The 72,089-nt window shown below is 40.8% G+C and overlaps 1 protein-coding gene across 2 annotated transcripts; it reads left to right on the forward strand.

Moving 5' to 3' along the window:
- The first annotated feature begins 16,590 nt into the window (after positions 1 to 16,590).
- On the forward strand, positions 16,591 to 54,572 carry lmo1 (LIM domain only 1). 2 transcript variants are annotated; one of them, XM_086026372.1, is made up of 5 exons: positions 16,591 to 17,438; positions 33,605 to 33,664; positions 37,728 to 37,941; positions 49,030 to 49,155; positions 53,801 to 54,572. In XM_086026372.1, the coding sequence occupies exons 1-5, from the start codon at positions 17,417 to 17,419 to the stop codon at positions 53,904 to 53,906; spliced, it is 528 nt and encodes a 175-aa protein (XP_085882498.1). In that variant the 5' UTR covers positions 16,591 to 17,416; the 3' UTR covers positions 53,907 to 54,572. The 2 variants fall into 2 exon arrangements, with proteins under 2 accessions (XP_085882498.1, XP_085882499.1); XM_086026373.1 differs by lacking the exon at positions 33,605 to 33,664 and having other exon boundaries at positions 16,595 to 17,438.
- The last annotated feature ends 17,517 nt before the right edge of the window (positions 54,573 to 72,089 follow it).

The following is a 72,089-nucleotide window of genomic DNA, read 5'->3' on the forward strand; positions in this document are numbered from 1 at the left end:
GATGAATTCATCAAAAAATAACCAGTTAGCATCTCCATTGAAACCAGGGGTGTCCAAACTTTGTGGGGCAACATAGGGAAAAATCAAAGGAGCCAAGCCTTGCTTTGACATCTTTCTTTTAACACTAAACCGATTCATCAGTGAAGTTAAACATATGTGAAGCGATAATATATTTATTTTTATAGTAGGGAAAAAAAACAGCTAGGAAATAAAGAAAAAACATCATTGATTTTTCAACATTTTGCCGTGATCAGTGGCCCTATCGAATGACGACTGATTGGTTGAAAACAAGCAAATGAGAGACGAGAACTAATGTCCTCTGTTGTCCTGCCTTGCTAGTCAGTGTCGAAGGGAAGTACCGTAGTAAAAGGCAGGCAAATGAACGGGTCCTATCAAATGTTAATTTAGTCTGGACTGCTAGCCACTACAAATGAATGGCTATAGTTTTGGACAACCCAAAAGAATCAAAAGATCAGAAGATGCCCATAGCTACGCTATGTTTTGTTCCCTGTCATTTGTACCCCTGGCAGTGGCTATTACATTTCCAATGAATACTGTGCTTTAATCCTACATAATGATGTTTAATATGCCCATTGGCTGTGCGAATGATGATATTTCATGCTACAGTCTAGAGTGAAACTAGTGCGAGAAACGAACAAAGATAGTGTCGTGAGGTAGATAAAAACAGCAGAGCTAAAGTTAAAAAAAAAAATTGCAGGTGAAAATTCTCATTGGCTGGTAACTTTAAACAATCACCAACCACATTGGCTGGTGATAAAAAAAAGATTAATTTATAACCCTTGTGGTGAGGTTTATTTTATTGTTAATATATTATATTTGCTTGATGATTACATTTTAATGCTAAGTCATCATGGGCAGATGCAATAGCTCAAGAAGGTCTGGCTTGTTTATCCTATCATCACGTTTTCACCACAGTAAAATTGAAGAGCAAATACAGTGACAGGGAGCAAGATACAGTTCTCGATCATTCAAGATAAATTCCTGCATATTTCGATGTTAAAGAGAATAATTTGAATTGTATGGCTCAATTTGACTGACCAACTAAAATTACAAACATGACAATCGTTTACACCAAAGAAAGACAAACAGAAAAACAAATGAGATCTTTCAACGTTATTAACCCAGGATGATGAGATACCATCTATATTTCATCAGCTGCGATGCAATTAGCAGGCACAGCAGGACTCACACGTGGCAATCATACTCGCTTAAAAAAAAGAAAAAGAAAAGTTTCCTGTTATGGAACGTTGAAGATTCCAAATGTGTAACTACAGAAACAATCAGCCAGTGCATTTAGTCTGTAGAGAGCTGGCGGCATGCAGACATGTCTGTCTCTACTGGCTGTAATCTGACTTCAATAAATATTTGCCATGCAGTCTGAACATCACATAAAACCCACTGTGATGCTCTTGTGAAGCTTGATGGGATTGCGCTTCTCCTCCGCAGAGATGGATTTAACCTTAAAGTGACTCACATTCAAAATGGCCCTTCATGTGTAATCATTCTTGACATGAAAACATTACACTTCAGGACCGAAACAATAGGGAGAGGACTTTTCTTTTTTAATGTTCTTTTAGAAAACAACTAGGCAACAAATAAGAGGGCTGAGTATAGGCACTGCCACAAATGATATTGCATTGTCTTTGAGTAGCTTCAGTAAAGCTGCTCTCTAAATGTCGGCTAATCCCAGAGCCGGAGGGCCTGCGCAGCGCTCGTGTTTTACCATCACACACATCCATCACCGAGTCAAGAATCATATCAATACTTGCCCATTTCCCCATTTGGGCAGAGCTGAGTAGATCAATTGATTTAAAAGGAACCACGGCCAGACATCCGTTTTAGAGATTAGTACATATATTGGCGAGTCATCCATGGCGGGTTGAAGGTTCATTAAGTCAATGGAAGCCTTACTCAATAGGCAAACTTTCTATTGCATATCTAGTTACAAGACTAAGACACAAAGCAGTTAACAGTCGTATTTCAGTAGTTGTATTTGTTTCCACATTTTCTTGGTGTGTACTGATTGAGTTTCTGAAAAGTAATTTGTAACAGGATCCTTGAAAATTGAATGCATGATGATGATCAAAATATTTTTGATTGGCCAAGTGTGTTTAAAACACTTAAAATGCGTCACCTGCTGTTGGTGTCATGATAGAGCTACAGCCAGAAACGGTATACATAAAATAACACAAAGGGATTTAATGACTATGAAAGTCATTGGAAAAAAATGCAGGAACACTGATCAACAACAGAAACATGCTAAGTGATGTTGCTGCAAGAATGATAATAAGGACGCAACAGAAGTCTGCAAAATTATGGTGTTTATGGTAATACTTTATTTCAGATTTTTTTTCATATTTATTCAACTTTGAGTTTCTTCCCCTGGATTTAACAACTGCTTTTATTTTGTGCAACCACTTGATGAAATCAAATTGAGTAAATCCAGCCATAATTGTTTTTCAGTGGGCATTTGTCATACACTGACTAAATTTTTTTTAAATGAGAAGGGCAGAACTAGGCTACGCCAAAACTCACCTGTGAACTGAATGAATGAATGACTGAATGGAGTGTGTGGCTCTGAAAGAAGGCAGAGACAGAGTGAAACTCAAGATTCATTGTGATAAACCTAGTCCCGACCATGTTAGGTTCAGAGAGTCTGTTAACTGCGATAACTGACCGAGATCCTAAGTTACCGCTCTCTCCGAACCGGCTAGACTTACCCCTCTTTCTCTGGTTTGAGTTACCTCCCTTTTTGAAACAGAAAACTCAGAGTTTCCCTCAGTTTTCCCTCAGAGTTTCAGGGTTAGCAGACTCAGGATTTTCACTAAACCGGCTTTGTGAAATGGACCCCAGGTTACGATGAGGCAAAGCAACCCCAGACCACCACACTGCCACCATCAGGTTTGACTGTTGGTAATGTCTTCTTTGTATCAAATGCTATGACATCAGCAAGAAGGTGGCGCAGTGGTGTTTTTGCCGACAATAATGGAGAGTGAGATGGTCTACCCCTCTCTGTGTCAAAATGACCTCTGCGAAATATGTGGAGCATTTTCTGCAATGGTATAGAAGCGGGCCTTCCGCAGTGAAATAATTCTCATGTAAGACAACCTACCATCCCATGAGACAAAATTTACCATTAAAGCTTTAGCTATAAAGGGAGAAAAAGTCATGGTGTGACCACCATCATTCCCTGACATTGACCCTATTGAGAAGCCATGGAGCATCCTTAAAAGGAATATCTATGAGGGTGGACAGCAGTATGCCTCCAAACAGCAACAATATCCTCAAATGACATACAGGCAGAAACTATACGCAGACATAAAAGTTTGTTTTCTGGTTCACAAAGCTACTGTTTTTCTTATTGTTTTTTCCATTAGCTCTATGTAATGACAAATATACTACATATTTATTTATTTATTTATTCATTTATTTTAGTTTGATGCATGTTAAACAATTTTTGTGAAACCATTTTGTGGAATTTTGGAGTAAAAGAAAAAAAGTGCCATCATGGTGCTTTTGTTCAATAAAATCCACATTTTTGTAACAGCTAGTGTAAGTGATCAAAAATGCATTGACTATCATTGATTGTTAAGGAAAACAAGCAAAATGCTAAATCATTTGGAAGGCAGTGGATTTCTTTGGCTTCCTTTTTTCACTTCATGGATTTTTCCGAACTACTACAGCATAACGTCCGAACCTTAACTGATTTGAAATCATGGGGAAATTAAGCTTTTCCGTGCATTTTTCAACATTTCTCCAATATTGAACAATTGTTTTTGCTTTTGGCAGAACTTACCTTTTTAAAGTGCCATTTGAGGGTTAGTGCTTGTACATAGATCCCTAGCAGGGAGAGCAACTCATGTTACTTGAAAATAACAATACAACTCCTAATAACATGTTGGTCCATGGTCCAAATTGTAATGACTGAAAAGTCACCGCTCAGCCTTGAGATGTTTCCTGTGACCAAAGTTGCCCAGCTGCCAAATAACGGGTCACACCCGGCCAGTGATTCTTAAGTGTCACTTGTGTCCACCTGAATTTTGTTTGTGTGTAATGCAGGGGAAGAAGTGGCGTGCAATGAGAAGTGGTTCTGTCCTCTGATTGATTGTTAAGTGTTGTCCTGGAGCCCATTGCCAGACTCCACTTAACGGCCTGCACGGCAGAAAGCAATCAGCGGCTGTTACTAAGGGTCTCGTGGGGACGGGCCTGCTCATGATTGATCTTCAGTGGATCTCTAAAGATGTCTCTGGGAACAAGGTCTCACCAGAGTCCTGTTCAAGTCGCGGGGAATGGCCTCGACCTTGTCTCATCACCTCAAGTGAAAAGTTTGCTCGACTCCAAATATGCAAGCAAACATGCTTTACTGTTTACACATTTTTTTCCATAGTAGTACAAGCTATCAACTTTGTCTTACAGCCGTTCCTCATGGGAATTTAGACAGATTTCACATTATAAGATATGTTGAAGATATGCTCTGACTTTGTTAGAAAATATCTCTTCGACTTGTTTGTACAATTTGTAGCTAAATTCTCATTCACTTCAAATTTAGAGATTTTTTAGGGGATTATTTCTCCCTCTTGTTGTTTTTACAAAATCACCAAAAAAAAAAAAACACGAATTTGAGGGATTCAATCTTGACCACATTTTGTACAACAAAATACAAAATATCTTGAGCTGTAACATGGTGAAAGGAAGACATGCTAACCGCAAGTACTAAATTGAAGACACAACCACTATGTCATCATCGTTTACTTTGTTTATCGCTTGCAGTTATGTTACCATTATTGTCAAGACCTCATATAGATGGTCTTGAACTTGCCAATTTATTTGAGAGTACACCAGAAAACGAACTAGTGTTTGATTGAAGCCGACCAAAGGCTGCTAGTTGCTAGAGCACCCTCAGATAAAATCGGGGCACTCGTGAGTTGAGGTACCACCGTATAATAAAGGTTGACAGTTTACTGCACCACAACTCAGTGTCATCACTGCCTTGTAGCTTTACTTTTAGATACGCTGCGACGCTGCGACATGCATTGCTTTCTGCCCTCGCGTTTCCATATAGACCTCTGTCATGATGCTTCACAGATAGCTGTCAATTGTACTTAAGAGACACACATGCACACGCCTGCCTCCGGTAGCAGGCAGTAAGAGCTGTTGGCTCTCCAGCGGCGTGTCAATGTGCTCAGTGACCACAACGTCTCATTACAGAGCAATCAAAGAGACAAGAGGTGCACAACAGCAGGGTTTCTCTTCAGCTCCCCGAGAAGCACCGCCCCTTCTAATCTCAAAGGTCACATGTCTTTCAAATACAAAACGGCAAACGCATATATTACGCATATGACCTGCGGGGGACGTGACTGTATCCAACAAAACAAATTGTAGATATTAGCAACTATTTTTGTTGGTACAAACAATGACTTGGTGGATTTTTGTTTATTTGGGTTCATATTGAATTGGCTTACTTTTGCTTTGCATTTATGTCACAAAAGTAGTTTGTGGCCTTAAAAAAAAATTAAAAGAAGTCTAAGTAAACACTTTTGGCAATGACTATTGGCCCTGTCCAAGTCAATGGTGTCATTATGGTTTTACTCAGAGTCATGACTGTGAAAAGCATACAAATGAATCACCTATCCATATTCTTAGTATGAAGTATGCAAAATTTCCCTTGCATTTCATTGGCTCTGAACAACAAGTTGAATTTGAAACTCATTGAATATAGCGGCAACTAAACATTTAAGCAAACAGCTAAAGTTGAAACAAGAGTTGCTGGACAAAAAATGTGGACCACATTTTCTGCCAAAATGAAGAAAACCAATCCTTTTTGATGGTCGAAAACGCAAAACCTCCTCTGTGAGTGAGGCTGGTGTTGCGCTTCAAAATTTTCCTAGACAACCTGATAGGAGGTTTTGGTCAGGTGACTTCTAGCACAACAAAGGACAGGATTATCTTTCAGACGGACTGAATATGATCATCTTTCTCTTTTTTCATCACCCAAAGTGAAATCTGCCTGTCAGGCGATCCTGCAGGTGTGCGGCTTGTCATGGTCTTTGTGATGATACTGAAGGCAAATATGCAGGACCCAAGTGTTGGGGAGCAGGAGTACTGTATTACAAAACAAATGACCATATTCACAAACAAACAAACAAACAAACAAGGCACATGGGATTACAAAAATACAAAATTAGCTAAATCCATAAAAAGGCAAGGGTCAAAGTGACAAAGAAACTCGGAATAAACCCGAAACTAAAGCAAAATATAACATGACTTGCTTAATGTGTCTAACAACAGAAGTTCAACAAGGATACAGTACACAGATAGCTGGTGGGAGCTGATTGGTTGACACAAGGAAGAGGGCTGACGAGAACAGGAGGAAACAAAAACAAAAAGAGTTGACAAGACATGAACAAAGTTCCATGGGAAAACATGACATGAAACAAAACAAAACCAAAAATCGAACCAAAACATAGCAAAAACAACACAAAAGAACAAAAATCTGGTGCGCATTTATATAGTCATTATTCCTGATTTTAGAGGCATCATTCTGCTGCAGTGTAAAAACGCGGCCAGAGTCAACATTGCTGTAGAAAAAAAACAACAAAACCATAAAGTGTCGGCAATTAAAACCAGTGGAGTGATTTGAGTCACGTAATTTCTTTTTCATTCTTTAAATGACACAGTGAGTGGACAATGATGGTGGCAGCTAATAACATTGCGGTGCCAACAGCAGTTCCTCGGGATCTGAGCAGCTGTTCCGCAGTCTATATTGGCCTGTTCTTCAAGTGGGGGGAAAAAAAGAGCAACCTAGATGAGAATTTTGTGCTTCAGTGGCTATTGAAAGATGAGGCAATAAACTGTTAAACTTGAGTAATCGCACACTCCCTGAGGAATTTCTCAAATGGGGATGGTCAAAAAACCTTGAAATTTGAGCCCTTCACTCGCGGCCTCAGCTTTACCATTTGATGAGATTCATTATTGCGGGGAGCTGAATACAAGTGTCGTCTGATTACACGAGACACCATTAAAAGTTCCCACCAGTGTGCATTTTCATGCGAGAACGTCAATGGGATTAAAATCTCAATTCACTCAGTCAATTCTCCGGTAACAAGATTTCATTAAAAGCAGGCAGGGAGGAAAATGGACTCGAAAGCACTGAAACAGCTGGACTATAAATTATATAAATGTGCTTTCTGCTAACTGAACACACCTTCAGCTTGCAGATGCATTATTATTTAATGTTCAGAGGAGCCGGTTTTATGTAAATGGGAGTCTCCTATTCTCCTCAGCCACCTTCTCATTGCCAGGTACTTCCAAACCAAGCAAGGGGAGAGATTATGCAAACCAATTAACATATGAAAATAACGTATTAATATACTGTCTGTGAACTGTATCCAATCAGTTCCTTTTCACTGGCGTGTGTACAAAACAATTAAAATTAAATTTATACAGCGCTTCCTTAACATATTCCGCAGCAAATGCTGACAAAAGTTTTACGGGCTTGTGTTCCTCCTTAAAGGCACACTGACTTTAAGAATGTTTATCAGAAGCCATGCTAATAAATTACAGCCTTTGTTTCTCCCTAATGATGTGTGCAACGGAGACAAAGCAATGAAATCCATAGCGGTAGCCAGGTGCTAATGAATGGCTTACATTATACTGTCCGCTAATTACTACGCCGCCATAAATAAAACACAAGACAATCAATTAGTGGGAGATGTGTGTTTGTTAGGTCATTGGCAGCAGCTTGCAGCCTCTGCCACTGCGGGGTGTAATTTTAAAATGGACAGGATGTGGATTCACATCACATTTTCAACTCTGAAATCTCTTCAGGCAACCAATTTCTGCCTGTATAGATGTAGGGCAGGTTAATATCTAGTCGTTTTCAACCGGGAGTTCAGCCAAATGTTAAAATGCACATGGCGTCAGATGCCCTTTCCACTAGATGAGACAAAAGACATGCAAAAGGCCACTATTACCTCACTGGCTTTAATGGAGCTCTGCAAAAAGGCTTTTGGCTCTTGCACTTACGCCGGCTTCCTGACGTATAACACTGCGTCGGAACCAGAGCGGGGGAAATCAGAGTCCATTAACACTGCATGTACAAGGACCTAACTGAATGATCCTGACATTATGCGGCCTCTGGTCTGGCCTATCTGGTCTGGTTTGATGCATAATTTGTGCATTAATGTCATTTACATTTTAACACAGTTCCAATGTAAACTAATTAGTTGATCGCTATCAATTAATGTGCCCACAGAAGGCACATATGTCACATGCATGCTGGCTAAAGGCAAAGGGCAATGTGCGACATGGGAAAAATGACAAAATGGGTCAAACAAAGTTAAAGTCCCTGTAAAGTGACAATACATGTCTTCAAATCTTCAAACTTATTCAAATCAAGCCGAATGCACTGAAACCACGCCCCCCTCAACTGTCAACTGTCCATGAAATTGTCAAGCACCTCTCTTATGCCTGCACATAACTACACATCTAAAAGCCTCGGGTGGCTTTTCCACAACGCAACAATGAGGCACTCCAAAGCAGCCACGGCACCCCAAAGTACCGGGCTGTCAAGTTGGCCTTTTTTTTCTCCGTTTCGTGCGCGCACTCACAGCCAACAACGAGGCGCTGTGATACGGCTGGGCCAGCACGAGGCCCTGATCCACAATCTGGCTGTCAAATCAAGGCTCTTTTTGTAATCTGCCACTATTTTCGCATCCTCACATTTCTGTCTTTCTCAGCGTGACGTGTGCACACTCATATCTGACAACGGGGCGCTCTTAAAGTGGAAGTCCACCCAAACATATTTTTTTCATATTTTTGCCTTTGTGGAATAAGAGTTAATACACCCTTTTTTAGCCATGTCTGGGGACGGCCAGTTTGTCACTTCTGTCGACTGAAAATGACATCACAATTGGTCAGGACTCAGTGAACGACCAATCACAGCTCACCTGTTTTCTAAAGGTGAGCTGTGATTGGTCGCTATCTGAGCCCTGACCATCTGCGATGTCATTTTCAGTCGACAAAAGTGACAAAATGGCCGTCCCCAGACATGGCAGACAGATGGATTTTGCTGCTTAACTCCTATCCCACAAACGCAATATTAATCAGAATGCCTTGTTCCAACTGGTTAGCCTGCATAGAACATATTCTTGAGAAAAAAATATTTGGCTTGAATTCCCCTAAAGGGAAGATTAATTTTCAGGTCTAGGCATAGTAAACTAGCTAACTGCATGTAACAATTGTGTCGAATAACCGTTGATGTAAACAAAGTCGCTCAAATTCTTCAATAGTGGCAGGGGTCACTTATGTGTGTCTCGTGGCACTGTTTCAACCACGACTCAAAACATCAGGAAAACGGAAGATAGTGAAAAAACATTTTAACGCTTTACCTCCACAGTTGCGTATAGTTCTAAGTCTTTGCATGCTTTCAGAATGTATCTTCAAACATGTAGTAATGTATTTCGAAACAAATCTCGAAATTGGCTTTACCACGTTTTTAAACTCGCGTAAGGCAAACTGTCTACTTTAGAGTTGCGACTAGTCCACGCCGCTAGTACAAGTTCTGTCCGACAATACACAGTAGAATAATGACAAAACAAACAAAAAAAAGGCTTGTGGAAAGTTGCAGGTGCTTTGGATCAACACTTTAATTAATTTAAAATTCAAATGAAAGTACTTCTGGGACATCAAATGTCTTTTATCTTTCCTCCGGCGCAATTCATGGGACAAATTAGTGTTCTCATTGATGACAGAAGTGCTTCAAAAAAAAGAAAAGTCCAACAGAGTTGCAGTCCCATGATGCAACGCTCCCAGTGGTTACATCTGCTCTATTCTTTCATCTCCCTTCATTGTTCAGGAGAAGCTGTCACATTAGCAGGAGAATCGTGGCTCCTACCCGCCCCCAAGTACCCCCTTTTTCCCCATTCCAGCAGTTGGCAGGGTGGCAGGCCCACACAAAGGAGCGTGCACCGGGAGCGCAGAGGGGAGCACCGTTAGAGGAAAAACAGTTTGGGAATTAAGGTCATTAATTTTCCACTTTCAAGGGCTGCCACACAGACGGAGATAAAGTCAGCATAAATATGCCGCCGAAGTTTCTGCTGTTTTTCTTCTCTCCCCATTTCCATCGGCAGCCCATTTATCTCCATGCTGTCAATTAGAGGCAAAAGCAAAGAACTAATTAGGAACTGTGCAATTTTAATTAGCTGTTTTGATAATTAAACTAATTGGTTCCCTTGTGTTTCTGCAATGTGCGCTGAGAACTTTTTTTTTGATATCTGGGCAGCAGATTTCCCATCCGCTGGTTAATTAGTCACTTTTGCATTAAAAAGGAGCCTTCCTTAATAGCCTTAATTTGCAAGTTGAAAAAAAAAAGGATCTCCCATCAATAATATGTGTAATTGCTAACCATTTGATTGTAATTTAGAGGCACGGCCGGACAGCTCTGCATGTCTAATTCCTAATGACTGGGATTAAAGTTGGATTAACTGTTTGGGAAAAGGGATTCACTCTTCCCTTCTTCCCTGCCCACCAAATGACACCTTGTCTCCATTTGATTGGACATGAAATTCAAATGGACTAGAATGACTTGAACAGCAAGGCTTATAGGGTCTGGATTACTTTCTATATGGTGAGCGTGTCGGGTTACATCAGAGAGATTTCACTTATTCTTTTTGCCACCCACCACTTTAGGAGTAGCGCTATGAGGAGTGGGATAAAAAAGTGGCTACCATTTATTATGGGATGTGCTAAAAACCTCTGCTGTCAAGCCCGGTTATGGAGAAACATAGCGACGCTCATCCACTAGGAGGAGCTGAACCTTGACTCTTTTAGTAAATAAAGGCCTATGTTTCAATGCAGCATTATTCAGGATGTTTACCCATCCATCCAATTACACTTAAAATCATAAGGGGGGGGAAGGCCTTCCTAAGCTATGATTCTTTTCAAAACATTACCACAAAATTGCAACATCGGGGGCAATTCACACTACTGTTCACAAAGCATTAGAATATTGGGACTAAAAGCATATCATTCAGCATCTTAACTATCAGACACCATCTCTTTACTTTTACAACACGCAGGCCCGTCAGTGGTCTGATTAAAAAGCACCATTCATCCCACTTAGCCAGAATACAATTAAGGGACAAGGCTTTAAAAGCCCAGCCCGGAGCCTCTCCCCATTCTACATAAAAGGGGCACTCTCCTCCGAGCTTTGCCTGTAAATATCATGTTTGATATGAGGTTTTAATCTGCTTAGCCATTCTGAACTATAGAATGGGCTCGTCCTCTCTTCGAAAACCCCCGTCCAATGGCCGTGTGCCGGAGGACAAACAGGAACACAACACTCGCCCGCTATCTGATTATGTGGGGTTAATTGCAGAGCACTGTTTTGTAGTGGCTACATTTGAGAGCCACCCATAAATAGATGGCCATGGCTAATGCATGCTCAGAAATGAATGTTAATTAACCGTGTATACTCCGGGGCCTGTTTCTAGTATGCACTGAACCCACTATTGGATATGGAGTGGGAAAGGGTTCGCGCCCAAGACAGCCACGCAGGCATGAGCCATGGATCATCGAGAATGTTATGTCTTGGTGCAAAGGTAACATGGCCAATATACAATCATGACAAGCGCCTTGATCGAGAGCCACGATGCAAGCGTGTCTCCACATCATGAAGTGTGCTAAAACAGGATGTGGATCAAGATACATGGTGTGAGCGCCGCCATCACTCCAAATGTCTCTCCACTCAAATGTCACTGAGATTCAAATATACATTAAGCATCTACTGTGACATAATTTATAGCCTCTGACGCAATTGACTCCAACATTTGGCGCACTTGTCAGGTAATTGTGGTAAATGCACAGCTCATGCCTGCGCCGCGGCCCATCATTTCTCACACGCGTGTTATTTTCATTCCCCTTTATGAATGGCCTTAATAGAGTGCCTTTTCCCACATCTTGTCTGACGGCTATTTGAAGTTGATCTCCGCGCCTTTCCATTTTCGTCTGTGTGATTGGATTAATTGTGTGTCACTCACTTTGCTAGAGGTCAGCAAACATACACTGTTTGGTCATAAGTCATCAATCTACGTATGTGACCGTGGAGATGAAAAGTCAAGCATGTCAGCCACGAAGCTGGACAGACGGGGATCAGCTCATTGATTTCAGGGCCAGCCCAATCATACCATGACCTGAGAGCCCAAATGATCCCTGAATGGGCTGAAAACTCCAAGTGGTGTAGAAGGGGACATTATTAATGAGAAAAACAGCATTAAGTGGCCATTATGATGATTGTTAAAGGTGCAAAGACTGGATAGCAGTTTCTGTTGATGTGATTCAATTTAACCAGTGTTAAATTTGGCAAGTTTCTTCCAAAATGTAATATCTTTCATCATACTAGTTACTTGCATTTGAAAGTAATCTGTTTATTTACAATATTACCACATGTAGAATAATAAGTTACTCTAAATTTAAGTTACTTAAAAGTAACTTGTTTTAAAATCAGGGACTCATTGATTTAATAATGATTTTGACATTTTAAAAGGAAAATGCAAAGTTTGCAACCACAGCTGGTAGAGTTAACTTGCAATGAGTATCTTTCACTGCATAATGTGGGGTATAATGTTAAATGCTTTGACTCTATGTTGTAAAATCAATGCCTTTGATAAATATTTAAGGAAAGATCTTACCTGAGTACATATTTTTTATCTTTTTGTTTAAAAAAAAACTTTACCTTTACTGCATGTAGACAAAGGTTCCAGGTGAATTGAAGGAAAGAAATGCAAATCAAAATACAAACACATCAGACTCTTAGGCTATGTTCACACTTTTTTGGCTTGCCTGTATGCGACACATATCAGATTTTTTTCATACAGTGTGAACAGAACAATTCACATTTTTCCAAATCTGACCTCTTTTCGTACGGTGATCTCCAGTGTGAATGCTCATCCGCACACATTCGATCTATATGCGTGGGGGGGCGGGGCGCTCGGGAGGGAGACTAGTGACAACAGTTCATGAATCTGCAAAGCAGTTGTCTTTATATTTAACTTTAATTGAATCCCATTTGAAACATGAAGCATAAAGTTGACAAATGTGGTGATAGGAGTAACTCAGCCACTCAGATGATTAATTTATTACACGCGGCAATAACATGACATCATCTTTAGTAGACGTCTCCATGAAATGAGATTGAAAAGCTTCGCTTCATTCCCCAAAATATTTCTACCTCCTCCCGCCTTGTTACTCCAGCGATTTAGATGAGATCTTATGAGATAAGAAGAGCCCATACACGCAAGACCCTATTTACTTGCGAAAACACTGTGACATTGTTTTGTTTTTATTTCATTTTTTTGTGCATGTCACTCGAAGTTGTGCTTTGTGCACATGTGTGTCACATCACGGATGAGTTGCGTTCACATTAGAAGTCACATTTCTTTTTTTCTAATGTGAAAGAGGACATTGTCCAATTGGAGTTGCCATAGCGTGACGTCATCGGTCAGCGGAGGTCTTCTGACCAGAAGCTGATTGATGCGAGCTAACAACCAACCAGAGTGATCACCATTTTGTATACTGTAATTGATGGCACATTCATTCAAATCATATCTAAAAAGCACATTAACTCTTACTTCACAATTCTAAATGCTACTTTGTTCGTTCGTTTCTTCCTGCTTGTATTTTGACTATGTTTTGCATTTTATTTCATGAAACCATGACAGCGATTGGTCTCACAAACAGTGGCTACGTTTAAATGGACACGTTTGTTTGGATTAAATGGCTGATGAACACACCCAATTCGGAACGAGAGAGCTATTTTATATTGATTGTTAATCCGATCGCAGCGGCTGAAGGTACATTTCGTAACAAACCGTCGTTACCGTGCATGTCTGTGACTGTGACGTCAGTATATGCATTTCTGTTATTCCCGCAAGCTAGTCGAAGCAGTGCGAGCGAAAGACATGGCGGCCGCAAGATTGAACTGATACATTTGCAGCTCCATTAGGAAGTGTTAACTCGGCGTAACAGCGCAAATGTGGAAATACGTGAAATAATGCTGACGTTAAAAGTAGAAATGGATGAAGCGATGTTATGTTGTCACGGAGGTCGCTACGGCTTTTACTTCACAGATATTTGGTCAATCTGCACATGTCAAAATAATTTGTTCCGCTCTAAAGCGTGATGCATGAACATGCAAGTCCTAATCGGATCAATATTTTTAGTGTCCATGTGACTTCTATCGGCAAGTAAGATATGAATGGTTATTGTTCCAGATAACAACTTATATTCTAATTAGGAGTCCACTGATAGTGTAGTGGTACACACGCCTGAGTTGTGTGCGGGCAGCGTGGGATCGATTCCCACTCAGTGACAGTGTCTATGTGTACCCTGCGACTGGCTGGCAACCAGTTCGGGGTGTAGTCTGCCTTCGCCCATTGACGGCTGGGATAGGCTCCAGCAACTCCCCGCGACCCTGTATAGGATAAGTGGTTTGGAAGATGACATGACATGACATGACATTCTAATTAGGGTAATTGACCATTTTCTCCTATACTTTATTTAGAAAAAAGAAAAAATGAAAAAATAAAAATCTGCAAATTTGCCAATGCCCAAACTGTGAATATGCAAGGGTTCACTTTACAATGTTTGGACGTCAGTGTTTGGACTTCACCATCTCTTGAGCCTCGTGGTTCTGCCTCATGCAAATTAGCCATTGCTCAAGCCCTCCTCTCAAATGCGGGGCCAATGCCAGCTTTCATTACCATGGAGACGAGGGCTGGAGCTGGGGCCTAGCTACCTGCTAAACTGTGAGTACAAAAAAGCGAATGCAAACTGCAAAGTCCATGCAAGCCTCTATGAGGACAGCATTGATCATATTTTCACTGGTGAACTCAGTACTTCATCAAGAAAGCCACAGAACTACACTTGACAAGCAGATTCATACATTGGCATATGCTCATTGCCAAACTTGAATACAACATCCTCCACCTCCATTGAAGTGCAGTAAAACAGCAATTCTCAAAGCGCTGGTACAAACCCTGATCCTGATCGTATCATTGTTGAAAAACAATTGTTTTTGTTGTCTTTTTATGCTATTTTTGTTTGTTTTTTGTTTTAACTGTCTTTTTTTGTTGTATGACTAATTTTTGCTCCATGCACGGCACTTTGTATGCAGTGCTCAGTTGTTGTAAAATGCTCTATGAATAAAGTTGAACCGAGTTGAGTTTAATTGAAAAATAAACGAACATGAGCATGATGTGCATGTCTGTAATCACAATTTTGTTTGGCAAAATGTACTTTCTGTACTCTTTGTAAGAAAAAATAGGGCCAATTTAATAAAGGGCTCATTTTAACTCTATGGTTTTATACTCATATAAACAAGGGGAATGTAACTCTCATAGGCCTGGAACAGATTAATTCTACTTCAATTGACTTAAATGAGAGGAATTACTTTGGTTTGTGAACCAAATCTCTGAACAAATTAATTTTATAAAGCGAGGTTTGACTGAATGTGCCATTCATCAGAAGCTAATACTGTTACACTAATGCAAATCTGTGCATCCCAAAATGCAGCTCTGCTTACTTTTTGTCTTTAACATAATAGTGTCATTGCTTGAAAATGGCAGAGCTTCAAGCAGCCTAGCTGCTAAATCATGGGTGGAGAAACTCAGCCTGGGTGTGTTATTATGTAAATTGGTCCAAAATTCAAAATGGCTCACCCACAGACCCATTTTGAGAAATAAGCAGCTCAAGCAAAGATTTACTTGGTTGTATTGTTTCACACTTAATGTGTGGCCAGGCGCTCCAGACACACGACAAGCAATTAAAAAGTCAATTTTCCATAACATTTCCCCCTTTAACCGACCAAATATGGTTCCCTTAAAAGGAGCACCTCGAGCTACCCCCAAAACAAACAGAAAAAGTTGACAGTACTTTTCTGAAAATGTTTCTTTGTGTGCACGAAGTAGCTCTTGATAACGAAAAATATGCGGTGCAAAATGTAACAGAAGGCATGGACAGACTGAGCAAGCTCACACCATAGACGGCCCGCTGGCTGCTGACAAACCAACATTCTTGTGCTTCTATTCCTCCCCGCTCTCCTAAATGGCTAATCTTTCTTGGATCTCACCATTAATTGGTTACCAGACTCTGCAGGGCAAGGGAAAGTGGTGCTATTTAAGGCACCGACATGCAACAGCAACACTTTCATCTTGGCAATGACAGGCAACAATTATATTAGCAGATTTGAAAGTGAACCTCCTATCTAGGCACTAATCAAAAAGTCAGCCCATCTGCTGAGTGTATCTGTGCAGCATGTATGATAAAAGTGTGTCCGACGCTAATTAACTGCTAAGTAGACCACAATTAGACAATTTATTTCTACTCTGCAAGAAAAATAAGGAGAAGAGCATAATGAAAGCATTTCATTGTGTAGCATGGAGCAACATCTCTCTTTCTGGCTCTCCCCCCTTTTTCTCTCTCCTTGACGTACGCGCGCGTGCATCCGCGCATCAATACAACCTTACGTGCGTGTGCGTGCTTTCTATCACGGGCGCGCGCGCGCGCGCACGCACACTCGCGCACGCACGCACGCACGCACGCACGCACGCACTTTCTCTTTCCCTTAGCTGTGCTTTTGTGTTTTGTCAGAATTAATGAGAAAAGTTCCCTTGCCCTAGGGGTAATTAGTGTCCTTGGAGTTAAATAAGCTAATACTTAGACACCTCTGGCACAAGCAATTATGTTTGTGTATTGAATAATTGATTCAAAGAGGGGGGAAGGGCTGCTAATCAGATCTGAGCATAATGAATTGATTTAATTAACAGGGGAATCCTTGGGTCGCTGCAAAGAAGCGTACGCGGCGCATTTATTGCTCAGAGCGGAGCGGGTCGCGCACAGACGCGGGCACAGAGGCGGCGGGAGCACTTTGTCACATTTGCAATTGGATTTGTTTGAATGTAGTTGTCGTCTCGGAGCAAATGAGAGCGAGAGGGGAAGCATATTAACATCCAGGAGAAGAGAGAGCTCAGACCAGCTCGGCGTGCGCCTCACCCGCCTTCCAGCGCGCACTGCACGGCACTAGTTAGTCGAGATTCACGCCGCCCATTCGCCTCGTTTATTCGCATGGAAGTCATTCAAAGCGCCTATTTGGGCTTATTTATTTGGGCTGCAGCTCAAGTGGGGAGACGCGCATCCGGCCACGGCAGTCAGCGTCGTAACGACCGTTCTTATTTTTAGAGAAAGGTGTTCGTTTGATTCAAGGTTTCGCCGTATAGCCCGCGCCGTGCACAGCCACATCAAGACAATCCCGGTGAGAAGCTCCGAGCGGAGCGAGCCGCGCAGCCTCCTGGAGCCAAGGACGGATCGGCCGGGGAAGGACTCCTCGTTCCTCAGGACGATGGTGCTGGACAAGGAAGAGGGTGAGTTACATCCCCGCCTCTTGGATGTCACATCCCGGACACTCGGACTGGTAACCGCTGACATTACCAGCACATTTTACAACACATTTAAAGCTTCCCTGAGCCTCGAGCCACATCAAGTCTCCTTAATTTCATGCATTTCTTTTAAACTGACGGTTGGTGCTTGTGTATAAACCCCCCTGCATCCTGAAGTTGAGGTGCACTCACGGCGAGCTCCTCTCCCAAATGCACAAAGAGAATTGAATGGAATGTTTATTTACACTTGATGTGCAGAGCTTGAAGTCTCCTGCTAAGTGCTTTTTGCCTGGGTGAAGTTGTTAAGAGGCAGCCAGCCTCTGACAGCCTCCCCGGGATGGCACATGACAGCAGAGTGCTTTTAACTTGATTGCAAATTATGGATAACGCCGCGCAGCCTTGACTTCACTTTTCCCATCCAAATAGGCCCACTTGCATTACTTATCTATTTCAATGTATTTGGGTTAATGGGCGAGGCAATCTAATTAATTTTAATTTAAATCAAACTCGCCTCTCTAATGACGTTCCATTTTGGATTCAAGCTGACGTGGAGACGTGCAGTGCATTTATCACATGCTGGTCCACAGGTCTAAATGATGCTCAGTGTACTGTGAATGCATTAAATCCATTAATGTGTTATGCTTTTAATATTCAAGCAGACACCATATATGTACATGTGGGAGAGCACTTTGAGCTCTGAGACCAAGTTTTCTGTCTTGTAACACACTCCACAGACTCTCACCGTGCTTGTTGTGCTGACCACCTGCTGAGATGCACCAGAAATGTACAATAATTTTTGTTATTTCACCACGTGTAGCATATAAAGCTCTTGCACCTTTCAGGGCTCTTCCTCGGCGAGTAATGGATGCATTTGGAGCCCATTATTTATGTTTGAAAATGGATATTTGCCATCTCTTAGCAGTGCATCCTTTCACTTAGGCGTCAAAAAAAAAGCATTCGATTTTGAGGCAAAGACATAAATTGGCCTCTCTGGCGACATCCACGCTGTGCCGCTAATGTACCCAAATTAACTGAACTGTAAATAGTCTGCTTTGAATGTCTGTCCGGCTAAAAGTTCCTTATATGATTCATGATCCGGATTGCTTTTAACAGTTATTGGCTAAGCAATATGGTAAATGTACAAGGTGATGCAAATGGCATTAGTGGGAAAGGATGCACAAGAGCATGTAATGCAGTCAATACTACATTAACTACTGATGCCCAATTACAGAACCAGGGAGAGTGGCTTTTAGGAGCATTAGGACTTGCAGAAAAGCTGAGATCACCTGCTGCTCATTGCCTAAAAGCTTCACCCTTTATTTGCTGGAGCCGACCAGCGCCTCCCGCAGTTCGGCCCGCTTGGCAACAGAGCTGCTCCGCTCTGGTCTCGCTCATTACAGAGCCTCTTAACGTTTATTGGCTGTAAAGTTATAGGCTTGTCAATTCAACCTTCTCGCATATAATGCATCCGCTCAGCGCTTGCTCGAGGAAGGGGGCAGTTTTGGGTGGCCACATAATGGCAGCCTTTAATGATTTCTTAATTACAAGTGTGCTTTTCTGCATGAAGATTCATATTCTTTTTGTTGGGCATAAAGAGGTGCGGGTTGCTTGTTTGACAGATGTCAACTTCCTAATGTGTAATAATGTTCTGCGGTGGTTCTCGTGTGTCACCCTGAAAGCATTCTCCTATCATCAATAACTTTTATACTAGTTAAGAACAATACAGAAAAGGTATTGTTCAAAGGTTACTTAAACTTACTTCCACTTTCTTACTTATTCAAAGTGCCTTCCAAAGCAGCTGATTTAAGAAACGAACATGAGAAGTGCGTTGACAAAAATGAATACAGTAAACACCACAGAATGTGGCCACATATTTTGCCTTATATCTTAGCGCTGAGCCCGTCTTTTTAGCAAGGCCCTACATATATAGTTTGTCTTCTTGGAAATGAAGGAGGCAGCCAAGTGCCCCCCATAACAATTTTAACAGTCTGACCTCTTTTGGTCTAAAATTAGCAGTGGTGTTTTTGTTTTCTACCACTGGAAGTTGCATCAAATGAGTTTGACATAACTGCGAAATTCCGTTTTTACTACCTGTCCTCCAGTTGTGAATCACTGCTTCCCAGGCTTCCCAGGATCAAACCACAAATAATGGCTTTCCAACATTAGCGCCTGCTCATGATTGCCAGTCTTGTCCACAGTTTACAAACCCAATCTGAATCAATATGTGTTTCTGAGAGTTGGCGCACTCATCAGTTCAGTGGGTAAAGGTGCAGACGAGGGCAGCGGTGGAGTTTGTACAAGTTTGGCACATGACCAAATAGGTTCAATTCGGCTGATCGGAGGAGGAACTGCGATGCCTTTGAGCAAGGCATCAAACTTGCTTCTAAAAGTGACAGTAAAACATCTTAACGTTTACCTCTCGCGTCATGTACACGTGCGCCTAAATATCTGAATATTCAGCCGTTCTTTCGCCGCTGCACATTAAGTGTACGCTGACCTTAAGCAGAAGCCAAATCCTCCAGCGACTGATAACTTTCTGCTTCCCTCGCGCTGGTTAATTTACGGCTCCCTTATCACACTGTCCTGGAAAATGTGTACACTCATAAAGCGTGTGATTGAAAAGCAATCCTTCAGATGAACACAGACTGGTGATCTGTCAGCGGCTGTAATAAACCTTGGGCTCCAGGCTCACATTTTTATTTTGAAATAATAAGAATTGCTTCATTCTTTACCGGTGTTACCATGGTAATACTGTCTTGTAGCGATGTTATATTGATTCAGAAAGTGGACAGTAATATTTCTTTTCTGTTATTTGGTTTCTCAGGGTTGATTTCTAATTTCCAGTTGGAGATTACTTTTATATGTTGCTTAAGTCTTTTCACTTTTCCACAGGAATGTAATTTGCTCGCTGGTGTTTGCTATTTTCTCAGCTTATTGGTTTGCGCTTACTTCAAAATTAAACTTGCCCATTTCAAATATTGAAATTACAGTACATCAGGTTTGTGAGCTCTGGGGCCTGAACAATATTACAAACACACAAGTCACCAGGAGTGTGTTTTTTTTTTTCTCACTTTCAATATAGCGCATCACATACTGGGTTTACTCTTTCGTGTTCTGTTTAAAATTATTCATGAAGAGGAAGTTTGTCATTTATTTAATCATCGACTGCCATGTCACAATAGCCTTTTCTCTCCTGCCAGTGCAAGTGAGTTGTGCTCTCAGTATTTTGACTGCAACCAATACCCTGAAGCTGTTGTCAGCAAATCACACGTGCACCCTTCTGTGAGCAGTGTGTGTTTAATTCCGTTGAATTCTCACTGGAGATAATTTCCTCTGTCACCATTAAACCTCTTGATCGTCATCATTTGTGATTGTTTCACGTTTTCAAGTGCGCGAGATGTGTATCATTCATTTGTCACAATCTTGGAAGAATTTATAGGGCCTCAATTGAGACACGAGCCGGCCCGCTCACTCGCCTCGGATGCAAACGGCTGCACTCATCAGCAAGATGCAAAAACTCAATTATGCACTCTTGAGCTGTAAGAGCATCCAGTTTATTATTGCCTCAGGCTGGATGTTAGGCTCGCTGTCATCAGTGTGTGGCAAGGGACACATGATCTCCGGGAGGCCTTCGGCAGCCATTGTCTAACCTTCTGTTTCGTCCAACCGTTGCAATTAATGTTGTCACTGTCCACGGTTTTTATTGCACTGGCGCTTGGATTGAGACTGGTGACAGTTTCAGCAGGACGATTCGGAGGTTTGACGACCAATGAGTGCACTCAGTACACTAGACTATACTGCCATGTAGAGCCAGGTTCCCCATCTTCCGGTCCGTACGTATTGTACGCAGCTTGAGTGATGCCCCCAACCACCAGCCTGATACCCTTCACTTGCCTGTGTTGCTGCCCTCGCCTCTCCTAGAAATGTCGTCCTGTGTGGTCGCACATAACGTATCACACATAGCAGAATCTGCCACTGATTGTACGCAAGACAAACAATGCAGTACACTATGTGGAAGAGTAATTTCAAAACTTTCTCTGGAAGTGGAAGTTACTGGCAAGAATATTCATGACAGTCGTGGCGGTGGCAATAATTTACATTAGGGAGTGGTTGACATCTGGCAAACGGCTGAAGATGACAATAAGTGTGTCGTATTGGGCAGTAAACTGAATTCAACTTTTAACAGTGTGTTTGCTGTGTCCACTACTGTGATTGGTCAAATGCAGAGGTCACGTGTGTGTACATGAAAAATAAAGATGATTCTTCTTCTCACTTCACAACAAGCAGCAGTTGGGCAAATATCAAACAGTTCTTCAAAACAAAAAGGGGGCTTCAAGCTGTTGAATGCCACTCCTAATTGAAGTGGACTGTCAAACTAACAATAAAACTGAGAATTACACATAGTGTATGTAAAACAACCACAAACAGTACCTATGACTCTGGAAAGTGTGCTTAGCTTAATGCTAACAAACAATGTGAAACACCATTGACATGCTAACTGTTAACACCGATTGTCATGGAACGATGGGGCAACAAATTTAGACAGATAATATAATAGTACTCGTAGGCATGTATTATTTATCCCCTACAAAAAAGACTGACATTGCAGCATCACAGCCACAGTAGTAATATATAAGAAGTACTCTTCTTCGTTTGTGTCTGCATGACTGTGCCTGCTAGTGGCCAAGGCGGGCACACCAGAAAGAGCAGCATAATGAATTTGATTGCAATATTTAAATCCAGATGGAAAAACAAATTTTTTTACATTATATTTAACTATGTTATTTCTTTGTTTTTATAACGTACAATATTACCAAGTTATGGTTTTCGTTTAAAAAAAAAAAACACAAGCAAAAATGTTAGTTTTGCTGGAACCAATTAACAGCATTTCCATTCATTTCAAATGAAAAAAGATCATTTGAGATATGTGTGTTTTGAGTTTTTATTTTAAGGCACCACTGTAATGGTTTCTTTCTTGGATTGGCCACATGCCTCCTCCAAGATTAGCTGAAAAATGTTGAGTTGTGTTTGAATAATGTCGCACAAAAACAAACATCATATTCCTTTGTATGTGCGTTTGGTTCAGGTTGCTGACTCGGGGAGGTGACTCATTAGTTTTAAAGCACAATTAAAGCACATTGTAGAGGCCAGATGTACTACAGCCTGATCTGAAACAAACACAGACACGCTCAGGAGGAATGTTGATGTTGCGCAAGCAGAAAATCCCCCACTAAAAATGTGTGAGTCATCCATTGTTAGTTTGTGTTAAAAAAATAAATAAAGTGTTTATCAATATCAGGTAGCCCAGCAGTATGGACGTCTCCCTATAATTTATAGAGTCTGCCACTTGCTGTTAGTATGGGAAATAATTAGTACTGGTGCATCTACAGTACAAACACAAATTTGAGCAACTCACTTGTTTCACTCATGCACATTTTCTGCAATGATTTTTTTCCACCCTGGCTAGGAATTACACACTGTCATGATGATTATTCCTCCAGCAAGCTGTTATTTTTAAAAGGACAAAGAGACACAAAAGTCAAGTGAAACACCAAATAATTTTACATAGAATGACAGGCAGCAAGACAGAACCTAGCAAAATGTTACTCCTGATGGGAAAAGGGGATGTGTTGTTTTATTATGACATTTCTACAATTTAAATCTAGACTGATTTTGTTGATTTTAATGCAGCATATTTCTGTTCTTAAGATCATTTTGTGTTGCAAGTTTATTTCTCCTCAGGCTTATTTATGTAGTATGGTCCCTTTTTAGTTGGCCTCTCAAATAACAAAGATGCCCAAAATGCACATTGGGGCATTACTGGCTATTGGTTCCTTTTTGGTCCCTGCATGAAAAGACATAATATTTTACTTAAAATAAATAAAAGCTGTTTTGTGAAAATAGTTTTTAAGTTTAACTTTAAAATAGTTTAACCCTACACTCTGTCTTCCACCTAACATGTAAATAAAACAATGCCTGTAAATTTGATTGCAACCTAAATGTAAATTATATATATATATATATATATATATATATATGGTCGCGGGCGTGCTGGAGCCTATCCCAGCTGTCTTCGGGCAGTAGGCGGGTGACACCCTGAATTGGTTGCCAGCCAATCGCAGGGCACACAGAGACAAACATCCGAACTCACAATCACACCTAGGGGCAATTTAGAGTGTCCAATCAGGACCCGGAGAAAACCCACGCAGGCACGGGGAGAACATGCAAACTTATTGCTAAATTTTTCCTGCATTTTTAAAATGTATTAATAAGTTTTTAACTTACATAACTTTAAGTCTCCATGATAAAAGACGCAAGGATGGTTTGATTGCTCAATTTTCTAAAGTACAAGTTCGTCACCACTATTTTCGGACCGTTTGATTTCCTTCCTCTTCTTCGGCTTTTCTTGAGTCACAAGTCGCAAAATATAATTTTTTTTTTTTAGGGGACATTTGTTTTACAAAAACCGAGACCATGAACATCTGGGCCGCGTTCGGAAATTCACTCTGAAGCCCGTGAGAGTGTGTGTTCAGAGAGGCAGAGCTCACTTATTTATTTATTTTCCGAACGCAGCCTATGTTCTAAGCTAATCAGCGGCTCGTGCTTGAACCTTTTCCATCTGGACTGCCTGACACACTGGTGCACCGTGTCCCCAGTTGGAGCGCCTGGAGCGTGCAACGGCACTCCGTTTTTGGTGCACTCTGAATAACCAAAAGGAACATTTCAACAATGCTCTGAGTTTCCGTACAGTCTGAGCAAATCAGTGCGTGCTCTGAGAATATTTCTGAACGTGCCCTGGAGTTCATCACCGTCAAAAAAACCCATTCACCTCATCGTGGGTTTGGAAACTCAGAACGTTGTTCAAATGTGTCGTTCGGTTATTCTGAGTACCCCAAAAAATGGAACTCAGTGCAGGCAGTACAGGGAAAGTAAATAGCTGCGTTCAGAAATTAATATGAGCGGAGTGTTCTCGACACTGCAGCAGCGGATGACACGGACAATAAAACGTCGGCTTATAACTACATTAAAGTTTTGGTTTTTTTATCTTAAAAAGGCTCACCTTCACTAGAATACTGCATCACGTTGTAGCCAAAGGTACAATCCTGGTGGACTAATGTGCCATTTAAGTCCTTGACATAGTGCAAAGTAAAAGTTAGGCTAGGTTCACACCGCAGGTCTTAATACTCAATTCGGATTTTTTTTAAAAATCAAATTTTTTGGTGTAAGCGTTCATAGCACATTTTAAATGCGACCTCGGTCTTGCCTGCTGTATGAACACATGCGTCACAAAAGTGACCTGTATGCGCAGAAGAAGAGACGACGTCACTCCCGATGTTGTGTTTGCGGAAGCAAATGTGGTCCAGCGTGTCAGGGCATTTATACAGTCAAGCGATTAGGTAGGTGGTAGAAATAAATACAGTATTTGGGGAAAATCACGAGGCAACGCTTTAATAATTAATTTCATGGAGATATCACTAACGATGATGTCACGTCACAATAGGGTTTCCAACTTCCGGAAAAATAAATAAGGGACACTTCATCGGCAGGGACGGCCAACCTGACTGCCTTCAACTAGGGATGGGTAGATCGATACCAAAATATCGATATTCCGATCCAGAGTGCTCAATTTTAAGTATGGATCCTCAAGCTAAAGTATTCTTATAATGTATAATATATTTATTAATCCATAATTTAGAAGCTTGTATTGTCATCCAATCAGAAGTTTTGCTATGTGTTGCCACGGGCAAAGAGCTTTCTGCCTTGGCAGAACCAGACTGCTAGCTCTGGTCCCGCCCACCAGAACTTTGTAAACAAATTTGATTGGATGACGAACGATCATAAAAGAGAAAAATAAAACTTTTTTTTTTTTTTACTGTTTCTCTACTATATTTATAATGAAAGTGTAGTATATCGACTGTCTATACAGTAAAAATTATGCATATCTGTTTGAACTTAATGTAATTAATGTAAGGCTGTGTGTGTGTGTGGCGGTGTGTAGGGGTGTGTGTGTGTGTGTATTCTTTAGCTATTATTCATCAATGTCAATCAATCAATTAATTACCCGTCTGTTCAATATACTTGTTTATTCCACCCCAAAATTATTATGTTTGTTATTATCATGTTACACAATGCTGACATTCATTGCACATTCCCATATTAACCTTGATCAGAGGGTTCAAAAAAATAATTATTTACATATCGTACATACCATATCTAGCTCTGGCGTTACCTGGTGGACAACAAATTTGTCTCGGGTTCCCCTAGTTTTGTTGAGCCTTCTGTATGTCTCCACCAATGAAATCATGTTTGTTTGAGGTCAGTCAGTCCACCATGGACTATGGAAAAAGTGCGCCGGCAAATATTTTCTCTCACTTTTTCGACCCATGTGTTTTCTGCTTTCGAGTTTTCTGTATTTTTGCAATCATTTCTGCGGAGGACTAGTGCTTCTGCCGGTCGCATTGCTGCTCGAAAAAGTGTCACCGTGTTCACGCTGCTTTGTTTGTCTTTCGCTATCGAGTTTGGCAAGCGGCATTACCTCGACCAATAAGATAGGCGGATTCGGTATTGTCATACTCGTGTAAAAATATGCTGTCAGCTCATTGGTCATAGAGCAGAGAGGTCCTAGGACCATTACCATAAGTTGTCATTTAAAAACAACTGTTGTTCATTAATTCCATGGACATTTTACGGACTATTTTTGACCCAAACAATATTACGGGACAAAGTGTGTCCCTTAGCAACTCAATACGGGACGCGTACTTATATTTCTAAATACGGGACGATTCCGTTATTCAAGGGACGGTTGGCAACCCTACGTCACAACCATGTGTAAAAAAATGAATCGATCTGAGCCGTGGCTGAATTACTACAATCGCCATAAATGTTCACCTTATGCTTCATTTTTCAAGTGGGATTAAATTAAAGTAAAATATAAAGTCCATAGCAACTTTGCAGATTCGATCCCCCTGCTGCCAGCACTGCAACTCCGCCTGCGCGGAGCGCATTTTGGGTTCCGGATGACGTCAATGTCGGATATATGCGGCCTGGCCGTTCAGACCGCGAACGCATTGGAAAAGATCGGATTCATATCCGATCTAGAACCACATACGAAAGCGAGCATTTGAAAAAATCGGAATTGAGCTGTTCAGACTGTCATAATGGCTTAATGGCTGTGTAAATCACACACAGCTATTGAGGGTGGGCTTGGAACGTACCACCTGCGAAAAGTGAGCTTCACTTTACTTATTCCAAAATCAACCTTGATATCATTAAAAGCTAGTTCTCTTAATATTCTTGCAAACAAAGTAAAACAAAAGAAGTGAATTCTCTTTTTTTACACTAACTTACCTTATTATCAGAATAAGCCGGTTCTTTTTAATGCATTAAAACATCAGTGTAAACAAACTTTTTTAATAAGGTGCTTAATATAACCTACAGCTGTGATTGTTGCAAAATAGATGGCGGGAGACAAGTGGTGATTGCGAAATTTTACACCCCCGTCGCGCCTTTCCAGTATTCTCCTTTACACAGGTGCGTCGGTTACAGTTGTGATCATTCCACCAAAGCCCAAATATTAGTGGGAGGACAGAACGACTTATTTCATGTTAGTGCCTTTTTTCATACCAAACAGCGTCAGGGGGAAAACCCCCCCCAAAAAAAAAAAATCTCACTTATGGCAAAATGTGTAAAAGGGCTTCTTCTGCGTTTTTTGTTCTATTTTGCTTGAACTGACTGCCCACTAACTCTAGGTGCTGCCAGCAGGGCTGCATCAGTGTCATTGCATTGTTATCTTACATCCATTTTCTGGACCGCTTATGTACCTTATTGAGGGTCTTGAAGAGGTAGAGCCTAACCTAGCCATCTTCGGCTGAAAGGCAGGCGACAGCCTTGATTAGTCGCCGGTCAATTGCAGGACATTTCGATACACACAACAATACCTGCACCCAAGTCAGGCACACGTGTCACTACACAACCCTTGCAATCCTTGTAGTTTAATTCCAACTTCAAATGACCTTTACATCTTATCATTTAGATAAAGAAAAGGTCATAAACATTCATTCAAATGAAGAATGACACATTGAGAGTTGATTTCTAATGAGGATTAAAGTGATGAGCACTGTGGGACCCTGCTTTTATTAAATCATACAGCCATCTTCTTGGTAAATACACCACCCTTGGATGCCTTGGCTCATATAAGCAAACATGCTGAGAAGTAATCTCTCACAGGATGACCTTCACTCAATCAAGTCTCAAACATCGAATTAAAAATGGCGATTTGACCCTGTTAAAGCTAGTCTACCAGGGCTCGGATATTGAAGTTGCTGATTTGATCAATGCTAAACACATTATATTTGCTACATACAAATTTGTATGCAAATGACTACACAACACACACTACTCTAAATCGGGAATTTGGGTCTCTTTGTTCACACATTTTATTTTGTTAAATTGTTTTCGATTGTTACAGACAACTGGCTCTCATTGCATTGTCTTGTGATTTGATCAGAGAACAGTATTTACAATACGACTTGAGTGTATTTCCCTTCTGTGTGAGGTACATGTGCACATTCTTAGTAGGCCTGACACAAAACCTGTATCAAAGAGTCCTGGAAAAACAACTAAAATTGCATGGCAGTAGATGACTGCAAGGTATTCCATGGGATGTATTTTTCTCATTGATTTCAGTAGACAGATTAATTCAAGCCAGTGGCGTGCAGAGTCGGGGGGGGTTGATGGGGCGAATGACAGAGGCATTCAAATAATGGGGGGCATTTTTTCAGACTGAATGAAGCTTGTGATTGTGAGTCAGAAATCTCCCACCTACCCCCATACACACCTTGACAATTGGGGAAAATACGCCCGCATGGATGAATGACTCCTATAATTGACATGTCTGTTAGACGCCTTATCAATGCAAAAGTAGAACTTTTGTTTTGGATCTCATGGTACCTACCATTATGGTTGGTGAGTTAAATGTTTAGATAAGGTCATCATTTAGACGGGGACTGACCACCATGTCCAAACCATACCATGTCACCCTCATCTTCTTGAACAAATTTTTGCCCAAGAGACCTCTCTCATTATTTACCCCGTCAGGTGCGCAAGTACGTGTTCGAATGACATTAGAAGCCCGTGCAGTTAAATAACTGCCCCCTGCGGGGAATCTGCATTATTCAGGATTAAAGTGCCTCCCTCGGTGCGCTGCGTTGTGGTGTTCCTTCTTCCCCCAACCCATTTTTGACACATTGAGGGCCCTGAATGACACACCTGTCTCCTAGCATTTCCTTGGCAATAATAAGTGTTCAGTAATTGCTGGGAAGTGGGGAAGATTTGGAACACTACTTCTCGACCTCGTGAGTGACACAAACTTTCGAAGGATCCATTTAATTCCCCCCTATATGCATTTTTAATGTGGACTAAAACGCGTTTGGCCCCAGTCATTGTCGTCTAAACTTTTAAAATGTTTTAGCAGAGTTGTGTATATAGGTGCTGTAGTTCATGAGGTGGAGTCAGAAAAGTTCCAGGACCGGTGTCAAGATATTCAGTATTTCAAACCCAAACCACCTTCAATGCACATGTACACATCTTCAAAAAAAATTATTTGGTGTTTTGCTATGTTCAGTGCGCAAGAAGGGGCAAGAGTTGTGGCAGGGCAACGCGTGGCCACTCACAATATCTTGAGCATCTGACAGCTCCTGGCCGGACGGAAAGAATTTCCTCCGTGCATCCACTTACCGGCTGGGAGTATCGTGAGTCGATTAAACTGTTTCCAACTATTGGCTGCCGGCTTAAGCCAGCCTCGTGATGAGATGATGAAGATGATGACAGTGAAGCGCAGACCGGAGCAAGCCAGAGGACATCACGAGAATATTTAAGATTGCGTAATAACACAATACTATTGGGTTTTGTTGCAGGTTTTACATTTTTATTTCGTTATAACGTAATAAAAATAATTAAATGCAAAATAAGGCAATGTTATTTTAGGAGGAGATTGAACATCTTCCACTTCCGGGTCATAGCTTTTAGTATTTTTTTTCTCTCATCAGGTAAATGGGCAGGCACACTAGAGGGCAGCCTATGCCTGTGAGAACAATACTGCTGGGAGGGAATGCACATGAAAAAGAGCGCTCCTCTGTTGCGCAGGCTTAGCAAGGCAGTCTTGCTTTTTAAAAGAACCCAACACAACACGTCAGCCGGGACTTGAACCGGTTAGGGACGATTAGAGGAACGGACGAAAACCTACCTCCGTCCTTGCTTGATTCGTCCTTTTTAAAAGAGTCCTGCGTCCGACCGGCCACAAAATGTGACCGTTCCATTCCTGGGATGGAATGCCCACCTCTGATTGTTTTAATTAAATGCACAATGTGAAAAAAAATCATCCAAACGTTGGCTCCTATCTTGAAAAATGTTTAGGTTGGAACACTCGTTTGATCTCAAAGCAGCACTGTATATCTTTTGTGACACCAATCCTGGATGTTTTCTACCACATCTCCTATATATGTAGTAGCGATAGTAGAAGTATATAGTAGTTGTGAGCATCAGCATCAAACAAAATTGGCACAACAAATCTCAGATCATGAACAAAATCACCACATTTGATTTGCAAGATCACTTCATTTTCAGTTGGCTTTTGGACCAATGAATTCCTCCATCTTTCAAGAGTTTGAGATTTATCCATTGAGAGATGAGTACAGTACATGTTTGCCATCCTTTCTTCCCTTCCTCAGCTTCTTCTGGTGCCATCTCGCACTCTCTCACTCTTATTTCCTGACAGCTTACCTTGCTGAGCCGTAATCTTCCCCTTCTACTGAGCAAGGAACAAGTCCCCTTCTGTTATAATTTGGAAACTGCCAGTTTCACGTGTTAAAAAAAAAGCAGCTATGAATTTAATTAGAAAGCTGTTGCAAATGTCTGTGATACATTTCTTTTAATTAACCCCATGTGAATAAATTAAAAATAATAGGGGCTGAAAAGTGTGGAAAAAAAACACCCTAATGAAGTTTTTCCGTTAATTGGGACGGAGTTTGCAGCCAAACCACAGTGTGCCGTGAACACCAGGAGCTAACAATGCCGCCTGTAAGCCTTAGAAAAAGGGCCCAGGGCCTTCGTGCTGACTTCAAGTGTAAGAAATGCACCTCTGACGTGATGGAAATGACCGTGGGCCGGGAGAAAAGGCAGTCCTGTTCCAGGCTGCTCTGCTGAGACTCCCCATGCCGCGCTTGAAGCCGGGCCAGTGTTATTGCAGCCCTAATGCGGCTGACTCATTTGGAGCGGATCAGCAGTAATTATGGTAGGAAAAGTGGCTGCAGACAGTGGGGGTCAGGACACTTGTAACATGTGAAAAGAGCAATTATTCCAGGAGACAAAACCTTCCCTTATCCCAGGCAGTGCCAGGGTCAATGCGAGGGACGGCTGGGCTCCGTTTCACCGAGTCTTATTAGCCACAGCAAGCTGCAAAGTTTGAGAGAGTGCATCTTGTTAATGAACAGCCCCTTCCTCATCCGCACAAGCCCTGTCTGCTCGCTCCCACTTACTGCGGGTGTTAATTATGTTGTAATCATAGCATGCATACAGTCCCAGAAATCACCTCACAGACCCCGGTATTCATACGGCACCATCTGGAAATGTAGCTGTGCCGTACAGTAACATAGAGGGCTCTCACAGGGTTGCGTTTGAAAAAAAAAAAAAAACAACAACAAAAAAAAACCATGCAAAGTATGAAACGTAATATTGACTCGGGCTCGGTGAGAAACTGCCTAATTTAATAGGGTGCGTCAGTGTGATTGCCTCCGTGTGTTCACGCATTTCTGTTCTTTGACTCGGAGCTCACATGCCCCCCCCCAACCAAGGATGGGAACATGAATCACGCAGCGAATCAGTACTCTTTATTTGACTTATCATCGCAAACGTACTCATCAGGCTGCTTTCAACCGCCATGTGTTTTGCAGCAGATATTATTAACAGATGTCTCGTGTTTTTGTCTTGGCAGTAGAGAAACGTGTCCATGGGCTCAATTACAGCAATGACAGAAGCCCAATGAAAGGGGCTGATTCATGCGCACAATGGCAAGACATCTGCATGAGCACCCCATTAACGCTGGGAGCAGACACTCAGGTCCGCGGATGGATTTGATTGTGTAGTCCCATAGATGTACCTTTGGCAGAGAGGACAAAAACTTAAAAGGCGCAAATTAGCCTGTGTTCCTTCTCGAGTGGCGGTCAAAATATCGGCACTATGATTTTGCGATGTGTTTACTCGTAACATAAAAAATGAGTTGTGAGGGGGGTGGTTGGCTAATCAGTGTGTGGTTGACGTCTTATTTATGAGTATATTGAGGCTGGACATGTGAAAGATAATGATGACAAATGCACTTTGTTTCGGCTGTAGGCACCCATTTTGTAACGCGCAGCATGTCATTTGCCAAAGCATCTCCCTGGCCTGTGGCTCATATTCGCTGCAGCTGCTGCGAGGAATTATTGGGGGCCCCTGGGAGAAAGCCCACCCGGGGCCAGCTTCACCTCCTTGAAAGACCACCGCCCTCCCCGTGCGTCAGGAAGGCTGAGCAAGTCTCATCAAGATCCTTTAACTCCCCATGAACTGGCAGAGGGTGCATCGCATCGTGGCTTTTAATTGATCAAAAATGGCCTTTAACAAAACACACAATCAGAGGCAACTGTCCCCTCTGCTATTAAGGCTGATTGACATGAAGAACAGATGTTCCACTGGGATCAAGTGTGGGAGGATGTTGAGAGTGTGCATCCATTTCCTTTCAATTGTACCCTGTGCACAATGAGGCATGCGAAAAGAGAGCTGCAAATGATTGATTAGCTCATCAGAAAAAGCTAATTAACCGTAAAGTATTCAGCAATTACGGTGCCATTTTTCTTATCAGTTCGGTCATCGTTAAGACGCTAAATATTTGCATATTTCAGCATATTAAGTGTTGCTTTGTCTCTCATTGGTTGGCTATGTTACAAAAGTAATGCAAATTCAATTTTAAAAATTTGTAACCCCAAATGCATCGACATAGTAGCCAAAAGAGTGCGATGTGAAATACCAACAATCATCATTATCATCATCATCATCATCATCATCATCATCGTCATCATCATCACCATCATCATCATTATCTTCATGTAAATGAATACTAAATCCTAGTAAGTCAGAAATGTATTTCATCAATAGTTGTTGAAAGGGCTTATGCAGGTCTGGTCACGCATGTGTGATCATTTTACTTCTCCACTTTCTCGCTTTACCATTGAGGGCTCCGTGGAATGCATTTTCTTTTAAATCCTTTAATATATCAAAAATGTACTGTGATGAGGTGATAGCTGTAAAGTCTAAATAGGGTGACACAGAAAATCGGATGCTATCGCCATAATGGAAAATACATGCTCTGACAGACCCTTGGAAAATAAAAAGTTACAGTACATTTTGTTGAAAGATATGATCTTAAAGGAAGTGGATGGATGGGAGAAGAGAGCCATGACAGGCCTTTGCAAACACTACTAATAGCATTTTAATTCCTTCTGTGGATGGATAAGTTGTGTCGCTCTGCTTGGACGGGCAAAATGTTTCTTGCTAGAGAATGAAAAGAGATGTGGAGATGCATATGAGGTGTCAGAAAGGTTCCAGGACTTGTGTCACACACACAAGAAAACTAAATCCAAACTACCACGTTGCCCACTTCACTGCGGGCCAGTCGATCAACTAGCACATCTAAAGAAAATGCACCTGCTCACATTGCTGTGAGCATCTGACAGTTCCTTCCGGAGGATGATAAAGCCAGCAATCGCCCTACTCTCCCGACCTGGCTGTGTGATTTCGGTGTGATTATTTTCCCTCTTTCCCCAAGATCATGGGAGTCATTAAGGGGATCCGATTTGAAAACATGGACAACATCAAGGTGGTTGTGATGACGGAGATGCAGAGGGTCCTGGAAGAAATCCTCTGAGAGTGCACAAAGGTGTGGCAGAGAAGACTGGGAAAGAGTGGTACACCAAAGGGGAAAATTTGGAGTTGGACAATTGGAAACTTGGAACTTTTCTGACACACCTCGTACCTTTTGTGACTACAATTAAATGAAAAGTCATTTTACTTCTCTCCGTCTGTGAACTGGTTGCCTGACTATCGCGTTGTTTTTCACCCAGGGATGGTGCCGATGGGGAGGTTGTGTTCTACCCAAATTGACACCCCAAGTGTGTTGAGCGGTAAGAAAATGTCTCTCGGCTTGAAGAACATTTCTTTAAAAAATTCTATATGATAAAATAATTGTTTGTCTGAGTTATTTGTTGAATGAGTTTGAGCTATTTGCTAAACTCAAGACAGTATCGTCAGTTACATGTGACTCCTTTTCCTTATAGTCATTTTTAGTGGGTTCTGTACAAAAACTCACTATTGATTAGCTTAGAAGCACATCTTCAGGCATTAAAGCACACAAAGTGCACCAAGCCAGTCGTAACAATTTATAGTGGACCCCCACATATTTGCAGTTTGGCATTCACAAAATCACCGATATGCAGATTTTTATTTGTTTGTTTATTCCTATCCTCCTTTATTTGTGTCTGTATGGGGGCGATGTTCTGTCATGTGGCAAAAAAAGTAATAAAAACTTTTTTAGCTTTCGTGGCCAAATACTACAGTACAGCACAGTAGAGCCACAGTAGATCAAGGCTCTTCAACCTTTTTTGAAGCTGGGAGCGACTTCTTGGCTGCTGATTATTGCAAAGGGCCACCAGTTTGATAAATGAGTTACTGTGTTTTATATTCATTTATGTGAAGGCACTGATCATGTTAATGATTTGTCGCAATAATTGGGAAACATTTATACCAACATGCAACACTTTATTTCAGTATGTCACCACGTGTTTACAGTTTCAAATAATCACTTATACAACATTCCTAGAAGATCACAATGTCCCATCACTCATGAGCTATTCTTGAACAGGCCCGTGGGCTACTTATCTGGTCCTTTGGGGCGACCTGGTACCCGCAGTCACCACGTTGGTCTGTGTATATACACTGAAAAAATGGTGTGTTGAATTCACACAATGTTTAAAGATGTTTGTAAGCATTTGAATTGTTGCAGTTTATAAATTATTCCTCAAAATAATTCAGCCCTAATTATGATCAATATTAGGCGAGCATCACCTATCGCGGAAATTCATGGTCGGAGTCAGGCTTGGTCCCCATCCCGGGCAAAAAGTCAAGGTCCGCTGTACTGTATGTATGTAGTCTGATTTCCTACTAAATTCCTGAAAGTTCATGCTGGCTCAGTTGAGACATCTCCCGAACAACTGGGGCATGTGCAAGACAAAATGAATGTGCGACTGACTTCAAACACTAAAGTCAGTGTTGGTGTTTTACATTGATGAGCTGAGCAAGGCTTTAAAGCGAGCAGGCACCCAGCGGAGGCAGAATCCAGTCATTCCAAGATAGGTTAATCTTTGGAAGCATTGGCCTTTTCAAGCAGGATGTAAAACACACACGTGATATGTATAAGGAGAATGTGGTGGTCTCAACCAATTAGGAGTAGTTCTCCGGAGGTGGAGGAACGACCTTTTTGTATAATTAGTTATCTTATTTAAAGCAAAGATTTTGAATGGAATTCCTAATTAGTTGTCATGAAAGGCAAATTAAAAGAGTTTTGTGATCCCAAGGGACTTAAATGTTTTCTTTTTCAAAAGACTATGAAGCACATGTGCATGCACACGCACGCACACACACACCCCTACACGCACACACACACACACACACACACACACACACAGTCATTTTCTCTCTCCTCATTATGACTGCTCTGTAGTTGTGTGGAAGCCTGTCAGAGGAGGATGGTTGGCATACCTGCAGAGAGCTCCCCTAACAAGCCATGAAATGCAGGGAGAAGAGTCTGCCCTCAGCCACTGTGGCTTGAATTTGAAGCTTTTTACCTTCATTTGCACCTAACATTGGTATTTATAGCAAGTTTTTGTGATCATAATGTAGCAACTTCAAGGGGTCTGCTTCGAGGACGGTGGGACGGAGGAAAGGCCAAACTGTAATTGATAGATTCCACTGCAGAACAAGACCAATTAGCCTTTACTTTTCACATCTAATAAATAAATGACGTCTTAACACCACATACTCATTTTAATTTCACCTCTGATACGGATGAAGGCAACTAATAGAGAGTTCTTTGACTATTGTAAGTGGCTGGCTAAAATTCACTGAAAATATTAGTTTCATTGTATTATTTAATCCTAAGGTCTGTTGCTCTAGATTTCACATTTTGGAGGTCACATAGTTGCTAGCTCTTGGAGTATTGGTGCAAAATCACTCGCTCATTTTCAGAAACCAACAGAAAGCTACATTTCTACAAAGTTAATTTGGTGCCTGTGAAGGCTGCTGTAGAAATATAAAAGACTGGTGAACAAAATTTGGTCGAAACTATTTCTGAACTAAAGGCAAAACTAATGATATTCGAAAGCCTGCATATCCGATCAAACAAACTGATAAGTAAATGGAGTGAGGTTCCCGTGACTGGTTAAGTTAGCGTATTACTACACATGCATCCGCTCGACTCTTACATGCGAACAATTTTATTTTTGTCAACAAAAATCTAGAGAATGGAGTTTGTTTTCGTTGGCTTGTTTATTTCACTGTGAAGTGGTTTAGCTTGAAGCCTCAGAATGATTTGCCTTTCTGTATGCGGTTTTGCACTGCTGTTCCTCTTTACAGCATTTCATTTATCGAAAAAATGCCAACGTAATACCACAAGAGAACTCTTCAAAAAACATTTGGAAGAAAAATTCTGTTGCGCAACAACACACTTTGTTGACAATTTCCCTCCTTCCAATTAAAATGAACAAACTGCTAATCGCACTTCAATTTTCCAAGGACATTTCTTCAAGTGTCCCATCCTTGCTGTACATGTTTATGTTCTTTGTGTTTCCAAGGAAGACATAGCTTTAAGAGAGCAATGTTGTTTAACACACGCTCGAAAAAACATCTCTTTGAAGGGCAAACATGACAAGCAGGGAGAAACAGTGCACAAAGTGAAGCTGAGTTTACAATTGGGCATCAAGCACAAACAGCACGTGAACCAAATCAAACACACCATCCGCGTGATAGTCAAACACTAGACATTTGCTCTCCTTCACTTATCTCTGAAGCATAAAAACAGGGAGATGCGCAGAACTCGATTTCACACACCTCGGCCTTTATAGGTGGATAGCCACACGTGCCAAATTGTGGCAGCACCCCCCTGTTCGCCCACTATACCCCCTTCCTCTGGGTGTTCAATTTTTGGGGGCGGGCGGGTGGACGTTGTGTTTTGAAAGAGAGTGGCAAGTGGCGTCCACTGTGTGTTCTTTTAGACGGATCAATAGCTCAGTGTGTGAGAGAGTGTCTTAAGAGCTGTTGTGTGGTGCTCTCAGCTGTGGCAGACCTGTTAGTGCTGCAGAGGGGAGCTGCGCGCCCCTGCCTCGGTACCAGCAGTGGCCTGAGGGGGGCTTTTAGTACGAACACAAATGTCAGCCACACATAGACTATTAGTGTTTAGTGCAGTTATTAAATGGACTTTATTTGTCCTTTAGGAGGCTAAAAGGCTCACTTAAAGGGGGCCTGCGTGACACCGGTGCAATTTGCGAGTTGGGTAACTTTGGGCTCGCTTATTGCAGACACATGAGCACAGATATGTGTGAAGGCTGTAGCGCTCCCTGCGCGTGTGTGAGTGTGTGTGCGTATGAAGTAGCGTGAGTGTATGCTAAAAGGCACTTAGGCCATAACATATCTCACTGGGGTCTGGTAGCAGCGTGTTTTGCGGTCAGAGGCTTTTTAAAAGGTTAATGTTAATCTATACCAAACAAAGCCCATGAGGAGCTTTTACAGCTCTGGACAGTTGAGTGAAATGGGCTTGATGAAATGGTAACTAATGCACTACGCAGCCTGCTGTAAGTACAATAAGCAAAACAGATCCTAGATTTGATGTATTATGTATTGCGCTTCCTCGCTGCCGCAAGTGATCATGTAACTTGAGTGTTACAGCGTGTTCGTCGTGGAACGAGCAAGTGAGGGTTTTGTAGTCCAATGTGACCCGTGTGTTTATCTACTGTACATGGAAGAGTGTTTTCTTTAATGCATATGAAACAGGTCGGCGGTGTGCCGCGGCTGCACGGGAGGCCATGCTTAGACGCCCGCGGAAGCAGCCGGCTTATCAAAAAGGGAACACGAAAAGTCACTCGGGTTCCCGGGGCCGTAAATCACGCGTGGCTGTTTGTCTCCTTATCACTCCAGGTGTGCCGATGCTCTCCGTCCAGCCCAAAGGGAAACAGAAGGGGTGCGCTGGCTGCAATCGCAAGATTAAAGACCGCTACCTACTCAAGGCCCTGGACAAATACTGGCATGAGGACTGTCTCAAATGTGCCTGCTGTGACTGCCGCCTCGGGGAGGTGGGCTCCACCCTTTATACGAAAGCCAACCTCATCCTGTGTCGTCGGGACTACCTGAGGCAAGGAAGACACACAATCACTTCACCACAGTAGCCGCAAACACAAAAGACCGCATTACGACACAGTACACATGATGTGAAAGTATCACAAAAGTTTGACTTGCCTTTTAGTGGACGGTAGCAGGTGTACATTTTACCACAGGCTCCATTCATGGTAACTTCTGAACGTTTTTTGATATCGAGGAATCCATCCAGGCAAAAACAACACTCGGCAGAGTAGTTTAAATGCGGAACTGGCTTTTTAATACTTTAAGATACATCTGAACTTCTTTGACAATGGCATTCCATCTCCTGTGCAACACATTACCTTTTTGGAAAAGCAATAACAACAACAAGTTCAAAACAATTTCTCAAACAATAGGATGTTTTTCAAATTCTGACATTTGTCATGCCTTTTTCTAAAGCAATCACTCCAAGAAGATCAAGGTCAAAGCCAAACACAAATCCCAGCAAATTAGTTTCACTTCACAGTGCCACAACCTGCCATGGATTTCTAGTGTTTTAGTCTGTAACACCTTTTTCTTGTCCGCACCTTTATGGGGACATCGATTGGTATTTAAAAACATTCATACCATTTTACCACAGCTCAAAACAGTCATTGTGAAATGTTACTGTAAGCGTCTAAATACGACACGTGATTCTTTTAATTTATGCATAATGCTTCTCCACGAAAATTTACATTTCACATGACTATTGTGTCTTACTTAACATAAAGAACTAGTCAAAGTTTGGACACACTTGACATTATACAACATTACAATGTTTTCATTTGCCCTTTATTGTTTTGACCACTTGTCCTCTGTAGATGAAATTTTCTAACACACAAAAAAGAAAACATGTATTAACCAGGTTATGGTTTCGTAAATATTCCCGTAAAGTACAGTGAGGGTCAGTACATTAACGTGTGCCCCGAGAGTTATAATATGTGTAATTTACTCATAAGCCACAGTGATAAACATAAGTCGAGAAGAAGCTAAAAGAGGAATGAGGTAAACACCAACATAGCTTTATGAAATAAATGTGTTCTTTTATTATTTCGCATGCTGCAAAGTTTTCACAAGCACACGACTCTAAACAGTAAAGCCCGCCATACGCCGAGGAATGAGGACAATCGCGACGGAAAGCACAGTGAGGCGGGTTCTGCAACTAGTTTGGCTGCGATTTGAAATTCGACACATAGTGAATGGTGTCACAACATGGCAAATACATTATCTCGGCCAATCAAAAATGCCATCTTGTATCACGAGGTTACGCAACAAAACATATCCCTCCGGGTATGAAGCAAGATCCAGCCGACCGCCGTCAGAATGTAGTATTGTTTTTTACAAGAATACTTAACTTTACTCATAATTTCATATGTACCCATGGCTAAAAAAGCAAAGCGTGGAGAGCCTCTGTCACAGAAAGGCTCACCTAATTTGCATCAGTTTTAGTGCTAAACACAACATAATATCCATGCCACTAATGTAATACTGAAGCAGTCTGGGGTCACCATGGCAAGAACAGAGTGCCTATTGTCCTTATTAAAAGAAAGTACTGCACACAATCACATTGTATTCAAGAAAGCTGTTTTTTAGGTAAGATTCATACATATTGCTCTCGTAAGCAAAAGACCTGCCATTTCCAACACTTTTCTGTAGCTGACATGATTGCAGCAAACAGATGACTACTCAAATTAATGTTTGCTGTCTTGGTATCCTTTGTCCCTGGTTCTTTTGTTTCTTGTTTTTTTTCTGTTTACATGAACGAGTGTGCAACGAATGTCATGTCAAGTGAGCTGAGAGAAACCTCAAGGTGGCCTTGTTGCTTCACCAGTGTCTTTGTCTCCCCTGACACACACATGCACACACCCACACACACCCACACACACACACGTGCACACACGCGCACAGTCTTCAGATGCCCCTACCATCTGCTAGTTAAATTAAACATGACCATTTCCTGAGCGTTAAGTCACATTCCCAATGAGATCGGACCACTTATCCGTGAGGGAATCCCCCAGAGGCTGACTTAGAGATGCCGGTGCCCTTGCTACTCGCCCCCTCCTTTTTAAAACACCCTCCCTTGCACTGTCCTCCCCCATTCACCAATTACCCTTCAGTCCACGTGTCTGTCCAATCCCTCATTGATACCCTCAGCCTTCTTACTACAGGTTTTAATTGGTCATTATTCTGATTTAGAGCAACATGATCCATCTGCGCTCATAATTTCAAATCACCACAAATATTGTAGTTTAGAGAACCATTATCAACTCTTTCCTCCTACTTAAAGAGGATATAAAATATATACATATATATATATATATATATATATATGGATGGATGGATGGATGGATGGATGGATGGATAGATAGATAAATAGATAGATAGATAGATAGATAGATAGATAGATAGATAGATAGATAGATAGATAGATAGATAGATAGATAGATAGATAGATAGATAGATAGATAGATATAAAGAGAGAGAGAGAGACAGAGAGAGAGAGAAATTAACCCAATATAAATCATAAAAAAAAATTAAAAACACGTGCACAAAATCACCTAAACACATGGCAAAAAAATGGTCAGATGAGACAAAGGCTGAACTTTCTGGGCAGAATTCCAAAAGGTATGTTTGGCACAAAAACAACAGTGCGCATCATCAAAAGACTTTAAAGTCAAGTATGGTAGTGGCATCATCATGCCTTGGACTAAGTGAACAGTCCCAAATAGTTATTTGGGATACATAAGAGACACTTAACGGTGGGGCCAGGTGGGTGCGACTCACATTTAACATGATTTTGAATGTGATTTCTGAACATAACCACATCACAGTTATCAGAGGATGTGCACACTTGTGCAAGTACATCATTTCTCTTGTTTATTTTTTCTTCCCTTCTCAAAAAGATTTTTTAAATATTCAACTGTGTTGCGCAGGCTGTAGGTCACATAAATAGTGGGAAAAGTTTTTAAATGATTCATGTTGTTCTCATTTTTTGTGAACACATTTGGACAGGGGTGTGTCGACATTTTACATCCACTGTAGCTCACACAGGGACCCCCGTGACATTCTGCTTGCATCTCAGATTTTCCCCTGACCCACAAGTATCCCACAGCCCACTCCTGAGGCGCTTAGTGATGTTACATTAAGATAGACCATGACCATCCATCAGATCCCACCCTCAGTTAATGCTTTTAAGATGCAGTGAGAGCTTCACTAAGACCCCCACGTTGCCCCCAGAAGGGACGGATGGGGCATACGAGGTAATATTAAATGGGAATATGAACAAGTTAAGGCAAAAATTAGTTTCACGTGTAAAAATATATCAGCTGAAAAGCCATCGTGAGTGCTTCGCTGGCACAGTGGAGGAAAAATGAAATGCCCTCGCGCCATTACATGGGCAAGATGTTGAGGTCAGAGATAGGGCGTAAAATGGAGACCGACGAATAAAATCAAGAATTCTTAATAGCAAATTATGGATTTTTGAAAATAAAGTGAGTTTCATGCTCCGGTTTTGGTCAGGAGTGCCTGTTCTTCAGAATGAAACAACACTTAATGGCCAGAGCTGCTTGACTAACTGCTATTAAAAACCTTGCTTTGTGTGTAGTGCCGATTGTGTTGATGTCATCCGTTTCCATCCCCTCTTCCTCTTTGCTTCCTCTTCTGTGAACTAAGATGAAGGCACCCCTCACCTGCAGTAATGAAGCTACATCTGTGCACTGAATTAGCCTTCTGCACTACATGAAAAACAAGCGGGTGGATCAAACACACTTTGGTTATTTCCCAGGGTTTGGAACCCTGCCATGCTCCCATTAATTATTATAGGAGCTCCATCTGTGATTGTCCTTCAGTGGCATTAGCAGCTTATTGAATGCACTCACGCATTCCCAAATCTTCAACACACACATACACACATCTGTGCCACTGTCCCCCACTGTCCTCCAAATGATTGCACTACAAAAAGTTCACAAATACAATACCTTTTTTTTTTAGACCCCACTGTTCTCACAAAAGGATAATAACATATTAATTAGGTGTTTCATTTATGTCAAGCGCTCCGTATCGTATGACTCCACCAGAGGCTTGACAATCTAGTTGTGATTTGATCATCTCCACTGAATTAATTTAATCTCCTGTTTCATATATAAGAGAGGACATAATAGTCACCCACTTATCAAACTGGCAGCATAATTAACTGAAAGAGGAAAATGTTTCCAAGATAATGAACAGTAGAATTTATCCACAAACTGGCGATGATAATGATGATGATAGCTACATCAGGGAGTGTCTGCCTTTTCAAATCTGTCATGACTTGAATAAAGTACCTGAAAGCAATACTTGAGTAAAAAAACTAAAGTACAGTGGTGCCTTGAGATGTGAGTTTAATATGTCCCGTGGCCATGCTCATAACCTTTAACACTCGTATTTCGGATCACCTTTATCCATTAATGCAATACGCCCCGCCGTCCAATCCCGGCCCCCACAAAATGTGGTAATGCATATTTTAATGAGAAAAAAATAGCACTCGAATCGATTGTACTATTGAAAATACATAGTGTACAATGGATATGGACTGGACCAAATAGTGAAAATCTGCGTATAATTGATGGTCATTACAAATGCATTGAAAACAAAAAATAGCTCTCAACTACTTGCTGCAAATAGACAAAATAAAGCAAGGTGAGTTGACTGGCCTCTTAAGTGACAGCAGTAAAACATGATAGAAATTAACAAACAACTCAAGCCCCAATCTCATACATCCAGACCGCTTTTTTAAATGTCAGTCCAGGCAGTATCTTAGCAGGCAGTTTCTTGTGCTTTTATAGCAACAAAGATAAAGGGAAAGAGTAAAAGTATACATTTCACTGAGGAAATGTAATTGAGTAAAAGTAAACTTTGTGTGAAAATGACACACGAATGACACACAAAATTATATATATATATATATATATATATATATATATATATAGCTGTGCTAACCGGTACAAAATATCAAGCGCTGCAATCGAGTCTTAAAAGAAGGCAATGCACGGTGCGCCATTGTGGGAGATGAAAGCTTTTGACGTTAGCAAAGTAGCGCACTGATGAAACGAAAGGTGGCACTCCTTTCACTAAAGACTCATTGATGCTTAACAATAGAGGAGGGAAAGCAGAGTTTCTCTGATTTCATACTGCTGCCCACACGTTAAAGCCTACTGGCACCACACTAGAAGACTTTATAGACCAACAGGGTTGTACTTCATTCTGCTAGGTTTTGCCTTTTGTCCGACCACAAACTTGGAGATGACTTGCCGACCTTTAACCTAAATGTCATTCCTTAGTACACTTAAGTGGCACAGTCTGATTTGTTTTCTCAGATTCTGCATAAAACACAAAAGCAACAACTTAAAGGGAATGTGGAGTGGTTAAGAACAAATAAGATCTACAATATTATCATTCTTAACAGTAGCATCGTAGTGAACAGAGAGGTCAGGTGTCACGTACTATTTCTCACAAATCATCCTGCAGACATACCACCACAACATTAGGTACACCTGCACAATCTAATGACATCCTGTACAGGAAGTCCTGGAATTACGACATTTTGACTTGACGACGCCCATGCCAAAGCAAAGTGACTACGTTTGCATCAGGTCAAAATTCCGATTTCTGAAATATCCTGAATAACCCGCTTACGTGATTGAGCGGACAGAGTTGCTCCGGCATTTGAATAAGCCACTGTGACGGCGACGCACGGCGTCGTCACTCAAATGGACGTCATTTCCGCATGTTACTTTCAACTGTCAATTAAACACTTGATATTCATGTCACTCACCACATGAATGAAGCCGCTTTCCTCCTCGCTCCAAAAGTGTGTTTTTGTGCTGTTTCTCTGAGTTTGTTTACCTCTGCTTGTATATTTGCGGTGGTTGAGCGCCAAACAAGGCACTTTCGCATACAAGCACTTTCTGTACTACAAAGACCAGCATTCCTTGCAATTGAGCGTGCAGAGTGACTTTGCGTTCACCCTCCTCTCTTTCTTCTCTATCCACCTCTCAGCAGTAACGGTAATTACAGCATCCTATGTTTTCATTTTAATGTATTTTCATTTTTTTATACAAAGTATTTTGACCTAAATTTCGACTTTTACGGTGAAATACAACATACACGGAAATTCGGGTTACATCGCCACTGTAAGAACAGAACTCGTTAGTAAATTGAGGACTTCCTGTACAAGAGCAAACTCAGCCTTTACGACGATGATAATACTTAGTTTAAATCAAGGTATTAACGTTCAGTTAAATTTTGTTCATTAATGCGCTTCATAATTTGCAGTGATATGTAACTGTACTGCACTATACTCAGTGGTGTTTCTAATATTAAATGTACCCCATTTAAATACATAAGAGAATAGTTCTCTTTTATATTCATTTCATTTAATTGTGCAGGTGTGCCTAATGTTGGTTCCGGTGAGTGTACAATCAGCGACAAATTGAAGGAAGCAATCTCACTGTCACATCTGGTCAGGTCAATCCTTATAAATTAATCCCAGAAGTGTGTAGTTTTAATGAGCTTTTTATGCTTCAAACCTCAATATAGTGCAGATGATTGATTGACAAATTCAGGTGACCTGGGATGTAATTAGATGTATTTTACATGACATCATGCACATTAGGTAGAAATACTAACTTCCCTTTGGAGAACACTCATTCATTCAATCCATATAAAAAGCAGGAATAAATTACAAGTGCTAGTTCACTCTTAAGGCCCACTCTTTATACTCCCGCGGGCGACATTTGCGCGCACGTCACTGCCGCCCACAGTTTGCCTTTATACTCACGCGCAACCCACATGCTTTGTTTTGAAAATGTGTTGCGTCACTCCAAGTCGGAGGGCGGCACTACGGCTGATGTCAGCTGGGACACCACAGGGTGGCATTTCCTCTGCCTTTTATGGCCAATTCCGGTCGCCGTTTCATACAGAGATGGGCATTTGATTAAACATTGAGCATCCATTATTCATCATCCGTCTGCAGCGTGGGTACCCTTCCGTTATCCGTCCTTCGCCTTTTTTCGCTAAATCATTGGAATGATTTTACAGTGGATTTGTAAGTACACGATACAAGTACGTTGTGTGCATTCTCATCGTTGCACTCAGCAAGTTAAGAATCGCCTTGACAATCTAAATCCTCATTTGTCATCCATGGATTTTTAATCAGAGTGATATCCATGCATTCATACGATAAAGATTAGTTCATTTACCTGCTTTACAGATCAATTCTTATTTATTGTCAATTTGTGACTAACATCCACACTTTGGAGCATTATCTTTGACACGCTGTTGTGTGTTGTGCAATGTTGTTACTCTGTACTGTAGTTTCCCATCAGGCTCGCAAGAGACCAGTGGGGTGTTTTTTTTTTGTGTTTTTTTTTTGCGGTTCAACTCTTGAAGCTTTTTAGCTTCACCCGAATGTAAATGTGTTTGAATATATCTCTTCAGCTCTTATCTCCTCTTAGCAGGAGAAAAAAAGCCCAACTGGGCCGTGAACCTCTACTGATGTTATAACCCAGACTAATCATTTACTGGTGGAAATACTGCACACACTGTCACATCAGCACAATTTCATATATTTTGCCTCTCAATTTGTTGGTCGAGAGAGAACAAAATGGGCATAGTATTTGCCTGTGTGGAGCAAATTAAATTGAGAGGCAGGTTAGCTTAGTGGGAATGAAGTAGAACCTTCATGATTTAAAACCAGTCAGGTTATTTAGGTTGACATGCCGTGCATATGTATATGTATATTTCACTGAACACCTGGTTAAATGAGGTTTACATTATATATTTTGATCACTGTTGTTGTTTTGTTTTTTTTAAAACAAGTGTGTCAGGTTTACTTATGAAAAGCATGATAGTGTTATCAAACAGTGTTTACCAGGCACTCTGTAACCACTCGGGGTTGTTAGAGAGTGTTGCTGGAGCTAAGCCAAATCAGAAAATACAAATGGGTTAGTGATTTCAAAATATATTTTTCCCATTAGCTGTCTGAAAATAATGGCTATACCCCTAACTCTGAACCCAAAATACAAGCATGTATGTAAAGGTAATTATGAGGTAATTAATGTTCAAACAGCTACTACTTTAACAAAAGAGAATTCAACATTCTTTATTTAAACACCACAATGTTCAACCAGACCATACCGTATATTATTCACAGGCGTCTATTCTCTCAGCTTAGTAGGGGACCTTCTCTGTCTCTTCTCTTAATTATGCTGCAACCAGTGGAGCTCCATGTTGCCCAGCATGTTGCGGCACAACATGGTTTGCAACTTGTAGTAAACATTTGACTGTAACACCAAGTTGTTGTCACAGTATTTGTGCTTTACACTCTATGAATCCCTCTGGGTGAGCATAAGAGCGCTTTCTCTCCTGTTTATTTCGTGCAACTCCTTTGGGCCAGTGGCCTCTAATTAGAAGCAGGGCTGCTGTTCGGATGTTTCCTTTAACAAGGTGATAGCAGCTGAATGAGAGCAACCTAGACAAGAAAAAAAATTAACACTTTGACTCCTCAATCTGCGCGCTACAAATTTAGGGAGAAGGCTTTTATGTGGATGTGATATTGCCTGTACAGTAGATTATACACATCTATTAGTACTTATAAAAATCCACACTAAACGTGAATACAGGCAGATATGTGAAAAGTGAAAATATGCGGGTTTATTTCTTTCTGGACATAAAATGGCCTAATCTATATCTTGCTTTGCACATAATTTCTGTAATTTATCTAGGGAAAGGGTCTTGTTCCACTCAAATACTTTTATTTTGGGTATGTTTGAGGCCAATGGATTGAACTGGAATACCTACAGTAGCTCAAAACAGGTAGAAATGAACGGAACAATCCTTCATTTCAAATAGCCACAAAGATCAAATTCACGCAGGTAAAAACAAAACGACAGCAACTCAGCAGCATGAACAACACTGAAGAGCAGAACAAACGACACTTGTCACACAGGTGAAGCCCAACGGGGTGTGCTTTGAGCCTGACATAGTAAAAATAAGGCTGGAACTATTTGCACAATTGGTATCTGTCATGGAGAAAATTACACAGATACTTAACCCATTCACTGCCGTGGACACTTGTATTGGTCAGTTGGAATCCAGATGACCTCTGCTACTGACATACTGCATTTATTTTGTTTTTCACTGAGGAGCTTGTCTGTGAAAGAACTGTAATGACTAACATATACCTCTAGATTTGAGGTCAGTACAGCTTTTGAGTAGAAGATAAAGATTATAGTATGAATCTGGGCTTGTCACATTGATTAGGAGGGAAATAAACAGAGCCTGGCACTTGACCCTTTTCTGCCGGTCCGTCCTCCGTCCTCATCCCGCCGTCCTTATTCCTAAAAATTAGCATCCTCCGATCCCCGTCCTTTTAAAGCACTTCCACCCTTACATTTCGTCAGTCCGCCTCTACACCCACCCCCGATGCCGCCCCCCCCAAAATAGTTCTCAACCTCCGTCCGCATGTCCACAAAATAGCCATCCGTCCGGGACAGACGGACGGACCGTTGCGTCCCGGGGACGGGATGCCCACCTCTGGAAATAAATGCCAACACGATGGTAGTCAGACATGGCACCTTACATTCAAACAGAGTATGTATATGTATCGGATAAACAGAGTATTTGTCACGGTTAAGTACTGGTAGTTGAAAATGTGTGTTGTAATTGTGAGGAAAGACGCAAATGTATAGAAGCAGAAGTATTTGAGTAAAAATTATTTAATAGAAAAAAAAACTCATGTGGAATTATCAAAATTCTAAATTCACAAAGTCAAAAAAAAGCAAGGTTGAAAGTCGCAACGAAACTCAGGGGATGAACGGAAAAATACAGTAAACATAAAATTACTTGGTTAACGTAACTAACAACAACACACGACAGCAACAACGAACCGAAGAAGACTGAAAGAAACCCAGAAACTGAATACAAGAAAACTGATGAAACGAGGCACATCTGGCCAACACACAAGTGGCAGCAGGGAGGTATTGGGCTGATTGGTTGACACAAGGAACAGCACTGACGAGAACAGGCAGAGACGATGAAACTTAACTACATCCAATCAAAACAAAGTAAACAAAAAACTCTTGATTGTAATCAAAACAAAGTAAACCAAAAACACAGAGGGTAATAAAATGTTTGAAAACTGCTCAAAAAAATGCTAAACCCTTCTTTGAAAATGAGTGGCAGTAAATTGGTTGATAATAATTAAAAAAAACTACAATGTAACTTCAATGACTTGTTTCCAAATTGCACTTAATAACCAGATTAAGATACTAATAAGACGTTTTAGCATCATTTTGCAAAAGAAAAGCAATACATGTTTGTATAACCTAGCTAGGACATTTTATGGGAAAATGCAGTTTCTTCTTTTGTGGTAAGAGACATAAATGGGAAAAAACATTTAAAGGGCACGTATGACAAAGGAACGTAATGTGTGCGCGATTACATTTGGTCATGTGTAAACATGATTATGAAAGTAATATTCTTGAAACAGTCAAATAAACGCTGTAATCAGAATCTGCTCTTTTTTAGAGTAATCCATCTAAAAAGAGACCATGTTTATGGCTAAGAAAAAAAAGAAAAAGTGAGAAAAGGGTGTCCATTCATAAAAAAAAAAAAAAAATCTTTTGAACTTGCAGCATCATTATAGAACAAAGAGATTTGCGCAAATCCCAGCTGGCTATGCTTGCAGATAGACACATTAGTTCTTTTTCACTTGGGAGGAAAAAAAAAGAATTTGAGCAACCCAAATGATTTACCTCAGACTTGTTTTGTTGTTTTTGCATTGTGCAAGGGATATACAATATGTTTTGAAGGCGATTAAAGCCATGTGATCATTTTAATTAGATCATTAGGCGAGAATTAAGATCTATGTTTGTTTCTCTCATTAACTCCAACACCGAGCGGGGCCAGGAAAGATTTGTGGATTTCATGCAGCATATTGCCATTCTGTCAGCTTTTCCAAGTTCTCTTTTTTCATGCTCGCTGTCAATGCATTTCGTCTGCTCTTATATTTCATCAAGGTACAGGGAAGGTGGGTTAATCCGTGCATGTGCTCTCTGTCTTGCAGGCTCTTTGGTACTACGGGAAACTGCGCAGCCTGCAGTAAACTGATCCCAGCCTTTGAGATGGTGATGAGAGCCAGAGATAATGTTTACCATTTGGACTGTTTTGCCTGTCAGCTTTGTAACCAGAGGTAAGCAATAGAAATCACACACACACACACACACACACAAAAAAAAATTGGAGCGTTAAGACGACTGGCTTTTAAACATCAGAAGGTGCAGAAATAGCTTCTCTCCATGTGCAACACAGTTGACTGTCTGGTTTGATTAGTGCAGGCCACACTCGCAGAAGCCAGAGTGAAAGTCTGTTGTAAAAATAAAGGTTACTGCATTGTGTTTGTAATGGTCGGCTAATTATTTTTCTCGTCACACACTGGCGGCACTTTGCAGCTATATCTGCAAATCTAATTGCAAGGGCGCAGCAACATTAGCTCTTTAGAGACAGCCGTGTGGCTGCTTGCATGGTGTGAAAGGATCTTTTCTTAGTCAGGAAACAAGCATCAAATTGGGGTGAACACAAAGCCTTTACAAAGAATATGACATATCCAAATACTGATTTTTGCCATTGTTGCTAATGGCGCCAGTCTGGGAGCAGAATGTCCTTTGCATGCTTGTCAGGGGTGCTGTGACCCTGTTCTTGTGCACAGCACAAGCCCATTAACCTTGCGCGGGCCACATTCAGTTACCATAGTGAACACCTGCTGTAATGGAATTATGACCGCACTCTCTCTCTCCTCTCACTTGGCAGACACAGTGTCACCTGGCACAGTAATGACCGCTTCAACAGCATGGCACGTAACGAAAGCCAACCTATGTTCCGCTATAGCTTAGCATGAAGTTGATTGCACTGTCACAAACAGATACAGTGCTGCCTTGATATACGAGCGACCCGACTTAGGGGGGTTTCAAGGTACGAGCCGTCATTTGGTCGATGTTTTGGCTTTGACTTGCAAGCGCAAACGTGAGATACAGCATAAATGCTCTATGGGGGCAGGTAACAGCAGCAGCAGTTTGGCCGATTTATGAACGGTTCTTCAAAAAGACAGCTCACTGGTTTTCAGAGTTTGGTCATGTGATGTTTGGAAGCTGAGCCCTTTGGTGCTGTGATGTCATATTCAGGGCAAGTGGCAAATTGGCCGCTCCCTGAGATGGATAAAAACTGGTGGATTTTGCCGCTAAATCTTATTCCACAAAAACAATGTTATCACAATGTAATGTGTGGACTAGTGGAGGCCGCATAGAACATGTTGTAAAGAAAAAGTTGAGATTGACTTCCACTTTAAGACTAGAAAAAAAACAGCTACAGTATGTCATGTACTATCATAGATAATATAACAATGCTTGCAGTCATATTCTTTATCTTCTGTGAAGAATGACTAGTATTACTGCTGTAGTACTAACCCGAGAGAGGAGCTTAGAAGGAGTTGTAGCAACACAACAAACTTTGTGAAACACCTGAAGTTAAACCACATCACATAATACAAGGCATTTATTATGAGGCCGAGTCGCGGGTAGAAGAGAAGAGCACAGTGTAGTTGCTTTGATGATGCAGGCAGGCACTATCCAGGTACAGAGGGAGAAAATGTGAGCTTTTAAACAGCACTAAGCACTGGTATTGTTGGAGTTGCTCAAATTAATAAATAAGCAACTAAATAAATACATATGTCAACAAATAACGACTTCAGTTAAATCTCATATAGGCAAAACAATAGTATGAATATATTCAGGTAAGGTTCCTTAAAGAATTGACAATTTAAAGTAAATTACAAGTATATAGGACTAGGTGTCATTACATTATACCCAGCAATTACAATAAAACAGCCATGGTGAACTCAAAAGAGGCACAATCGAAGAAAATGAAGAAAATACTTCAAAGGAGTGATGAAAATTAACATTTAATCTAGAATATATATCCATTATTATTTGCAATCAGTTTATTTTGCTCTCGTTGTTAAGTGAATATTTTAGAACATAGGTACTGACAAACTTGTGGCATTTATTTAATTAAATATGGACCGCCAATTTCAATTTGAGTCACCCAGTATTAAAAAAAAAACATGAACTCTCTGACTGATACCACAATATGATTTCAGTTTGAAAATAAGTAAATAAATTACTGTCTTGTTCATGAAGTTATGAGTTGAAATACAGTGTTTTGTTTTATTCAATTAATTAATTTAGATTTACCGGACACATTATCTAATTCACTACCAGGCATTTTCAGACACTCTTTTACACTAACGTTTGAAAAAAATTGAAAAAAGTAAAAATAAATTCCTGGGATTGAATGGCTGGACTGTGAAAAGACATATTAATATGTCTTTGGGATTGAATCAGTTATGTATAATTGCACAATATCGGCAGAGCTGGGCATAATCTAACCACCACCGATTTCCGTCTACATATTCAAAGGACCCGCGTGGTCCCAGTCGGTCCGAGTCTGCCAAACGGTTTCGCGAACTGACTTAACCTGTACCATGTCAGACGCAGGTGCGGCACTCCTGCCACGCAGCCGAGTAAGAAAAAATAAATAAATAAAACAGTGTTGTGTACCTTGCGGTCCCACAGACGCAATGACATGTGTCTAATATTGTTTTTATTTCACCAATCACCGCTGTGGTGTGTGTGTGTGAGTGTGTGTGTGTATCAGTTGTTTTGGTTTGATATTTTTTTCTATGTTTTGAATTGAATTGGATTGAACTGAAGTGAATTTATTTCTAACATACAAAAAAGACAAAACAAATGTAATTCACTTGTGAAGACAAAAATAAATAGATAAATAAATAAATACATACATAATGTACAAACAAACATACCACAGAAACAAAGCATCAACGAAAGCAACACAAGTTACACAGTAGGCAGCAGTCACTATAAATGAAATATCCATTAAATACACATGTTCGAAAAGGAGTAGGAAGAAGTCATGTTTGGCGGCGTGGATGCGTCTAACTTGAAGATTATGTTCTTGACGCAGACGAGGGACGGATTGGGACCTCTGTGGGTCGATTAAATATGCAGACGGGAACTCGAAGGCGGTTAGGCGATGCCCAGCTCTAGTTTGCTATTGCCGATACCATCTTGAATGTGACTTGGTAGGAAATTGGAATTGGAAATGAAATTACGAGCCAAATCTCAAAGCACACAAACAGGATTGAAGTTAAAACACATTAAAATATGTTGCTTATCATAAAAATACCTGTCAGAATAACACAAATTCAAAATATTAACATGCATGTGCTTTACAATGAAAGTTAAAATAATGATGAATCAAAACATTGAAATTCCTTGGCTCTTATGCCATTTTGTCAGAGCCAATGGGCGAAAGGTAGACTACACCCCGAACTGGTCGCCAGCCAGTCGCAGGACACACACACAGACACCGAGCGGGAACCGATCCCACGCTGCCCGCACACAACTCAGGCGTGTGTACCACTACACCATCAGTATACCCCTTTCTCAGGATGGCTTGCAGCCAATTATCACAGACACCTTTTTGATGTTTTGTTCATTTTCATTGGGGCGCACAACCGCAAACACAGGAATGTGCTAGCATATATGCAACAGATCTCCGAAATGATCGCGGGGAGCGTAGCCTTCCTAATATAGCCGTTACACTGCATTACAAGATTTATAGTTTCATCAGTGTCATCAGCATTTCACATCTCGCCATTAAAAGTAATACTCCTCCGGAATCAGAGGCGTTTCCCGGCATGCTTTGGTATGGTGACAATCATCACCTTTGACTTCATCAAGAAACTTTAATGTATTTGTAATGACATGGTGTAATTATTCAGGTGGTCTTATTTCTAGTCGTGTACAATTGAATTATTGTGAATTTGGCACCCTGAGTTACAAAGTTAGGTTTATTGGCACTCTGGTTTTTTTGTTGCATTAATGAATCATGTGAATGTCTGATTACAGCGAGTAAAGTTAAGTTGTATTTACCTTTTAACATTGATCATTATGGGGATAAGTTGGAGAACCACTGAAATATCAAGATGGTCATACAGTACATGCTTTCAAAGAATATAGCAATCCAGTTTTTGCATAAACTAACTAGGCAAAACACAGATCCGTCTGTTTCAAGTCTGATTCTGACTTTTGAATGGGGGCAGATTTCAAGTCCAAACTGTGACTCGCATGATGACCGTCGGATGAGTTTTTGGCATGTCCGAAATTTGGTGGGCCTTTTTCCTCACTGCGTCTGCGCAAAAGTAGATGATCAAGGCATCGGTTCATGTTTACCTGCGTCTCTTTCTTTCAAAGCACAAGTGATTGCTTTGATGTGAGGCTTGAATTCTGCTTTTTCCAAACCTAGAGACTGATTAAAGTGTTTTTCTTCATTTGGTTTGAGTACACCTGTAAACATGCGCTACTGTTATTGACAGGTCTTAAGTGGAATAGCACCAAGCTGAACTAGTGTGCAGTCAGCCAGGTTGTGACTTCGACAATCAATAATGATGGTAATGGAAGAAGAACAATATACCATCTGATTGTTTACACGTTTGTTCGAGCACTTTGAATAGCAATGTTGGCACTGACTGGTCCACCAATATATTATATACCTCTTAGGCTGGCAGGTGATTCACTGTTGGCATGATGATGAAAGAGACGTCGATTATCTTATTACCAGCCAGTCGGAATTATTCTAAGATTATTATTCGAAGGGAACATTTCTACACACAAGTTGGCGATAGAAACACACGCACACACACAGACGTCACTTAGTCACAGCGTAGGCACTAATCATCTCGTGTTTATCTCTTTCAACAGGTTTTGCGTGGGCGACAAGTTTTTCCTTAAAAACAACATGATTTTGTGTCAAATGGACTATGAGGAGGGTCAGCTGAACGGGAGCTTCGAGTCGCAGGTCCAATAGTGGGAGCCTTGTACTGTGGCAGCGACAATCAGCTCCACGCGTTCCACAACACCATGGATGTTCTGCTGCACTTGGAAAGAAAGACAAGCGTCTGTCTGCTTGCCTGCAATACTTTTTAAGACCCCTTTATTAGTTCCCGAGGACTCTATTGTAAATGTTCAACTTTTTGCCCCTCCCTCACCCCAACACTGAGCAGTTACAAATGTTGATGTACAGTTGTGCCTGCTTAGCTGAGCACCACATTGCTTGTATGTTTTGTGAAATCGGTTTCCGGTTTGTTTTCTTTTAGAAATGGTTCATTGGAGGGTATGTACAGTCTGTTTTCTCTGTATATATAAACTGGAACATTTATTTTATGAAATGTAATGCAATTTTATTACTAGTGTGAATTAAAGATTCTTAAATGTTCATAGTGAGTTTTTTCCTCTTGTACCAAAACCAAAGTTGTTGGAGAGAGAGCCCATCACTTGATTGAAATGTAATTGTGTCTCTAAAACAGCAATGGTGTAAAAGGGCCTTGCAAGAGAAATTATATTTGAAGTCCTCCTTGAAATCATAATGCAACAAAATGTGTTTTGTTACATTTTACAGAGCTATGATGGAATTAGATAAAACTGTTGAAAATGAACTAATATTTTATTTGGAATAAAAGACTGCTTCTCCAAACCGTGTTGTTGTGGTAAAAAGGGTAACTGAGATGCTCTAAGATATTCATGCACTACGAATTGCCACTTGATAATGAAGGTGAATCAGCCTGGAAATCAATTCTAAAGGAAAATCATTAGACAGATGAAAAAAGATTGAGTTCAGATAAACTCCTTAACTGCATATTGTATTATATAGATTACTTGTTACAATTACAACTTTATTTGCATTATATTCTATTTTCTCTTTTGTAACTTTACATGATACTAGTAAAGGTACAAGGTACAATTCAAGAAGTCCATTTTCCGGTGAGAGTCATTTTACAATTTCACAGTCAATAACCACCAACTTAAACACATCCATCCATCCATCCAATTTCTTGCTTGTCCTCATTAGGGTCAAGGATGAGCTGCAGCCTATCCCATCTGACTTTGAGTGAGAGGTGCAGCAATTCGCATGGCAATAAACATTTCCCTCAACTTATGAATGACAAGAGATAAGTAAAAATACCATGAGAAAAAAACATAGTATATTGAGACTGTACAAGGGATGTACCCGTCACTTTTTCAGACAGAATATGACGACAAGTACCTAAATTTGAGTAGCTACCCGCCAATACCGAGTACAGATACTTGGTGATGCCGTTAAATCTTGCAATTGTTATCTTAATCAAATGTCAAAAAACACAAGCGTTTCTCAAACATGGCATAGATTTCACTTAAGCCTTTTTAGAACAACAACTTTTGTAACTGTTTTGCCACATAGCTCACTTCAAGGTATTTCAGTTATGTGGTGTCTCAGTGTCAACACTAGGGGCCACTATGAAAAAGGAGCACATCCAGTAGAAAAGAGACGAAGAAGAAACAAGAGTTGAAGAAGAAAGTGGCCTGACTCGAGTCCAGCGGTGTAGAGCGGAGCCGCGATAGGGCTCGAGAAACTTGCTGCTTGCCGTATGTCCCGTCGCCGCAACTCATAGGGCGACGGCCTCCATTGACACAAATACCTAAATAAACATCACATGACTCATGAGAAGACAGGACAACAAAGTTCAATTTCATAATGGGAGGATGATCATATGATCAGGTGGCATCAAAATGGTGCCAACCATCAACATAAAACAGAGAACCATTGTGGTACGTATCACAATTTAGGTGTGAAGACTGTATGTGGTTTTAAAGTATGGGAATTTTTGGCCTATTATATCCATAAATTATTTGTAACAATTTAGTATTTCTAAAATATTCTGATTATTTGGATGATTTTTCGGTCCTTTTAAAGACACTGGCTTGCAAATGTCACACTTCAACCCCAGTGGGATTTTTCGAACAGCACGGTGTAAAATAGCAATATAATTTGCTCACACATAAATCAAAGGTGTAAAGAGCATTAATTAGAAATGCATTAAAAATTCAGACCAACCAGCAGGTGTTAAAATAAAGGATTAGGAAGACATCCATTATACCATATAAGACAACATTTTAATTGCAATTTGTGGATTGATTTACAGGGGGAAAACAATCAGGAGCCACGCAATGAGGCTGATTGCACATTTTCTGGGAGGGGAAAAAATTAATGAGAAAACAGCAACACTGTTCCCAGCACTGAATTCACACCCTTACATGGATGCACCTGTTTATACATGCATATTTTTTTTTGGTATAATTTGAAAAGTAGAATTTGTTCAAAGAAGCATAAGGGTCATAATGAAAAAAAATAGCTTAATTTTGGGAAAAATATTGTAAAGCTACAAGAATAAAGTCTTAATATTATGAGAAAAAAAATAGATGAATGTCAGTCGTTATGTTGAATAGTGAAAATTTCAGACTGGTCTAAATGCAGCATTCTGACTAGAGGCCTGCTTTATATTAATGAGTTAATGTTCTTAAATATTTTTATGAGTAGCTCATTTGTGAAAATTAAACTCAACAATTACTTCACAAGATCTTGGTTGTCCACATCTTAATGTAGGTAGCTGTTTATTGTATTGGAAATTTCCAGCTATTCATCTGAATAAATTATGACTTTATTCTCATAACATTACACTTTTTTTTAATCCTAAAAAATATGACTACATGTATTTCTTGTAATCTTTTGACTTTTATCTTTAACATTGCAAAATTGAAATGTTTTTTTTTTTCAGTGAGGTCCCAATACTCCTTAGAAGATTTGACATTATGGCAAAATAGAGTGTTTTTGTGGCATTTTCAGCTCAGTATGACCACCATTTTTTGGAGCGCATCGCTGCTGGGGTTTGTACATGCAGACAGAGCTTGTGCAGGCAAAGTGATGTTCATGTTACCGCTGGTCTTTCTGTTGTAATAACATGTTTGTTCGATAAATTCATGTGAGAACATGTTGCATTCGCAGGAGAATATAAAATGTACATATATGAGGATTAAAGGAACATGATCCCATATGGACTTTGCAAGTAGGGCTCATGCAGTGAGGTCTGTGAAATATATTGTTTGTCATGATGTAGAAGTTCTTAAGCATAAAATGTTGCACTTTAAAAGTTGGTTTTAAAACCAAACTCCTTTGTGTTCCTGATGATTGCTGCTTAATGAGCTGGGCCTGTGTCATATGTTGCACACAGGCAGGGTGTCAAAAAAAATTTTTAAAAAGCCCATCCCTGTTGCTCATTATCGGCCTCGATTCATGTGACGTTTAATCTCTCTTGACAGACATTCCTTGTGACATGGGGACAGGTGTCAGTGGTATGTGCTCGTAAGGGATGCACCCATAATTAGAGGGAGCCTTTCTGGGCCTTTGGGCCCATCAACAAGGTGAGCTAATAGTTAATTTTATGTTAGGTTGTTATGTTATGTTGTTGGTGAGGAAAGTCAGTTTGCAGCTTAAAGAGTCCTCATTCACCGTGAATTTAACCTTTTACAATCTCATTCATACGGATTTTAATTTAGGATGGATTTACACTATGATATACATCAAGATCAAGATCGATTACTCGCGTAAACACCCCCACTCACCTCGACATTCCAGTGATAAGGAAACCTCTGCAAATAAATAACACTTAAGTTTGCCAATGTTGATGTACAGTAATAATACTGGACTAATGAAATTAAAATACAGTAAAATGTATAAATGAATTCAATGCATGGCTGTCAGGAAAGTGCGAATTAACAAAAGCACCAATTCAGCATTTCCATGTGCGCAGGAAGATTGCCGGCAACAGTCCTAACCATCGAGCTGCCAATATGATTTCATGAGTTGATTGATTGATTGATTGATTGATTGATTGATTGATTGATTGATTGATTGATTGATTGATTGATTGATTGATTGATTGGTTGATTGATTTTATTGGACTTGAGCCAGGAAAGGGAAGATGATGGCATTGTAAAGTTGCAATGGCTTATATCATGATGACGGGGGATGTTTTTAAGCAGCAGAAGCAGTTCACTAAACAAGAATTAAACCTTTCCATTCATGCAGCAGAATAACTTTTTTTTTCCAATTGTGAAGCTGCTAAGCTCAGTCGTAGCAGTGATCAGTAACCGCCTTGCTGATACACTCACGCCAGTCCTTTTTGCTTCTTCTGCACATCCTCATGCAATATGTGATATATTTTGAAAAGGTCCACTTAGCAGAGACTTAATGTCCATGTAAGTGTTTCTTTAAGGGGGATTACTTCACCAGCAGAATTATTTTTGCTGCATGCAATATAGGAGAGCTCCGCCAAAGAGCTGAAGCTTTAGGAATCACGGATTCCTTGACAGAACGGAGTCATGCACGCCCGTGCTCATTTAGGGGCATATTGTCGGGTTTGCGCATAAGTCAATATCGTACGTGCCTTTCTTGCGCACTTTCAAGGTGCGATGATTCTCCCGTCTACATTTCTAACACAGTCACCATGCGTAACGTGGAAATGTGTCCGCAACCACCAAAGAGGCGTGATTCGGTGGTGTCTGAGAGTGGCCCCGATTTCTGGCTCATGGCATTTTCCTGAATCATGTGAATGCCATAGAGATCTATTTGGAATATATGTCACACTTTAAATGTGAAATGTACCAGTGGATCTGGAAGTTATACTCACTCTACAGGCTACTTTTGAAGGAGCATGTATTTTTTCCATTCGCTTTTTGATAAATCCAGGACAAGCAATTTAATCAGAATACCGTGCTCCTGACTGAACGCTTAGGAGACAATGCTAACCGAGTGAAAGTTGACCAATTTGCTTGGCAATATCTGTATATGATCTGTATAGAAATATCTGTAACTCACGGGCCCATTATTACGACTGTATTGTTTGTGATTAGCACTTGAACAGCAGGCTAAGAAAAAAAAGTCCATTGCCGCTGAGCCTTATTTTCCCACCAATTAATATGATACAATGTCAACATTCTGCTGTTGCCGTAATGTAGTAGGGACACATATACAACCGTTGGGCAGTCGGTGAGTGTATCGTATAAAGGCCAGGTGTTCAGATGCAATTAATCTATAGTATATTCTCTACTTGCCACACTAAAAGCCTTTGTAGTGAAATGGAATGCAAACTCTTACTTCAGACTTATGAAATGGGTGTTGATTTGCACACTGTGTTTCGGCAACGATTCCTTTTAGAACAAAGTGACGTTCACACCTCTGAAAGTCCAACAGATGTTCTGCTGATGCCAAATGGGCCTGCTCGAGCAACGTGCAAGCAAGTGAGGGTAATTCGTTGCATGTGACTCTGACTCTGATTAGCACTGATTTCACCACACAACCGAAAGGAATATATAAAGAAACATCTTGAATTGCTCCTGACGATGTTTAGTCAGGGGAGAATAAAAAGGGAGTGACTTTATCTGACTTCCTCACAGGTAACAAGATGAACTTAGAGCAGGGTTGTACATGGCTGAGGCATTATTATGCACCCAAAAAGCCAGTCCCAGGCAATACATATGAAGCGGAAAGCGAAGGATGCATGAACTTGCCCTGAAAGAGGTCTGCTTACTCTGTGATCTCATTATTAAATGAAACCAATTTGCCTAGAAATTGGTTCTAAGGCCTAATGCTGAACTCTACACCAGCTCTACCACACACACACGCATACACGCGCACGCAGCCCCTCTCACACACACACTCACTTTCACAGTCACAGTGCTTCCAACCCTTCAAATCACGTTTGACTTTGAAGTGCTAATTTTAGAAGTTTAGCCAATTTTTATTTGCTGCTTTGAAATGTATCCCCTAAGCTGCTGCACCAGCAATGAAATATACAGACCTTTACAATGAGGGATAAGTGACCAAAATGAGAAGCGGCTGGTTTTCTTCTCAAACATTATATAACTGTGAAAACTCCCCACATAGCGTTTTCTCCTGCGCCATCGCCACTTCAATTCATATTCCAAAATGGTATGCAGACTTTTTAACTCGCTCATCCCTCATTGCCTCCCTTGTCGGGGCCAATTTTGGCGCACACAAAAATACAATTGAAAGCACAGCTGTGTTCCATCAGTTTGGGAACAAAGATGTTACCATGTGATGTTTGAACAGGTTTTGGATGACAGGGGCATTGTTATGTTTAATATTGCTCCAAATGCTGACAGTATTCCAGTGGTAATTTACATGGTGAGGTTCAAAATGTACAAACATTGATCACATATAACCGCCGCAGATCTCAACTGATTCCATTGCGTCAGGTCGGTTGACTCATTAAACTGTCTGTGACTGGCATTTGAGCGCTACTGGACAAACAACAGACAGAAGAATGTCTTGGCACACAATGGTTTCCATTGCGTGTTTACCACCGAATGACGGATGCAAGAATGACCACATTTCAGGAAGGAACTTTTATAAAGTCCAAAAAAGAAAATTTTCAAAGTGAATTCAGTGTAAATTATGATGACGGCTGGTGCAAAATATGACAAATGAGTCAAAATAGCATGTTCGCTGCTGTGGAATTATTGAAGGTCCGAATGGAATTGTAGTCCGACAGAACAAGTAACCTAAAAATATTGTATAGTTCAGAAGGACAGTTATGTTAATGTGAAAGTGAATGAGAGGAGTCAAATTGTACGTGAGCTTTCATTTGAATGATCAAGAAATTTGTTGATGTTAGCAATGGGTCTGGTACAAATGCAGAGATCACTGAGATCAAACACTATCCACTGTAGGGCATAGGCCCACCTTAGATTTGTTGGTATACCCCCCCCTCAAAAAATGTATCAGAAAAATCGCCGTCCAAAATCCGTCTTTGCTGTCAAGTGCTGTAAATATTAAGATGTAAAACTATTACAACACTCACTTTAATGAGCCAGTCCCAACTTGGGGTTATGGGAGACAATGACACTGGAAGCATGTTTCTTGGGTCTTGTCTACTCTTTAATTTTGTTTTGGTCACTGTCATTGCAGAAAACCCCGTTTTCAAGGTAGGATGTTGGAACCAGAAGCAAGGTGTTCAGTCTTTTTGGGGTAAATTAGAAGGCTTATTGGCTCATTTGTGAGCCTGTCGCCACATATTACTCAGAGCGAGCTTAGTGCGTGAGAACCACCTGGAGCGATAAGCCCGTACTTTAAGCAGGGCTGTTGAATTTATCACTTGAATGCAGTTTTCTTTTTCTTGGAAGTTGTAGGCTCTTCTGTATCATCATTTGGCCTTTTCCCCTTTTGTGAAGAAGCTCTCCAAAGATGAATGTTTTTCATTCATGGGACTTACTTTTTTTTCCTGCTACATGACTGAGACAAGCAAATGTGACATGTTTAGAGCTGATTTTCAAAAAGAAACTTTCAGTCTATGACGCACAATTTTCCGGCTCTGTAACAAATGTTCCTTGTTCTGGTACTAGTCAGTGTCCCGGTGGTGGGGGACCCTTGCTATACAATTTAGAAACAACAAAACACTCTTCTTTCACAACAAGTGAAAACATACTCTATGGTAACACTGGAATCTTACATCTCTGAATGCAAGTCATCTTAGTTCAGTCTATCTTCTTTCATGTTTGTCTTCTCTTACAGAAGGGCTGCAAAAAGAAAACAAGGATTCAAGGCCTTGAGATCGCCATAGTTAGGTACGGTAAGGGTGCCTTTGGTAGCTCTAACATTTGGGAGGACATTGCGAGTCCAAAATCAAGATTGAAGTGATGGAATTGGAAGTGTTAGTCAAAGAGCCAATATGAAGAAATCCATCACTCCAATAATTTTGGGGTTGCCAGCAACTGCAAAATAGTCATGTTTCACTCTAAAAACAGTTGGTTTAAAAATAACACAATTTTGGGTCAAAAATGGACCGATACACAAATCGGCATTGTTTTGTACAAAACAGCCTGTTTTTTGGGTTGTTTTTCACAAAACTACCAATTTTTGGGGGTTGTTCTCTGCAAAAACAACAAGAACGTTGGGTCAAATTGACCCAAGTTGTGTATTGGTCCATTTTTTTACCCAAAATTGTGTTATTTTTAGCCCAGCTGTTTTTAGTGTTTGTTTGATTGAATGCCCCCAAGTCCTAGGTAGTATCTACATGTGCCCATCATGCCAACATTATACTTAAACACTTGGGACAGCACACCAGAAAAACTGCAATGGGAGAGACTAGTACTTATTGTTACCTCTCTCTGAAATGACCTAGATGTATGGAAATGCATAGTTACCAGGGGATTTGTCATAGGTAATATGGCATGATTCCTTCTTGTGAGTGGCCCCCAGTCGGCCCTTATATCATTCAGAAGTTCCTAAATTACATTAGTGAATGGACAGTGTGTCGTGATAATTTTGGTTCCTGACATTTCAGAAATGTTTACAGAAGTGGAAGTATAGTCTCCCTGCTACCTCTCATTATGCCCACACTATGCTGCCAAAGAAGCGCTATATTTAAAGATGCAAATCAGCCACCACAAAACCCATTCAACACCTTGCATTGCTAAATTCATCTATTCACATTTCCTCCACCCAGAAGGTGCAAAATTAACTTCACGGCAATTTGGCAGATCCTGGGTGTGCCCAGTTTGTAAATCAACTTCCACATATTAGCAGGTTAATCAAGTTTGCAGCCGTTTTTGTTTGGGTAAACCTTTAATCAATCAGGTCCTCTGTGAAGGAAAAGTCCCTTTTGACAGGAAGAAACTCAGGCTGAGCGTATATCTGCGAGGACTGTTTGGGTTTATTAAAAGGAGATGCAGAGTATCGTGGGATGTGTTTGTCTGTGTGGTTATTATTATCTGTATAATGGTTGATATTGTTAGTGCAGCAACATTCACACAGTTAAATTGATCTGATTGGCCCCTCTGCAAGCAGGCCAGCTAATAACACCGTAAGAGAAAAGCTCTGGGGAGAGGAGATTTGGAATGTGGGCCCCTTCACTTCGATGCTTTAGCACAGTCCTGCTCGGCTTGGCAATAAATTGCTTGGTAATCAGCTTTTTTCAAAAGCTTATTTACAGCTTATTTTGTGTTTATTGCGGTCACCAATGAAAGATAAAATTGGACTTCATTAATTTTCTTCCTTTGGTGCAAATAGAAGGTGAGCATATTTTTATGTGGTGACGATATCGAAAGGACCTGTATGGGATAACAGGTTTTTTTTTCTCCTTTTCCTTGGTGCCATTTTGTTGCTCATGGCATCTTGCGATTTCATAGACTGTGTATTGAGGTCATACCAACAATGAGACCAAACCATATAAGTCTTTTTTAATTCTAGCAACTTCTGTCCACTTCTGTCCGGAATGATAAAGAATTGGTCAGGAATTGGAAAACTGGAAAAATTGGAAAGTCTGCCGTTACAAAGACGATAATGCTCCGTTTCCCTAGAGGTATAAGTGGTATATGTGGGTAAAGGTATTGGAATTCATTTTGTGGATTTAAAGGTTTTGTTATGGGATTGTTCTAATTATGATTAACTACGAAAGGTTTATAAGGACTGAATTGGGCTGTTGGGCCTTGGTGGGGTCCAATTCTGAATTTTGAAGTTCGGAAAATCAGCAAAGTACTGAACTACTATGGTTAAAAACATGTAGCAAATGCTTGTATCATATTTTATACAGCATGTACAAGGGGACCCGATTGGAAAATCCCTCGACTGTCATTGTACTTTTTTTGTGCAATATGCATAATGTCTGCCATAGTTGATAATACAATTATCTAATGAAGTTGATGAAAAAATGGTTCCACTCAAGGGGAAAATCTCAGCTGAAACCCGACAGGCCAGCAAAACCTCACAAAAGTAGTTCAAAATGTGGGCACATGCAGGATAAAGTGGTTTCCTGTATGACTTTGACATTTGTGAAGGACCAGCGGAACCAAAAAATGGAAAGGTCTTCTTCTGGAGTTCAATATTCTGTTCTCAAACTGACACTTCCCGAAGAAAAGCTCAAATAAAAGGCGTTCTGATACGGGAGATAATAAAGAAGCAGATGAGGAACGTTATTGTTATCACTGGAATGTGTGACAATACATGAAAGAATTAAAGGATTAAGTCAACCCAAACATATGTTTTTCAAGAATATGTTCCAAGCAGACCCACTAGTTGAAACAAGGCAATCTAATCTGATTAATACTGCGTTTGTGGAATATGAGTTAAGCAGCAAAATCCACCCCTTTTTAGCTATCTCAGGGGGCGGCCAATTTGTCGACTGAAAATGACATCACAAACGCTCAGGGCTCAGATAACAACCAATCATGGCTCAGCTTCAGAAAACAGGTGAGCTGTGATTAGTTGTTACCTGAACCCTGAGCAGTTGTGATGTAATTTTCATTCAACAGAAATGACAAAATGGCCGCCCCCAGGAATGGCTAAAAATGGGCGTATTAACCCAATATTCCACAAACGCAATATTTATCAGAATGTCTTGTTTCAACTAGTTCGCCTGCATAGAACTAACTGTAATCATCTGTCGGTCAGTCCGTCATGTTAATTTAACCTCGTTCAGACCCATCAGCAAGGGAGGGCCATAAGGGGCAAAGATGCTTGTGCAAAAACTGGACACTTTTGATAGTGGTCTGCTTCAACCGAGTATTGTTCATGTTCGTTTTTGGAAGTTACTACTCTTTTCTAGAGTTTCTTTGAGCTGTTGAGTGAAACAAACTGATTGATTTAATGAGGATGGATGGATTGTACTGTATGTTCAGTCATTCTAATAAAACCAGTTGTTAAAAAAAGACTTGGAAAAGCATAGTTCATATGAAGCACATTAAAGTGGCTCTAAAACACTAGTCACACTGAGCAATTATTGTGGTGGCAAATTATCTCTGTTGCACTGATATACTTTTTGCTTGCAAGTAAAGGGCTGCCTCATATATGATGAATTAATTGCGGCAGCCTGCCATCTGTGTTTTAACAAATTCAGTAGCTCACAAAGTAGGATGCTCTGTTTGATGTGAACCTTTGTCTTTATATTTCTACCTTGATGAAGCACAATACTATACAGCACGTCCTCCAGCCATCCACTTCAAAGTCTCTTTTAATTTGGGACCAAAGGATACAAAGGCATTTAGGTTACCTTCAAATGTTGCCCATTTCCAGTAGTCAAGGGGATGTCTCTCTCTTTCTCTCCCGCTTGCTCATTTTTTTCTCTTTCACACAAGGCTGGGCCAGTAAGCAAGCATCAAGCTTTCAGATAAAAATTGATTCCAGTAATTTCTCACCTGAGATCCATCACAGTGAAAGGCTTTAAAAGGTCACACGTGTAATAAGTTCCTATGGCCGCGGTCCTTCAAATAATAGGCCTTTAGTCTGCCATGGAAGGCTGGTATATAGAAATAATGGAGTAGTCTGTGGACCATTCATTTCATTGGTGTGACTCTGTGACAGTGCAAGGCCTGCTGGGCTCAAGGAGGTTGTTCGGGATTCTTTGTGCCGGCGGAAAAATGGTTTGTCTCTCAAAAGCACGTGCCTCCAACTTTGCAAACGGCACGGCGGACCAGAGACTCTTCTGGCCTCCACCGCAGAGTGTCCACACCTCAAATTGGAAAGTGGAAAGAACATGACATCAAATGGATGCCTGAAAGCAGTGATTAAATTAAAAGCTTTCTCGTAGTCCTGACTTAGTGGGCATGAAGGATGTATATCCAAATCTAACAGGAAGAAGAAGAAGGTTGAGTGGTAAAAAGGTTTGGTTCTGCCTCCTGCACGATAGTTCTTGCCATTGAAATAATGTGTGCTGATGTGTTGCACAACACACTTGATTAGCTGTAATTTACTGTATATGCAGTCCACCTTAAGTTCATTTAGAACAGTTTAGTACATTCGGAAACATTTAAAGGATGAATTTGTAATTTTTAAACTGATTTGAACATAGCCTCAAATGCAGAGCTCGTCTGTCCGTCCCGGGGGCAGAACGGCCCGTCCCTCGATCCCGGACGGACGCCCATTTTTGGGATGGAGGGCCGGGGGGGTTGACACGTTTGAAAAAAAGGGTCGGACTAAGCACAGGCGGAAGTGAATTTTAGTCCGGCCCACTAATCGGCCCTCATGCATGTGACATGGTCCCGAGGTGGCCAAAGTTCATCTCAATCATCTGAATTAGGTTTCTTTTATACTCCCGCGTCGGGGCGGGCGACAACTGCCGCATTGCATCACGTGGCTGACGCATTGTGCTGTGAGACATGTTGGCGAAGGGGTCTGCAACACATGCCTCGCACACGTCAGAAATTGTTGATGCGTATATGACGCTGCGCATGTTCTCTATCGTGATCGCTCCGTTATGTCACATGTTGCGATGACGTACAGTTTCCCCCTGGCTCGGCCCGGCAATTTGTTGCCACGAAGGAGAGGATCCGACACGCAGCTTGTTGCTACTGCGAAGCAAACTAGTTTGGCAGCGGCGTGGGTGTTATGTCACGTATGTGTGTGTAAAGAAGCTACACACGCACATACCACCTTCGCAGACACATTCCAGATCGTTTTCGCAATACAACTAAATGCATCGTCTAATCATCTAGGTTCCTTTGTTGTCGCAGGCACGGGATCCATTGTTGTCGCTGTCTTTATGATCATTGCTCGACAGTAAAAACGTAGACGGGAACTGGCCATATAAGGCAGAGGAAATTCAGCCCTGCGGTGTCTTGTCAGTAGCCGTAGCGACGCCCCCCGACGTGTGTGGGTTGCGCGTGAGTATAAAGACAAAATGCGCGCAGCACTGGAGCAGTGACGTGCTCGCGAATGTCGCCCGTTGGAGTATAAAGAAGTCTGAAATGGGCAAAGGGGCACATATATATATATATATATATATATATATATATACTCACAACACAATATTGCAGCATGTTAGAAAAATAATAAATACAAAATAATATATCCCAAAATTAATATATAAAAATGAAAATATCACTTTGCAACTAAATAATATGTTACACTTGTATTGGGAGCCCCGGCAGAGGGGAGAAGAAAAGGAAGGAGAAGAAGAATGAGATGAAGAAAAAGGAGGGCTGGCGTTTGACCGCGGGAAATTTGAAACCTGAATGCCGTAGCTTCTTGATTCGCGCCCATCGGAGAGGGAGAGCTTTTTCTTGGTAGAAGACGACGACTGGCAAAACAAACAAAAAAAGGTTTTGACATCGCAATCAAATGACCGACACTCCCCTCTGTGCAGACCGAACGCGTGCAGTTCCGGGGCTCCCAATGGAAGTAAGTACGCACAGTTGGGTAACTGTGATAGTGATAAATGAAAGTAAATTAGCCAGCTAATTATACATATATATATATATATATATATATATATATATATATATATATATATATATATACGTATATACATGATCTACAGCATCAAAATGACTACATCTGACATTCTCCTTTTTTTTTTTTGTTTGGTGGGGGGCGTGTTTGTACGATCATAAAAGACTTTGCAATGTCTTTCCAAATCCTACTTCAAGAATCTGACAGTCGTCTAATTAATACGTAAACGTTCTTAGATCCAGCCCTAATACACGATGAAACAAAGTAATTAATTCTGCCGAGCATTTGAAACATAATCTCCTCATATTGCATTACTGTGAGACCTCATCACATACTTCATCTTTTGAGGCAACCACATCCCTCCTTTATCTCTCTCACCAACTCTAGTGTCTCTTGGTCTCTCTCCTGCTATCTACACATCAATGTATTCTTCACTATTTGAAAAAAAAAAAAGGAGCAAGCTTCCGTCATCATGCGTATCGTCGAGATGAACAGCTTTATATAATCACTCCATCGGTGATAAAGCCAAGACGATGTAATTATCTGTCTCAGAGTTTAAATAGAGTCAAGTGCATTTATTTCTTTTGCGCCCATTCACAACAGTGTCCTGTTGTCCCGCCATGATCATTCCACTTTTGTTCAAGGAATGTATTGTCTCGTTTTGTCACGATAGTCATGATGAAATGCTCACTGGGCCTCAGACCTAAAATTGATGAGGTCCCATCATCCTACATCATCCTCTGTGTACCGGGAAGTGGTCTGCAAATATCAACCGACAAACCAATACAAACAACGTGCTCTCACAGTTTTTTCACTTTGATTGGAGGACCTACAATATGCTGTTTCCTCCGACGCAGAATAAAAGACAACTGCCTGTCTTGGTCATCATCCAAGAACCAGGAAGTAGCCTGTTAACATAAACACAAGACACATGACACAAGAACAAAAATGCGATTTTTTGTTTTGAGTTTTTGTTTGTTTATTGATATTTATTCTCATTATTGTGCAGCTTACATAACATCAATGCATCAATTGCGATATTGAGCAGTGATGTTCCTTTCCTTCAATTTCCTTCAGTTTCAGTATTGAGTAAAATTAACTCTGGTATCGGTGATCTGAAAATATGATAAAATTTGCATATTTCAAATCAAGGGTTCATAAAGAATATGAGACATCAGAGTCATTTATTTGTTTATTTTGTAGGTGATTAATGATAGACAGGAAGCTTGGAAAAATAGTCGAATTAAGCATAGTCGGCAGTCCTTTTTTTCCATTTATGTAATTGTCAATTTTCGCGCTCACCCCGCTGGGCAATATTTGAAACAAAAGACCCACCGTGGCATGGAAGCCTCACCGCGGCGAGGCTTCCGAGGTCCTTAAAGGGACATAAAGCTCCACAAAGGTCCTGGAAGGTGATAAAAGACACGTGTAGTCCGACCGCGGCGAGTCTTTCATTTCAAATATCGGGGGGGTGGTAGTTTAGTAGTAGTCGAAACGCTAATGGAAGCACGTTTTAAATGATAGTCGAACCGACCTATAGGCGATTACTATTTAGTGCGGCCGGACAAAATGGGGGAAGAACAGACGGCGGAAGGGTACCCCGGCTGCAGATGGAAGGCATTAAAAGTACAGCAAATTTCTTGTAAAATGCCCAGCTCTGCACATTTCATATACAAGGCAAGTCAATGTGCTTCACACAACCAAGAGCGCAACATCTAAAACCATTTTCAAACAGAACAGCTGAAGACTTTCAAAGGCAAAGCAAAGAGAACAAAAGTAGCTTATTATAATTTGCAAAATAACGTACATTGACACCATCAAAATGCATTTACAAAAATATTGCATAATTTAATTCAATAAATATATCCCAAGACTGCGAGTGGGGTTATCTCAGTGAAACACACTAATACTCCAAATTAAGCTAAGACGGCTACAGTATTCATTGAAGCATGTATTCATTTTGTTACTTCTTTCATAACTGTATTTATTGCAACAGTTTAGTCAACATTTCTCAATCTGTACCTGGATAGTTCCTCCCTGCAGCAGCAAAGGAACAACACTGTACTCTCCTCTTTTGACTCCATCTCTTATTCAAGGAATACACATGCAGCAGTAAAAAGTTAATATTTTGAAAAGTTAATTAATTTGATGATTTCATTACTTTTCATGTACATTGAATAACTTGAAAAACAATTTAAAAAAGAATATAGCTGGGAACCATGCTCATTGAACGCATCACTAGACAACCGTTACATGTGTGTCAACTTTGGACTAGACTGCACAATGATATATGCGCACAGCTATGCCTTTATAGTGTTAATCCTGAAAGAATGAAGCCATATGGTTTCCTATGAAACTATGATACTGTGAAAGAAGTCTACTGAGTGAGATTCCACTTTTGATGTGGAAGATGCCGCGCCGGATGGTCCTTTGATGGCACAAAATACACTTTGGAGAACGAGCGGGATCAGGAAGTGGAGCAGACATGGTGCTCATTCGCGAGCCACACACCCATGAACAATTCATACATTTGACCTTCTACCTTCATCGCATTATGAGTGCTGCTTTGGTCCGATATCTCAGCGGCTTAATTTACAAGCGCGGCTCTGCTCGCATTATTGACATAACGACCAATAAACCGCCACCTGTGGGGATCGCAAAGGATAGAGACTCAGTGGAAGCACAGATCTTCCCTCGCTCGGGTCAGCCCGCTTCTGGCTTGTTAAAAATATTCAGCACGGCGTTCGTTTTTAATGTCACCTCTGTGGCGTGTCCCCTCTCAAACAGTAAACGAATCTTCTCGGCTGAAATGTTCACTGCACGCGTGCACATACCTGCCTTTCCTTGTGGACACCGGGGTCTTGACAAACTTGCGCAAGTACACTTTTTGTAAACGTTGTACAATAACATGCCAATGCGTGCCTTGGTTGCTGTTTCTGGTCGTTTCCTTGCAATTTTTTTCACTGCATTATAGCATTGTTTTTCTTTGTGTCCTCTGTGTTGTCCAATGTGTCTCTCTTGTCCAGCAGTGACATTCACGCATGTTACATCTCGCCGGACCCAATATGGACATGCCCACGTGTTGAAAATGGTGTGATAAAAGTGAAATATATCAATATAGAGGCGTCAACTCTTTTAAAGCTTGCCATTCATATCTTAAAGTGGGATTTTACCTACAGACCAGGAAATATTTGCACATGACAATTAGGCTGCATTCTCCCCCCCAACCTCCTTTTTTTCTCAAGCCTCTGCTGTTGCCACCCCTCAGAGAAGCTCTTTACACACAACATGACAGATTTAGAAATATGACTTAAAGCTGAACAGATGGCTCTTAAAAGTAAAACACAGTAATTCAATCTGGCTAATGGGAGGAAAGCCACAAACGGCTCCATTCTCATTTCTTTGACTGAGAAACTCGCCCGAATTGCTTCTCCGGCATTGATGCTCAACCTCTCCATGTTCGTGTGTCTCTGTGTTGCCCATGCATATTATAAGACATTTAAAAGGAAAACAGTGTATATTTACTGGGCATGGTTCGTCATGTGCACAGACAGGAGCTATTAGTGCCAAGACAGGGTGGGGAATGTATTGTACGGGTAATTGATTGTTGCAGGAGCCATCAAGCCATCTCCAGAGCTCCATTTGGTGCCTTGAAGCTGAGTGAAAAGAAGGCTCTCAGTGCCACACATTCACTTGGACGTGCAGTTTGCTAAATGATTACCTTCCACTCTGTGCGCTCTGTTCTGCATTTGTTCTTCATAACGGGGAGGACAATCCATTTGCCGGCCATATGGGTATGCTCTTTGTCTCCATCAAGGGACGTCAGTTACAGGAAAATGAGATCCATATTCCCCACATGTCTAAGAGTGGTAATAAAATATCATGTAATTAAAAGGTGTGTTTTTGCAGCGTTTGCTTATGTTTGGAATAATACCGGAAGTTCAAAAGGGGGAAAGATGGAACATCATCCTTTCAAATTGTCGTCATTGCGTTACGAAGACACAACACTGCCGAGTGTGGAGCCGATTGGATTTCACTCCCTTTCTGTATATTTATTTTACCATCTCCAGTTACCGCTCGTTTCTGCTCGTAAGGTTTGCCTAATTTCTCAGTGGATCAAGACGTGCAGTTCAACTTCATAAATACTTTAAGTCCGTGTTGTACATTACCGAATTGACTACTAAAACCTTCATCAGCATCGGTGTCGATTACAGATAGGTCCAATATCCATCCTCTGTCTGCAGGCTATTGGATAAGGAGAAAATTGGTTGCATTGCTGAGGCACATGCAGTCAGTCTTTGGGAAGAGATGTATGAAGCTAGAGCACCAAGCGAGCAAATTTTCTGGGCTCATTGTTGACAGCTTTTATTAGCCTAATGCACTTTGTGATGTATAGCACAATAACACAACCTATGTCTGTAGGGCCTTCCTCTTAATATTGGCTGGCGAGTGGATCAGACAAAATTATTGTAATGAGACCAAATTTCCATAAAATAGAGAAATGGGTTCATTACTCCAAGTTATACCTGTGAACTGATCGTGGGAAATTGATGCTTTTAAGATAGCTTTTGCTTTCATGTGGATAAAGAGTTAAACAAGAGGCGGTGGAGTTTTGGAAAAAAGAATAAAAGGGGCTAGGCTACTGCTTCTATTAAAAATGACATGCTGAACACTACAGTGGTTTATTATTATTATTATTGTTATTATAAGTAAGTCTGAAGTAAAGCACATACATTTATTTGAATGTACAGTAAGCTTTTACTGGTTGCCAAGCATATACAATAAACATTTTTTCTTGGTAAATGCCTCTATGATTCATCCTCCCATCCATTTTGTATACCGATTATCCTGTTCAGGGACATGGGGAGCTGTAGCCAATGGACAATCACAGAACACTTTTTGATTCATGTTAATCATGATATATTTATAATC

Source organism: Filicampus tigris, chromosome 3 (assembly GCF_054856515.1).
Source record: "Filicampus tigris isolate MCC_2025a chromosome 3, RoL_Ftig_1.0, whole genome shotgun sequence".
Classification (NCBI taxonomy): domain Eukaryota; kingdom Metazoa; phylum Chordata; class Actinopteri; order Syngnathiformes; family Syngnathidae; genus Filicampus; species Filicampus tigris.

What these genes read in the sequence shown, in the direction of transcription:
- lmo1 (XM_086026372.1), top strand. Translation starts at nt 17,417, where the DNA reads ATGGTGCTGGACAAGGAAGAGG. An exon ending in CACCCCAAGTGTGTTGAGCG is followed by an intron (nt 33,665 to 37,727) that starts GTAAGAAAATGT and finishes TTATCACTCCAG; the next exon opens with GTGTGCCGATGCTCTCCGTC. An exon ending in TGTCGTCGGGACTACCTGAG is followed by an intron (nt 37,942 to 49,029) that starts GCAAGGAAGACA and finishes TCTGTCTTGCAG; the next exon opens with GCTCTTTGGTACTACGGGAA.